Source organism: Mesoplodon densirostris, chromosome X (assembly GCF_025265405.1).
Source record: "Mesoplodon densirostris isolate mMesDen1 chromosome X, mMesDen1 primary haplotype, whole genome shotgun sequence".
Taxonomy (NCBI): Eukaryota; Metazoa; Chordata; class Mammalia; order Artiodactyla; family Ziphiidae; genus Mesoplodon; species Mesoplodon densirostris.
In genome coordinates, this window is record NC_082681.1 from 71370497 (window position 1) to 71442585 (window position 72089).

The 72089-nt window shown below is 37.2% G+C and overlaps 2 protein-coding genes across 2 annotated transcripts; one reads left to right on the top strand and one right to left on the bottom strand.

Annotated features, from left to right (window-relative positions):
• Positions 1 to 2700: 2700 nt before the first annotated feature.
• Positions 2701 to 42523, top strand: LOC132481629 (charged multivesicular body protein 1B2-like). The gene is made up of 10 exons (XM_060086474.1): positions 2701 to 2712; positions 2861 to 3153; positions 3339 to 3439; positions 27578 to 27681; positions 33640 to 33786; positions 34174 to 34242; positions 34329 to 34436; positions 39238 to 39281; positions 41997 to 42069; positions 42479 to 42523. Exons 1-10 carry the CDS (start codon positions 2701 to 2703, stop codon positions 42521 to 42523), a joined length of 996 nt encoding a protein of 331 aa, XP_059942457.1.
• On the bottom strand, positions 34874 to 37848 carry LOC132482575 (heterogeneous nuclear ribonucleoprotein D0-like). The gene is made up of 2 exons (XM_060087901.1): positions 37797 to 37848; positions 34874 to 36168 (listed from the first exon to the last, which is right to left on the bottom strand). Exons 1-2 carry the CDS (start codon positions 37846 to 37848, stop codon positions 35039 to 35041), a joined length of 1182 nt encoding a protein of 393 aa, XP_059943884.1. The 3' UTR covers positions 34874 to 35038.
• Positions 42524 to 72089: the final 29566 nt, after the last annotated feature.

Consider the following 72089-nt stretch of genomic DNA (forward strand, 5'->3'; position numbering starts at 1 on the left):
TCCCAGTAAAAATTCAAGATCTCTTAAAACACACCTAAATTTCAGTAGGTGAATTTTACCATATCTGAGTTTATCAATATGTGACTTATTTTGTTTCAGTTAAACCTTCTTATATGGAGTAAACTAAGTCCCAAAATAACAGTTTGGGAGGTCCTATACCTATCATCTTTATCACTATAGCCTTGTTCTAAGAGTGAAAGAAGAAAAAGGTAGTTGCCTATCTAGGTTAGAGAGGGTAGGTGGTATTACTAAATCTGGTAGAGTGGAAGAAACAAAGCCAATATCTAAGATAACCCAAAACAACAGGAAATATGACTAAATGCAATGAACAGTGAATGAATAATTGTGCCTAGGGTGAGAGAGTAAAATTATAGTTTTAAAGACTACATCTGGCTTTAAAAACACTAACACTATGATAAACTAAACATTTCCATATTTCATACTAATATGTTTAGGAGACTAAAATAAGTTATTGATCTTAGTGTTTAATCAGGGTATGTGTTAATATAACACCAATATATTCTTAGAGGCTATATTAATGTGGAAACAACCCAAATAACCATCATCAGGAGAATAGATGAATAAATTATGGTATCATACAGTAGAATACTCTATTTCAGTGAAAATGAATGAACTATGGCTACATGTAGTAACACAAATAAGGAACATTATGATGAGTTACAAAAGCAAGTCAAAGAAGAAAGCAAAACAGTTATGATTTCATTTACACAAAGTTCAAAAACATGCAACACTAAAGAACCTATTGTTTAGGGCTTCAAATACTATTGGTAAAACTATTAAAAAACAGAGAACTTATATATAAATTTGAGATAGTAGTTGCCTCGAAAGAGGGAAGGAAAGGAATGTGATTAGGAAAGGAGTACATAAGGGAATTTATAGGGAACGGTAATTTTCTTTTCTCATAATGGGTGACAAGTCACAGGAGGTTGTTGTATTGCTTTTGTTTATTCTGTACTCATGTTTTACAAATATTATTTTATAGGCATTCAATGTTTAATAAAAACAATTAAAATTTGATATATTTCCTTTCTCTGTAATACAGTTGCTCTGCCATAAAACAAGTTTATGATTTTAACAGATTTCAATTCTTTGCTTTCAACAGCAGTTACAACTGAATATGCATATACATTAAATAGTTCTATTACTGTGCCTAAAATCAAAAGAATTACTAAATCTAACTTTAAGGAATAAGATGTTCAAGGAATAATATGAGGGCAATTTTTGGAGTAAAAATTAGTTTAGAACTCATAAAAATAAAAGAACAACTTCTTAATCTTCTAAGTGGTTAGTAAATCAAAGATATAGGCCATGTATTTTTATTTTTACTTTAGATGGACAGCAATAACAAATTCCTAACTGAACAAATCTCTTCAGATTTTAACTTTACTAAAAACCTGATCCCAACCTAAGAAGTTCTACAATATGCAAAAACACTTTAAAAACACTTTTAAAGAAAGGCTTATTCTTTTAAAAAAGAATATAACTAAAATACATAAAACTTGGAAATGCTTAAGCTTTAGTGGATTGTTCTGTCAACATGTGGATTTATTGAAAGAGCTGTGTTAACACATATTAAAAACCTAGGGACAAACTTTTTAAAACTTTTTTTTACCTTTTTACCAAAAAAAAGAATTCTCAAACTGTGAAGTACAGTTAGTTGTTTACCTAGCATGGAAAGTGATGAAACAATAATGAAATCTGTCAACTTTTGTCTGTCTCCATAAAAATCTTGCATCCCAAATACATACATATGGAGAGATATAAATAAAAGTCTTTATACAGTTTCATCTATGGGTGTGGTTTACAGATTGTTCTTCCCCAGAACTATACTCAAAAAGGTTTTTCCAGCCTTAAGGGTTTATAATTCGATAAGTCTGAAGCCTACCAGTAGTCAACACAAAAGAGTAAAACACTAGCTTTTTGAACCATTTTAGTTATCAACAGGAAATGATCCTAAAGATAGAAAGAGGCTTAGCCAATTATTTACTCATTCTTTCCCCCACATATTTAAATATTAACGATAAGAAAATTTAAGTGCCAAGCTTATAAAATTCCTCCATAAGGGTATAATTATTCTAGCTATTTCCGCCCCCCCCAAGTGGTATTTCTTAGCTCTTTCCTGGAATGTCTAAGAGTTTAGGATTGAAATGCAGCGACACCAACGCCAAAGATCCCCTTCCTTCCCATAAATCTAGAGATTCAGCGTCTAATAAATTACCTTTGGATATATTAATAACTCACATATAAATGCTAACCGCTATTTAGCATTTCTATTAACCTCCCGTCCATTAAAGATTTGGTAGTAATTTTCATATTTTACACCATCTATTATAAAATAATAATAAACTATTTATTACGAATATATATTTCACAGAAACTTCACCTTTTAAACCTCGGCTTTTTTCGTCCTCCCCATCTAACCTAAAACTTTAGGATCATGATCCTTTTTAACACTTCAACTGAACGTCACAACTAAAAACTACCAACCCCGCTAATCCCTCATTTCATACGATTATAACTTTTCTTTAAAGTACTTTAAAAGCCCTATACCTTCTTCCTTCAGCCGTAAGACAAGCTCTGAGAACAAAAGTGAGGGGTCACGGATAGTGTGAAATCTGAGGGAAAGAGGTGCGGCAGAAGGTTAAAGAGAGTTTGGAGTAGGACAAAATAAAGAACTAGATGGTCAGCTTGGTGAGGAAAACCGTTAGGAGCTGGTTAGGCTAGAGTGCAGCGACGGACACGAGGGGGCGGGCTTAACCTCTGACCCCCAACGCAGGGAAGTGACCGCAACACACCCTAACCGCCTCTCAGGGAGGCAACCATTTTGTCTTTGTCCCAGCCCCGCCCCTCGGATGCAGACGGCTCCATTGCCCCACGCCCACCCCACCCCCGCCTTCTTCCGCTCAGAAACCGGAAGTGGGACTGCGGACCTAGGAGCCAGGCCGGAAGCAGCTCAGGGCTAGAGTCTCGCTCCGAGCGCACTGCCGTCAAATCCTTGCTGCTGCCCCTGGCTGTCGCCTCCCAAGAAAAGTCGTGGGACCATGTCGAATATGGAGAGTATCCTTTCCTTTCTGAAAAGCTGCTGCTAGGGTTTAAAGAGGTGGGGGAGAGGAGAGCCTGGGGCCCCGGAAGGTGCCTGGTGGTGACCTTTTAGGTCTAGTTGAGGAGGGGTGAGGGTTCTGACTCCGATTGTTAGGTGCTGGCAGCCTGTTTTGTTTTGTTTGTTGTTTTCCTGGTAGCCCCCGCAACCATCCTGAATCAGGGGACGTGGGGCTGCTTTGAGAAGATTACTGAACATGAACTCTCCCTTGTTGAAGGCTAATGTCACCTGTTCTTTCAGTGAATTTATCCACTTCTGAAAAATCGAAGGAGAGTGGTGTGGAAGCAGGCGACAGTTTGCCAGAGGTTTGGGGCAGAGGTATAGGTTTTGAATGGGTAACGAGGGCAAATAGGTTTGTGGAACTTCTTCCTTTTTCTGGATGGAGGTGACTGGCAATGAGTTCTTAATACCAGCCCTCCGAACTAAGTTGATTGCTTGCTTGTTAATAATCTGATTTAGCACGTGAGGAAACTCATAGTTTCCTAAAGCCACAAAAATACATCAGTTGCACCTGTGTTACCACTTAAGCAATGAGTTCGAGGTTAGGAACCAAGCTGTGCTTGGTTTGAAGCTCTGGATTGAAGAAGGATGAGGTTGTTTTTCACAAGTGAAATACCATCACAGGATTTCCATGCCGCTGTCCTTCTTCCAGAAATTGGCATTACAGAAATAGAGTAGTTTGATATCTTGCTATTGAATGAAACTTGGCAAAATAACAAAATTGGGTCATAGAAATTCTTTGATAGCTCATATTGAAACTATTTTCATTCATTAATTTGTAAGTCTGAAATATAGAAAGACATTTGGTGAGAGGATTAAATTATGTAAACTGTACTGAGAATATTGGTAACATATTTGGTGCTGAACTGGCCAAGATAAACCAAGAATAAAATGTGAACCTTTGTGGAGGTGCAGAAATAGGTCATTTCATGAACTGAGTAGATGACTAAAAGGCCCAGTTTAAAGGATATAATTTATAGAAGTGTAGTTGTGTTAGATGATTTTTATTAAAGCACCATAATAAAAGAGCACTGGATTATGAGTCAGAAGATCAATTTCCAATCCCAGTTCTGCCTTTTAAGAAACATGTGAGTTAGAACAACTCGTATAGCCTCTGTTATGCAATGTTTAGTCATCTGTGAACATTCTAACTGACCTATCAGCCTTATAAAGGTCTTGTGAAGATAAAATGAAATGTAAGGGCTTACTAAATTATGAAGTTTTGAACATGTTAAGTGTTAAAAAGTAGAGTACAATTTGCTATCTTTTTCGCCCGATCTTTTGGAAGGGTTTGAGGGAATAGCTCTAAAACTGCTTTTATTTCCTACTTTAATAATGCAAATTACTTTTGCTCACCTAAAAACCTACCTTATGTGATTTCCAATAATAAGATAGTTACTAATTTTCTTTCACTGAAAAGTATGTATGCCTGACTATAATTAAAATTAATGGTACTATTATCAGTAGTTTAATACATAACAAAAATGAACTATAACTACTCTTGAGTCCATCAAAGGAAGTGAGGACTTCATTCATACCGTCTGGCAGTGATTAGTTCTTTTGGTCCTTTTTTTATTTTTTTTTATTTTTTTATTTTTTATTTTTTTTTTAATTTTATTTTACAAATTAAATCAGTTATACATATACATATGTTCCCATATCCCCTCCCTTTTGCGTCTCCCTCCCACCCTCCCTATCCCACCCCTCCAGGCGGTCACAAAGAACCGAGCCGATCTCCCTGTGCTATGCGGCTGCTTCCCACTAGCTATCTACCTTACGTTTGGTAGTGTATATATGTCCATGCCGCTCTTTCACTTTGTCACAGCTTACCCTTCCCCCTCCCCATATCCTCAAGTCCATGCTCTAGTAGGTCTGTGTCTTTATTCCTGTCTTACCCATATGTTCTTGATGACATTTTTTTCTTAAATTCCATATATATGTGTCAGCATACAGTATTTGTCTTTCTCTTTCTGACTTACTTCACTCTGTATGACAGACTCTAGGTCCATCCACCTCATTACAAATAGCTCAATTTCATTTCTTTTTATGGCTGAGTAATATTCCATTGTATATATGTGCCACATCTTCTTTATCCATTCATCTGTTGATGGACACTTAGGTTGCTTCCATGTCCTGGCTATTGTAAATAGAGCTGCAATGAACATTTTGGTACATGACTCTTTTTGAATTATGGTTTTCTCAGGGTATATGCCCAGTAGTGGGATTGCTGGGTCATATGGTAGTTCTATTTGTAGTTTTTTAAGGAACCTCCATACCGTTCTCCATAGTGGCTGTACCAATTCACATTCCCACCAGCAGTGCAAGAGTGTTCCCTTTTTTCCACACCCTCTCCACCATTTATTGTTTCTAGATTTTTTGATGATGGCCATTCTGACTGGTGTGAGATGATATCTCATTGTAGTTTTGATTTGCATTTCTCTAATGAGTAAAGATGTTGAGCATCGTTTCATGTGTTTGTTGGCAGTCTGTATATCTTCTGTGGAGAAATGTCTATTTAGGTCTTCTGCCCATTTTTGGATTGGGTTGTTTGTTTTTTTGCTATTGAGCTGCATGAGCTGCTTATAAATTTTGGAGATTAATCCTTTGTCAGTTGCTTCATTTGCAAATATTTTCTCCCATTCTGAGGGTTGTCTTTTGGTCTTGTTTATGGTTTCCTTTGCTGTGCAAAAGCTTTGAAGTTTCATTAGGTCCCATGTGTTTATTTTTGTCTTTATTTCCATTTCTCTAGGAGGTGGGTCAAAAAGGATCTTGCTGTGATTTATGTCATAGAGTGTTCTGCCTATGTTTTCCTCTAAGAGTTTGATAGTGTCTGGCCTTACATTTAGGTCTTTAATCCATTTTGAGCTAATTTTTGTGTATGGTGTTAGGGAGTGATCTAATCTCATACTTTTACATGTCCCTATCCAGTTTTCCCAGCACCACTTATTGAAGAGACTGTCCTTTCTCCACTGTACATTCCTGCCTCCTTTATCAAAGATAAGGTGACCATATGTCCGTGGGTTTATCTCTGGGCTTTCTATCCTGTTCCATTGATCTGTCTTTCTGTTTTTGTGCCAGTACCATACTGTCTTGATTACTGTAGCTTTGTAGTATAGTCTGAATGGTCCTTTTTTTAGAATCCAGACCTTTTCCTTTGAGTATAGAGGAAGAAAATGGCATATGGACTCAGACCTGTCTTTCATAAATGAATAACTTGAACTGAAACTTGAGTAACATTTATTTGTCACCTATTTGAAATGCAGAAATCTCATTGTTACAGTATGTAAGAAGAATAAGTGTGCTAACACAATTGAATTAGCATGGTAATTGTGACTTCTGTCTTTGGGCAGTTAGATACACTGAAGTTATGTTGGATTAGATCCAATATCATTTTAAACAACTTGATGGAATAGCCAAATTTATTTATTTTTTTAAAATTTTTATTACAGTACGTTTGTTTTACAATATCATGTTAGTTTATGCTGTATGGCAATGTGCCTTTTCCTGGGGAAAATATTTGTCGCTGACATCTCTTTCCTTAGGGGATTCTTACCTGAAAAAGTTTGAGAAGCAATGAAGTAGATAATAGGTACTGTAGACATAAGAGTAAAGAAAGGGATGTTGTGAACTGGACTGGTATCATTGTCTCCTTTTGTAGTCACGTAGACAGATGAGACTATGTTATAGGCAAAAATTGCCAGCTACCTTAAAAATGCTCTCCATTGTGAATGGCTTTACATCCTAAAGCAGAATTACAGATCAGAGTCTCTGAGGCTTTGCTAGTATTGACAAATGTATTGTGATTTTTTAACCAAGATATTAATAATAGTTCAAATTTTGTTTTTTAAATATCATCACCTGACAGTAGTCTTACAATGTGTGTCCTGGCTTGCTAATATAATGTTGCCTTACAAGAAGTATTTTATGTAAGGAATGCTTCTTGTTCATCATTTGATGCTATTTGAAGATCAGTTCTGAGCAATTCACTATGAAAGTTAAAATTCAAAAAGAGAAATAAGAGTTGAGCTGCCTTTGAATTCCTTCTTGTTCTTCTATTCACAGTTAATTACCCATCTCTAGGCTTCAGTTTTCACATCTGTAAAATGAGGGAAGTTGACAAGCGATCTCTAAGGTTTCTTTCAATTCTGAAGATCTCCCTGAGTTTCTGTGTTCCCAAACTCTACCTCCCAGACATACACAAGGGATGATTAAGATGCTGGGAGCTGAAAAAGAGGAAAGTTGTGTATATAATGCCACTTTTTCTCATCAACTGTATGAATAACCATCTATGGTATGGCACCACTGCTTTATTATGGAGCAGGCAGGTGCTAGTAGAACATTCTTATTCCATCCTCTTACCTCCTTTGTTTTCAACCTTTACTTCTATGTAAAGGATTGTAAAATCCTACTGTTGGCACTTGGAATCAAATAGATTTCTGCCCTATTATGTTGGGATAACTTACTTTCCCTTGGTGTTGCTCCACCCACTTCAGAGAGGTAGGCAGGACGTAAGAGTTCTACTATGAATTTCTGCTAGTAAACTGACTATAACCATTTTTCTTGAGGAAGCAGATTGAAATCTTAGAGCAAGGTTTCCTTCTGTATGCATAATAAATATGTGGAACCCTAATGATTGTTATTTATTTTAATTTTAAAGCAATAATCTATTAAGGCATAGCTGATTTCTCCCCTTTGCCTGTCAGCAGTGTAATTGCTATTAAGTGAAATCACATAGAATTTTTTTTCTTTTCTTTTTAAATTTATTTATTTATTTATTTTTGGCTGTGTTGGGTCTTCGTTGCTGCGCGTAGGCTTTCCCTAGTTGTGGAGAGAGGGGGCTACTCTTTGTTGTGGTGCACGGGCTTCTCATTGCAGTGGCTTCTCTTGTTGTGGAGCACGGGCTCTAGGCATGTGGGCTTCAGTAGTTGTGACGTGTGGGCTCAGTAGTTGTGGCTCGCGAGCTCTAGAGTGCAGGCTCAGTAGTTGTGGTGCGCTGCCTTAGTTGCTCCGTAACGTGGGATCTTCCTGGACCAGGGCTCAAACCCGTGTCCCGTGCATTGGCAGGCAGATTCTTAATCACTGCACCACCAGGGAAGCCCAACATAGAATGTTTTAAAGACATATTGGGATTTTTTTATTCCCTGACTAGCCATATTGCCCAGTTAAGATATGTGACTTATCTAAATCATGAGGTGGTAATGACAATTTATTGAACATCTACTATGTACCAAACTTTGTGCTGGGGATTTTATATATCATCTCAAAACCTCAAAACAATCCTGGAAGATGGGTGGTAGTGTCCTCATTTTATAGAACAGGCAATTAAAGCTAAGAAAGCTACAGAGCTTGTAAGTGTAAAGGATCTGAGCTTGGCTCCAAAGTCTCTGGTGTGTTCACGTTTCCATAGTGCCTCCAGAACTTACAGTGCACTTCAGTTATATTTGATTGAGTCCTAGGGTTATGCAGAGCTACTCTTTCTATATACTGACATTCCATTTGAGATTTTTGCTTTAAAAAGTGTTTGGAAAAATCAACACAATCACTTTAGGGAGGACATAGCTTAGATTTTCTCGAAAAGTCTAGTTCATAGATATATTTCCTATTAAGAGGTACACCTGTATGATGTAATGTTTTAAATTTTAATTTTATAGAGTTAGAAGGTAGGGAATACTACTTTCTGAAAATTTGAAATAATTGTTCAGATGATTTATTGATTTTCTTATTTATAAATCCCAAGGGCTAAGTGAGTTAGTGTTTTCCTTTTGTGTGGATTTTGGCAGGAGGAGGGAAACCTATTGCCATTAACAGAGATCTTTGAGACCAAAATTTCAGAGTCATTGTTTATGTTAGCAAAAAAGCAAGCATGGTGGTGTGTGATAAACCTCATAGTGGTTAAGAGGAAGATGGTAGGGAGGGGAGGAAGAAGGGTACACTGGGCAAAGGAACTGTATGTGAAGTCACAGAGTCAGGTAACTGGTGGAGGCCATCATCACTGAAGCACAAGTTGCTGGAGGCTGGGATTACCCAAGATCTAGTTTAGGGCCTTATGCATTATTTATTCTATACACGTTAACATGTATTACTGTTCAGCCTTTCTAAACCTTCAATCCATCAAAAATAAAGTATTTCAGGGCTTCCCTGGTGGCGCAGTGGTTGGGAGTCCGCCTGCTGATGCAGGGGACGTGGGTTCGTGCCCTGGTCCAGGAGGATCCAGCGTGCCGCGGAGTGGCTGGGCCCGTGAGCCATGGCCACTGGGCCTGCGTGTCCGGAGCCTGTGCCCCGCAACGGGAGAGGCCGCAGCAGTGAGAGGCCCACGTACCACAAAAAAAAAGAAAAGAGTATTTCAGTCATTGTCTTTTCGGTTGGCAAAGAAAAATAAATACTCTCTTAACGGCAACCACTTTGCTAAATTGAATTTATGATTAGTCAGTGAAGGAGATTATTCTGCCAGTGTTATTTTTTCCAAATAGAAAAATACTCCAAGGATTTACAGCCAACTAAAATATCTAAAATATTTCACAGGGGCTTCCCTGGTGGCGCAGTGGTTGGGAGTCCCCCTGCCAGTGCGGGGGACGCGGGTTCATGCCCTGGTCTGGGAGGATCCCGCATGCTGTGGAGCGGCTGGGCCTGTGGGCCATGGCCGCTGGGCCTGTGCATCTGGAGCCTGTGCTCTGTGGCGGGAGGGGCCCCGACAGTGAGAGGCCCGCGTACAGCAAAAAAATAAAAAAATAAATAAAATAAAATATTTCACAATATATCAACTCTGGTTCATAGTTCAATTTAGTGGTTAAATCAACACCATTATTTTCCACATTAGCAATAGAGGATATTCACTCACTGTAGTGTATACAGAGGGTGATTATTTGAATAGCAGGCACCTGAATTTAAGAATTGCATACCCTGGTTGTAGAAGGTACCCGAGAGTTAGAGGCAAGGCTTTAGACCCAGGAGTGTTTTGATTTCTGGCCTAGGACAAAAGATACATCATCAGAAAAACACTGGTTTTACAGGTTGCCTGGGATACATAGACACATATGAATATATTTGGCATTGGTGGTAGTCTAAGATATGTAGTCCTCCTCTATGGAATCATGTGCTTTACACTATATTTATGAGTCAAAATGGGAAAAATAAGAAGAGACCATGTAAAAAGTATTTCCCAAAGCCAAATGTCTTCAATTTTAAAAGCCGCCCTTTATTGTGAGACTCTCCTTCCTACATTTTTGGTGTTGCTCTGTTCTTTCTGTTAATTATACCAGTCCAAGGATTTTTTAAAAAGTCTGGGATCTGCTATGACATTGGTTTTCTCACTCTTAGCCGCAGAGTCCTTTTTTTTCCTGAATGGAATCATGTAGAATCCTAATATACAACAGAAATAAACATCATTGTATTAGTGTAAACTTATTCATAAGCTTATATGTGTAATTGAGTCCTCTTGCCCAACATTAGTGATGCTTTTTCCCCAGTATATCAGGTACCATTGTAAAACATTTTTTCTACTATTCATTTACTTAAAACTATTGAGTACTTCTGTCAATCACTGCACTAAGCTGATGGTATAAGGATAATTAGGATTCATCCTTATTCTCAGGGTGTCCATAGTCTAGTTAAAGAAGTAGACATGTAAAAAAGAATTATAATGAAATACAGAAAAGTACATCATATATAAAATAACATGGGAATAAAGAGTAAGTAGCTACTGACACTGTAAATTTCAAATTAGTGTTTCCAAAGAGTATACTTAAAATTTAGGACCAGAATGTTTGAAAACAGCCTTGGAGAAGAGCTATTTTATATTAAATTTATATCAAGCACAAACAGGTTCAACGTATCCAACTTATAATACTACTACACATTCCTAACTGTTGTCCATAGACCAGTATTATTTAATACATGCTTTTGGGTTTTTTTCTTTTAATTTTCAAGCAACCCTCTTTTTTAAATTGCAAAGATACCATCTCATGGAACAGGACTATAAACTCTTAATCTAACCTTTTATTTGAAATGAATTTTTTACAAAAATCATGTAACTTTAATCCTCACCCCCCCAAGAGCAAGTGCAAAAAAGAGTAAAAGACCAATTACCTGCCACTGGGCTTAAGAAATAAAACATTACCAACTCATCTCCCTTATTTCCCCACCAAAGGCACCAACTGTCTAAAAGTTCATATTTATCATTTCCATGCATTTGTTTATATTTGACCACATACATGTACATTCTTAGGATATAATTAATGTCTTGCATATTTTCCAGTTTTATGTGTGTGGTATACTGTTTTCTTTTTTATTCAAGATGATTCTTCAGATTCATACATTATGTCATCTTCACTTTCACCTCTATGTAGTTTATTTTATTTTATTTTTTAAATTATTTTTAATTTTTAATTTTTTATTTTTTGCTTTATAACAAATTTAATCAGTTATACATATACATATGTTCCCATATCCCCTCCCTTTTGCGTCTCCCTCCCACCCTCCCTATCCCACCCCTCCAGGCGGTCACAAAGCACCGAGCTGATCTCCCTGTGCTATGCGGCTGCTTCCCACTAGCTATCTACCTCACGTTTGGTAGCGTATATATGTCCATGCAGCTCTTTCACTTTGTCACAGCTTACCCTTCGCCCTCCCCATATCCTCAAGTCCATTCTCTAGTAGATCTGTGTCTTTATTCCTGTCTTACCCCTATGTTCTTCATGACATTTTTTTTCTTAAATTCCATATATATGTGTCAGCATACAGTATTTGTCTTTCTCTTTCTGACTTACTTCACTCTGTATGACAGACTCTAGGTCCATCCACCTCATTACAAATAGCTCAATTTCATTTCTTTTTATGGCTGAGTAATATTCCATTGTATATATGTGCCACATCTTCTTTACCCATTCATCCGATGATGGACACTTAGGTTGTTTCCATCTCCGGGCTATTGTAAATAGGGCTGCTATGAACATTTTGGTACATGTCTCTTTTTGAATTATGGTTTTCTCAGGGTATATGCCCAGTAGTGGGATTGCTGGGTCATATGGTAGTTCTATTTGTAGTTTTTTAAGGAACCTCCATACCGTTCTCCATAGTGGCTGTACCAATTCACATTCCCACCAGCAGTGCAAGAGTGTTCCCTTTTTCCCACACCCTCTCCAGCATTTATTGTTTCTAGATTTTTTGATGATGGCCATTCTGACTGGTGTGAGATGATATCTCATTGTAGTTTTGATTTGCATTTCTCTAATGAGTAAAGATGTTGAGCATCCTTTCATGTGTTTGTTGGCAGTCTGTATATCTTCTGTGGAGAAATGTCTATTTAGGTCTTCTGCCCATTTTTGGATTGGGTTGTTTGTTTTTTTGCTATTGAGCTGCCTGAGCTGCTTATAAATTTTGGAGAATAATCCTTTGTCAGTTGCTTCATTTGCAAATATTTTCTCCCATTCTGAGGGTTGTCTTTTGGTCTTGTTTATGGTTTCCTTTGCTGTGCAAAAGCTTTGAAGTTTCATTAGGTCCCATGTGTTTATTTTTGTCTTTATTTCCATTTCTCTAGGAGGTGGGTCAAAAAGGATCTTGCTGTGATTTATGTCATAGAGTGTTCTGCCAATGTTTTCCTCAAAGAGTTTGATAGTGTCTGGCCTTACATTTAGGTCCTTAATCCATTTTGAGCTTATTTTTGTGTATGGTGTTAGGGAGTGATCTAATCTCGTACTTTTACATGTCCCTATCCAGTTTTCCCAGCACCACTTATTGAAGAGACTGTCCTTTCTCCACTGTACATTCCTGCCTCCTTTATCAAAGATAAGTTGACCATATGTCCGTGGGTTTATCTCTGGGCTTTCTATCCTGTTTCATTGATCTATCTTTCTGTTTTTGTGCCAGTACCATACTGTCTTGATTACTGTAGCTTTGTAGTATAGTCTGAAGTCAGGGAGCCTGATTTCTCCAGCTCTATTTTTCGTTCTCAAGATTGCTTTGGCTATTTGGGGTCTTTTGTGTTTCCATACAAATTGTGAAATTTTTTGTTCTAGTTCTGTGAAAAATGACAGTGGTAATTTGACTGGTATTACATTGAATCTGTAGATTGCTTTGGGTAGTAGAGTCATTTTCACAATGTTGATTCTTCCAATCCAAGAACATGGTACATCTCTCCATCTATTTGTATCATCTTTAATTTCTTTCATCAGTGTCTTATAATTTTCTGTATACAGGTCTTTTGTCTCCTTAGGTAGGTTTATTCCTAGATATTTTATTCTTTTTGTTGCAGTGGTAAATGGGAGTGTTTCCTTGATTTCACTTTCAGATTTTTCATCATTAGTATATAGGAATACCAGAGATGTCTGTGCATTAATTTTGTATCCTGCTACTTTACCAAATTCATTGATTAGCTCTAGTAGTTTTCTGGTAGCATCTTTAGGATTCTCTATGTATAGTATCATGTCATCTGCAAACAGTGACAGCTTTACTTCTTCTTTTCCCATTTGGATTCCTTTTATTTCCTTTTCTTCTCTGATTGCTGTGGCTAAAACTTCCAAAACTATGTTGAATAAGAGTGGTGAGAGTGGGCAATCTTGTCTTGTTCCTGATCTCAGTGGAAATGGTTTCAGTTTTTCACCATTGAGGACAATGCTGGCTGTGGGTTTGTCATATATGGCCTATATTATGTTGAGGAAAGTTCCCTCTATGCCTACTTTCTGCAGGGTTTTTATCATAAATGGGTGTTGAATTTTGTCGAAAGCTTTCTCTGCATCTATTGAGATGATCATATGGTTTTTCTCCTTCAATTTGTTAATAAGGTGTATCACGTTGATTGATTTGCATATATTGAAGAATCCTTGCATTCCTGGAATAAACCCCACTTGGTCATGGTGTATGATCCTTTTAATGTGATGTTGGATTCTGTTTGCTAGTATTTTGTTGAGGATTTTTGCATCTATGTTCATCAGTGATATTGGCCTGTAGTTTTCTTTCTTTGTGACATCCTTGTCTGGTTTTGGTATCAAGGTGATGGTGGCCTCGTAGAATGAGTTTGGGAGTGTTCCTCCCTCTGCTATATTTTGGAAGAGTTTGAGAAGGATAGGTGTTAGCTCTTCTCTAAATGCTTGATGGAATTCGCCTGTGAAGCCATCTGGACCTGGGCTTTTGTTTGTTGGAAGATTTTTGATCACAGTTTCAATTTCAGTGCTTGTGATTGGTCTGTTCATATTTTCCATTTCTTCCTGATTCAGTCTTGGCAGGTTGTGCATTTCTAAGAATTTGTCCATTTCTTCCAGGTTGTCCATTTTATTGGCATAGAGTTGCTTGTACTAATCTCTCATGATCTTTTGTATTTCTGCAGTGTCAGTTGTTACTTCTCCTTTTTCATTTCTAATTCTATTGATTTGAGTCTTCTCCCTTTTTATCTTGATGAGTCTGGCTAATGCTTTATCAATTTTGTTTATCTTCTCAAAGAACCAGCTTTTAGTTTTATTGATCTTTGCTATCGTTTCCTTCATTTGTTTTTCATGTTATTTCTGATCTGATTTTTATGATTTCCTTCCTTCTGCTAACTTTGGGATGTTTTTGTTCTTCTTTCTCTAATTGCTTTAGGTGCAAGGTTAGGTTGTTTATTCGAGATATTTCCTGTTTCTTAAGGTGGGATTGTATTGCTATAAACTTCCCTCTTAGAACTGCTTTTGCTGCATCCCATAGGTTTTGGGTCGTCGTGTCTCCATTGTCATTTGTTTCTAGGTATTTTTTTTATTTCCTCTTTGATTTCTTCACTGATCACTTCGTTATTAAGTAGTGTATTGTTTAGCCTCCATGTGTTTGTATTTTTTACAGCTCTTTTCCTGTAATTGATATGTAGTCTCATAGCATTGTGGTCGGAAAAGATACTTGATACAATTTCAATTTTCTTAAATTTACCAAGGCTTGATTTGTGACCCAAGATATGATCTATCCTGGAGAATGTTCCATGAGCACTTGAGAAAAATGTGTATTCTGTTGCTTTTGGATGGAATGTCCTATAAATATCAATTAAGTCCATCTTCTTTAATGTATCGTTTAAAACTTCTGTTTCCTTATTTATTTACATTTTGGATGATCTGTCCATTGGTGAAAGTGGGGTGTTAAAGTCTCCTACTATGATTGTTTTACTGTCGATTTCTCCTTTTATGGCTGTTAGTATTTGCCTTATGTATTGAGGTGCTCCTATGTTTGGTGCATAAATATTTACAATTGTTATATCTTCTTCTTGGATCGATCCCTTTATCATTATGTAGTGTCCTTCTTTGTCTCTTCTAGTAGTCTTTATTTTAAAGTCTATTTTGTCTGATATGAGAATTGCTACTCCAGCTTTCTTTTGATTTCCATTTGCATGGAATATCTTTTTCCATCCCCTTACTTTCAGTCTGTATGTGTCTCTAGGTCTGAAGTGGGTCTCTTGTAGACAGCATATATATGGGTCTTGTTTTTGTATCCATTCAGCCAATCTGTGTCTTTTGGTGGGAGCATTTAGTCCATTTACATTTAAGGTAATTATTGATATGTATGTTCGTATTCCCATTTCCTTAATTGTTTTGGGTTCGTTATTGTAGGTCTTTTCCTTCTGTTGTGTTTCTTGCCTAGAGAAGTTCCTTTAGCATTTGTTGTAAAGCTGGTTTGGTGGTGCTGAACTCTCTCAGCTTTTGCTTGTCTGTAAACGTTTTAATTTCTCCATGAAATCTGAATGACATCTTTGCTGGGTAGAGTAATCTTGGTTGCAGGTTTTTCTCTTTCATCACTTTAATTATGTCCTGCCACTCCCTTCTGGCTTGTAGAGTTTCTGCTGAGAGATCAGCTGTTATCCTGATGGGGATTCCCTTGTGTGTTATTTGTTGTTTTTGCCTTGCTGCTTTTGATAGGATTTCTTTGTGTTTAATTTTTGACAGTTTGATTAATATGTGTCTTGGCGTATTTCTCCGTGGATTTATTCTGTATGTGACTCTCTGTGCCTCCTGGACTTGATTAACTATTTCCTTTCCCATATTAGGGAAGTTTTCAACTATAATCTCTTCAAATATTTTCTCAGTCCCTTTCTTTTTCTCTTCTTCTTCTGGAACCCCTATAATTCGAATGTTGGTGCGTTTAATGTTGTCCCAGGGTTCTCTGAGACTGTCCTCTGTCCTTTTCATTCTTTTTTCTTTATTTTGCTCTGCATCAGTTATTTCCACTATTTTATCTTCCACCTCACTTATCCGTTCTTCTGCCTCAGTTATTCTGCTATTGATCCCATCTAGAGTATTTTTTATTTCATTTATTGTGTTTTTAATCGATGCTTGATTCATCTTTAGCTCTTCTAGGTCCTTGTTAACTGTTTCTTGCATTTTATCTATTCTATTTCCAAGCTTTTGGATCTTGGAAATAGAATCTTGGATCATCTTTACCATCATTATTCTGAATTCTTTTTCAGGTAGACTGCCTATTACCTCTTCATTTGTTAGGTCTGGTGGGTTTTTATCTTGCTCCTTCTCCTGCTGTGTGTTTTTCTGTCTTCTCATTTTGCTTATATTACTGTGTTTGGGGTCTCCTTTTTGCAGGCTGCAGGTTCGTATTTCCCGTTGTTTTTGGTGTCTGTCCCCAGTGGCTAAGGTTGGTTTACTGGGTTGTGTAGGCTTCCTGGTGGAGGGGACTAGTGCCTGTGTTCTGGTGGATGAGACTGGATCTTGTCTTTCTGGTGGGCAGGTCCATGTCTGGTGGTGTGTTTTGGGGTGTCTGCGGACTTTTTATGATTTTAGGCCACCTCTCTGCTAATGGGTGGTGTTGTGTTCCTGTCTTGCTAGTTGTTTGGCATAGGGTGTCCAGCACTGTAGCTTGCTGGTCGTTGAGTGAAGCTGGGTGCTGGTGTTGAGATGGAGATCTCTGGAAGATTTTCGCTGTTTAATATTATGTGGAGCTGGGAGGTCTCTTGTGGACCATTGTCCTGAAGTTGGCTCTCCCACCTCAGAGGCACAGCACTGACTCCTGGCTCCTCAATTTGGGATGATTTGTTGTCTATTTATGTATTCCACAGATGCAGGGTACATGAAGTTGATTGTGGAGCTTTAATCCGCTGCTTCTGAGGCTGCTGGGAGAGGTTTCCCTTTCTCTTCTTTGTTCTCACAGCTCCTGGGTCTCAGCTTTGGATTTGGCCCCACCTCTGCGTGTAGGTCGCCGGAGGGCGTCTGTTCTTCGCTCAGATAGGACAGGGTTAAAGGAGAAGCCTCTTCGGGGACTCTGGCTCACTCAGGCCGGGCGGGAGGGAGGGGCACGGAGTGCGGGGTGAGCCTGCAGCGGTAGAGGTCGGCGTGATGTTGCACCAGCCCGAGGCGTGCCGTGCGTTCTCCCACGGAAGCCGCCCCTGGATTCCAGGACCTCGGCAGTGGCGGGCTGCACAGGCTCCTGGAAGGGCGGTGTGGACAGTGACCTGCGCTCACACACAGGCTTCTTGGCGGCGGCAGCAGCAGCCCCAGCGTCCCACGCCCGTCACTGGGCTCTGCGCTTTCAGTCGCGACTCGCGCCCGTCTGTGGAGCCCCTTTAAAAAGTGCTCTTAATCCCCTCTCCTCGCGCACCAGGAAACCAATAGGGAAGAAAAAGTCTCTTGCCTCTTCGGCATCTCCAGAGTTTTCCCGGACTCCTTCCCGGCTAGCTGTGGCACATTAGCCCCCTTCAGGCTGATTTCTCGCCACCAGCCCCAGTCCTCTCCCTGCACTCTGACCGAAGCCCGAGCCTCAGCTTCCAGCGCCGCCCGCTCCGGCGGGCGAGCAGACAAGCCTCTCCGGCTGGTGAGTGCCGCTTGGCACCGATCCTCTGTGCGGGAATCTCTCCGCTTTGCCCTACCCAGGTATGTGGGGAGTTTCTTGCCTTTTGGAAGGTCTGGGGTCTTCTGCCAGCATTCAGTAGGTGTTCTGTAGGAGTTGTTCCACGTGTAGCTGTATTTCTGGTGTATCCGTGGGGAGGAAGGTGATCTCCGCGTCTTACTCTTCCGCCATCTTACCCAGAAGTCTATGTAGTTTATTTTTAACATCTGTACCTTGTTTTTTAACATCTGTATTGGAGTATAATTGCTTTATTGTAGAAATATCACATAATTTATCCATTCTATTTAGTGATGCACATTTAGGTTGTTTCCATGTTTTTCTGTCATTATAAATAATACTGCTATGATCATTCTTGTACATATTTCCTGTGTCAGCTGGGACAGTTTTTCTATGGTATTTATCTAGGAGTGGGATTGCTGGGTTGGAGACTATGGGTATTTTCAAGTAATGATTCTTTGATGATTTCACTTGTAATCTATATACCGTTTATTTTTCTTATCATGTTTGGTAGGACTCCAGAACAATGCTTAATTTATATATATATATATATATATATATATATATATATATATATCATGATCACATTCTTCTTACAGTCATCCCTGGGTATCTGCAGGGGATTGCTTCCAACACCCCCCTCCCCCCACAGATACCCAAATCTGCAGATTTGCAGATCTCTTAGATTGGCCTCTATTCGCAGACGCAAACCCACGGATACATAGGCATGACTGTACTGATTTTAAAAGGAATTCTAATTATTCACTGTTAAGGATGATGATTGTTCTAGTTTTTGTTTTTGTGGAATTTTTTTAAACATCTTTATTGGAGTATAATTGCTTTACAATGGTGTGTTAGTTTCCGCTTTATAACAAAGTGAATCAGTTATACATATACATATGTTCACACATCTCTTCCCTCTTGCATCTCCCTCCCTCCCACCCTCCCTATCCCACCCCTCTAGGTGGTCACAAACCACCTAGCTGATCTCCCTATGCTACGCGGCAGCTTCCCCCTAGCTATCTATTTTACGTTTGGTAGTGTATATATGTCCATGCCACTCTCTCACTTTGTCAAAGCTTACCCTTCCCCTGCCCCATATCCTCAAGTCCATGCTCTAGTAGGTCTGTGTCTTTATTCCCGTCTTACCCCTGGGTTCTTCATGACATTTTTTTCTCTTAGATTCCATATATATGTGTTAGCATACAGTATCTGTTTTTCTCTTTCTGACTTACTTCACTCTGTATGACAGTCTCTAGGTCCATCCACCTCACCACAAATAACTCAATTTCGTTTCTTTTTATGGCTGAGTAATATTCCATTGTATATATGTGCCACATCTTCTTTATCTATTCATCTGTTGATGGACACTTAGGTTGCTTCCATGTCCTGGCTATTGTAAATAGAGCTGCAATGAACATTTTGGTACATGACTCTTTTTGAATTATGGTTTTCTCAGGGTATATGCCCAGTAGTGGGATTGCTGGGTCGTATGGTAGTTCTATTTGTAGATTTTTAAGGAACCTCCATACTGTTCTCCATAGTGGCTGTATCAGTTTACATTGCCACCAACAGTGCAAGAGTGTTCCCTTTTCTCCACACCCCCTCCAGCATTTATTGTTTCTAGATTTTTTTAAATTTCATTTTATTTTATTTTTTTGTGGTATGTGGGCCTCTCACTCTTGTGGCCTCTCCCGTTGCAGAGCACAGGCTCTGGACGCGCAGGCTCAGCAGCCATGGCTCACGGGCCCAGCCGCTCCGTGGCACGTGGGATCTTCCCGGACCGGGGCACGAACCCGTGTCCCCTGCATCGGCAGGTGGACTCTCAACCACTGCGCCACCAGGGAAGCCCTAGATTTTTTGATGATCGCCATTCTGACTGGTGTGAGATGATATCTCATTGTAGTTTTGATTTGCATTTCTCTAATGATTAATGATGTTGAGCATTCTTTCATGTGTTTGTTGGCAATCTGTATGTCTTTGGAGAAATGTCTATTTAGATCTGCCCATTTTTGGATTGGGTTGTTTGTTTTTTTGATATTGAGCTACATGAGCTGCTTGTAAAGTTTCAAGATTAATCCTTTGTCAGTTGCTTCATTTGCAAATATTTTCTCCCATTCTGAGGGTTGTCTTTTGGTCTTCTTTATGGTTTCCTTCGCTGTGCAAAAGCATTTAAGTTTCATTAGGTCCCATTTGTTTATTTTTGTTTTTATTTCCATTTCTCTAGGAGGTGGGCCCAAAAGGATCTTGCTGTGATTTATGTCATAGAGTGTTCTGCCTATGTTTTCCTCTAAGACTTTGATAGTGTCTGGCCTTACATTTAGGTCTTTAATCCATTTTGAGTTTACTTTTGTGTATGGTGTTAGGGAGTGTTCTAATTTCATTCTTTTACATGTAGCTGTCCTGTTTTCCCAGCACCACTTATTGAAGGGGCTGTCTTTTCTCCTTTGTATATTCTTGCTTCCATTATCAAAGATAAGGTGACCATATGTGCGTGGGTTAATCTCTGGGCTTTCTATCCTATTCCAATGGTCTATATTTCTGTTTTTGTGCCAGTACCATACTGTCTTGATTACTGTAGCTTTGTGGTATAGTCAGAAGTCCGGGAGCCTGATTCCTCTGACTCTGTTTTTTCTTTCTCAAGATTGCTTTGGCTATTCGGGTTCTTTTGTGTTTCCATATGAATTGTAAGATATTTTATTCTAATTCTGTGAAGAATTCCCTAAGTAGTTTGATAGGTATTGCATTGAATCTGTAGAGTGCTTTGTGTAGTATAGTCATTTTCAAAATATTGATTCTTCCAATCCAAGAACATGGTACATTTCTCCATCTGTTTATGTCATCTTTGATTACTTTCATCAGTGCTTTATAGTTTTCTGAGTACCAGTCTTTCACCTCCTTAGGCAGGTTTGTTCCTAGGTATTTTATTCTTTTTGTTGCAGTGGTAAATGAGAGTGTTTCATTAAGTTCTCTATGTGTTTTTTCATTGTTGGTGTATAGGAATGCCAGAGATTTCTGTGCATTAATTTTGTATCCTGCAATCTTACCAAATTCATTGATTAGATCTAGTAGTTTTCTGGTGGCATCTTTTGGATTTTCTATGCATTGTACCATGTCATCGGCAAACAGTGACAGTTGTACTTCTTCTTTTCCAATTTGTATTACTTTTATTTCTTTTCTCTGATTGCTGTGCCAGGACTTCCAAAACTATGTTGAATAAGAGTGGTGAGAGTGGACATCTTTGTCTTTTTCCTGATCTTAGTGGAAATGCTTTCAATTTTTCACCATTGTGTTTGATGCTAGCTGTGGGATTGTCATATATGGCCTTTATTATGTTGAGGTATGTTCCCTCTATGCCCATTTTCTGGAGAATTTTTATCATAAATGGGTGTTGAATTTTGTCAAAAGCTGTTTTGCATCTATTGAGAAGATCCTATGTTTTTTATTCCTTAATTTATTAATGTGGTGTATCACATTGTTTGATTTGTATATATTGAAGAATCCTTGCATCCCTGGGTTAAATCCCACTTGATCATGGTTTATGATCCTTATAATGTGCTCTTGGATTCTGTTTGCTAGTGTTCTGTTGAGGATTTTTTCATTTGTGTTCGTCTGTGATATTGGTCTATAATTTTCATTTTTGTGGTATCTTTTTCTGGTTTTGGTATCAGAGTGACGGGTGCTTTGTAGATTGAATTTGGGCGTGTTTCTCCCTCTGCAAGTTTTTGGAAGAGTTTGAGAAGGCTCGGTGTTAGCTCTTCTCTAAATGTTTGATAGAATTCACCTGTGAAGCCATCTGGTCCTGGACTTTCGTTTGTTGGAATATTTTTAATTACAGTTTCAATTTCATTACTTGTGATAGGTCTGTTGATATTATCTAATTCTTCCTTGTTCAGTCTTGGAAAATTGTACCTTTCCGAGAATGTGTCCATTTCTTTGTGGTTGTCCATTTTATTGGCATATAGTTGTTTTTAGTAGTCTCTTATAATCCTTTGTAGTTCGGCAGTGTCAGTTGTGATTTCTCCTTTTTCATTTCTAATTTTATTGATTTGCCTCCCCTCCCTTTTTTTCTTGATCAGTCAGGCTAAGGGTTTATCAATTTTGTTTATCTTCTCAAAGAACCAGCTTTTAGTTTCATTGGTCTTTGCTATTGTTTTCTTCATTTGTATTTCATTTATTTCTCCTCTGTTCTTTATGATTTCTTTCTTTCTACTGTTTTTGGGTTTTCTTTGTTCTTCTTTCTCTAGTTGTTTTAGGTGTAGGGTTAGATTGTTTTTTTTTGTGATTTTTCTTGTTTCTTGAGGTGAGATTGAATTGCTATAAACTTCCCTCCTAGAAGTGCTTTTACTGCATCCCATAGGTTTTGGGTCATTGTGTTTTCGTTGTCAATTTTTTCTATGTATTTTTAAAAAATTTCTTCTTTGATTTCTTCAGTGATCTCTTGGTTATTTAGTAGTACACTGTTTAGCCTCCTTGTATTTGTTTTTTACAATTTTTTTTCCTGTAATTGATTTCCAATCTTATATCGTTGTGGTCAGAAAACATGCTTGATATGATTTCAATTTTCTTAAATTTTTTGAGGATTGATTTGTGACCCAAGATGTGATCTATCCTGGCGAATGTTTCGTGTGCACTTGAGAAGAAAGTGTATTCTGCCACTTTGGGGTGGAATGTTCTATAAATATCAATTAGATCTATCTTGTCTATTGTGTCATTTAAAGCTTGAGTTTCCTTATTTATTTTCTGTTTGGATGATCTGTCCATTGTTAAAGTCCCCTACTGTTATTGTGTTATTGTCGATTTCTCCTTTCATGGTTGTTAGCATTTGCCTTATGTATTGAGGTGCTCCTATGTTGGGTGCATAAACATTTATAATTGTTTTATCTTCTTCTTGGATTGTTCCTTTGATCATTATGAACTGTCCCTCATTATCTTTTGTAACACTCTTTATTTTAAAGTCTATTTTATCTGATATGAATATTGTTACTCCAGCTTTCTTTTGATTTCCATTTTCATGGAATATCTTTTTCCATCCCGTCACTTTCAGTCTGTATGTGTCCCTAGGTCTGGAATGGGTTTGTTGTAGACAACATATATATGGGTCTTGTTTTTGTATCCATTCAGCCAGTCTATGTCTTTTGGCTGCGGCATTTAATCCATTTACATTCAAGGTTATTATCAATATGTATGTTCCTATGACCATTTTCTTAATTGTTTTGTGTTTGTTTCTGTGAGTCTTTTTCTTCTCTTGTGTTTCCTGCTTTGAGAAGTTTCTTTAGCATTTGTTGTAAAGCTGGTTTGGTGCTGCTGAATTCTCTTAGCTTTTGCTTGTCTGAAAAGCTTTTGACTTCCCTACTGAATCTGAATGAGATCCTTGCTGGGTAGAGTAATATTGATTGTAGGTTTTTCTCTTTCATCACTTTAAGTATATCCTGCCACCCCCTTCTGGCCTGCAGAGTTTCCACTGAAAAATCAGCTGATAACCCTATGGGGATTCCTTTATATGTTATTTTTTGTTTTTCCCTTGCTGCTTTTAATATTTTTTCTTTGAATTTAATTTTTTTAGTTTGATTAATATGCATCTTGTTGTGTTTTTCCTTGGGTTTGTCCTGTACGGGACTCTCTGTGCTTCCTGGACTTGGGTGACTATTTCCTTTCCCATGTTAGGGACATTTTCAACTATAATCTCTTCAAATATTTTCTCAGACCTTTTGTTTTTCTCTTTGTCTTCTGGGACCCCTATAATTCAACCGTTGTTGCATTTAGTGTTGTCCCAGAGGTGTCTGTGCTTGTTCTGAAGTATTTTCATTCTTTTTTCTTTATTCTGCTCCTCAGCAGTTATTTCCACCATTTTGTCTTCCAGCTCACTTATTCGTCCTTCTGCCTCAGTTATTCTGTTATTGATTCCTTCTAGTGTATTTTTCATTTCAGTTATTGTGTTGTTCATCTCTGTTTGTTTGTTCTTTAGTTCTTCTAGATCTTTGTTAAATATTTCTTGTATTGTCTCAATCTGTGCTTCCATTCTATTACTGAGATTCTGGATCATTTTTACTGTCATTACTCTGAATTCTTTTTCAGGTAGATTGCCCATTTCCTCTTCATTTATTTGGTCTTGTAGATTTTTACCTAGCTCCTTCATCTGTGGCATATTTTTTGCCATCTTATTTTATTTTGAGTGAAATTGTGCTCCTGTTTTACTGGTTGTTTGGCCTGAGGCTTCCAACACTGGAGTTTGTAGGCTACTGGGTAGAGCTGAGATGGGTCTTGGTGCTGAGATGGGGAGCTCTGTGCAACCTCTCTCCTATGAATATTCCCTGGGGTCTTAGGTTCTCTGTTAGTCCAGTGTTTCGGACTTGGAGCTCCCACCACAGTAGCTTCCGCCTAACCCCAGGCTTGCGAACCAAGATCATGCCAGCTGGTTCACTCTGGGGTTCCTCCCGTCTCCTTGGGCATTAGAATACACCACCAACAGCTGGCAGGCTCCCTAGTTGTGGGGAGACGCTAACTCCACGTCTTCCCACACCACCATCTTGACTCCGCCTCTCTGGATTGATTTTTATATGTCCTGCTTGGGATTGTTTTTTTGTTTGATTTTTTGTTTGTTTATGCTTCTTGAGTCCAAAGATTTTATTCCCATCAGTTATGGAAGACTCTCAAGTATTATCTCTTTGAATGTAACATTTTGCACATTGTCTTTATTATATCTTTGTGGTATTGTAGATATTAGACCTTTTTATTCTGTTTTCTTTATTTCTTGTCCTCTCTTTCATATTAACCTTATTTTTTCACTCTAATCTTAATTCAGGTCTATAGTCAGTTTGCTAATTTTTTTGTGTGTGTGTGGTACGCAGGCCTCTCCAGTTTGCTAATTTTCTCCTCAGCTTTGTTTAATTTTCTTTTATCTAGTTTGCTCCACCCCCAGCTGTGGGCCAAGGCCCATAATGACAGTTAACATTGTCATCTCATCTTCCTTTGCCAGCTGATAAGACTTCTTTCTATGTCACCCTTATGCTAATGTTGTAGCCTTTAAGATTCTAGGTTTATTCAGAAAATTCTGTTCCAGTGTCTCATCTCATGGGCTCCACAGGGGGCTTTGTCTTCAGGGGCTTCAGTGCTTACCTACTACTGATATTTACTTCTTCCTCCTTGTTTCTGTCTCCTGAGGATTTTCCTTCCATTTTTACAATCTAAGCTCTGTATTTAAAAGGGAATTTGTTGTAGTTTATCCAGTATTTCAAGGTGTTATTATAAATGTGTAGGCCTCCATATTAATGGAAGTGGTTCCTGTCTTTTTAGGATAAAGGGGGAAAAGCTTTATGGTATTAAATTGACTTTTGTAATGGATCCCCTATTAATATTTTTGGCTAATATTTTATATCATGACCATTCTTAACCCTTAATATTAAATTAGAGTTGGCTATAGTAGGTAGTCAGTCCTCAGTATTTGCAGTTTGTAGTAAAGTTCAGGTTTAAGGGAAACTGAAAACATTCTTTAAAAACAATGAATATATAAATTATATGAATTCCTCTAAAATAGCTGGCTTCTTAATTCAGCTTTTAACAATAGTGACTTTTTCTACAGAGACAGCAATTCTATTTGGGAGACGATTTGAAAAATAAAAAAAATCATTATTTTTTTTCTTTATTTCCATCTATCTCAGTGATTCAGGTTCTATGCAGGGTTCGATTTTGCCCCCCTCCCCAGGTAGCATTTGATAATGTCTGGAGACATTTTTGGTTGTTGTAATTCGGGGAACAGAGGGGTTGCTAGTGTCATCTAGTGGGTAAAGGCCAGGAATGCTGATAAACTTCGTAGAATACATAGGACATCCCCCACAACAAAGTATTATCTAGCCCAAAATATCAGTTGTGCTTAGGTTAAAAAACCCTATTTATAAAAGGAGCTGTAATTTTCTCAGTTACCTAGCTGAAATTGATAAATCTTACTTAAAATAATAACGTATATGATACATTAAAACTACCCAGAAATTCATACATATATACTTATTTTCTTAACAATTCTAGTTATATCTGTTGTTGATGAAAAATACTCACGGTAGCAAGTCATCCCTCTCATTATCCATAAATATAAGGTGTTAAATTAGAACCATGAAGCCTTTGAGAGATGAACAAGGTTAATTTATGGTTTAGCTTTGGTAAATAATCGAATAATGTTTATTTTCTGATAGTGATATAATCAAACCAACAGTTACCTCTTTAAACTATATAGTGTATGTGGGCCTTTCAAAAAAATGAACCCTGCATCCTTTATAAATGTCCCAAAGAAATATAGAATCAGGGTTTAAAAAAATAGATTTTACCTTTTTCTAAAGGGCAGAAAACACATAGAATTATTCTTAATAGTGATTTAATCATGATACAAAGCACTTGGTTTTGAAATAATCCACATTGCTTTGTCAGATTCATGTGCATTACTTTATATTTGTTTTTGCTTGTGTCATGAAAATGGAAGATTTGTGGTATTGCTTATTTGGGTCTTATTCCCATTATATTTTTGTTGTTTTTAATTTAAAATGTTTAATCTTAAAATAGTTTTAGACTTAAAGAGAAATTGCAAAAATAGTACAGAGATTTCTTTTATTCCCTTTACCAAGCTTCTCCTAATGTTAACACCTTACATAAACATAATCAAAGGAAGTCCACATCACTACAGTATTAACTAAACTACAGATCTTACTTGGATTTCACCAGTTTTTCCCCTAATGTCCTTTTTCTGTTTCAGAATCCAATCACGCATTGCATTTAGTTGGCATGGCTCCTTCGTCTTCTCCATTCTATAACAGTTCTTCAGTCTTTCTTTGCTTTTCATGAACTTGATGCTTGACAAGAACACTGGTCAGTTGTATCTTACATTAGAATGTCTCTCTCAGTTAAGGATTGCCTGACAGTTTCTCTGGAGTAAATTGAGGTTATGTTTTTGACACCACCACCATATAAGTATGCTGTACTCTTCCCAGTTCATCATTTCAGAAGGTAAATGGTGTTGAAATGTTTTATTACTGGTGATATTATCCTTGGTACGGTGGTATGTGCCAGGTTTCTCTACTATAAAGTTGCTCTTTTTCCCTTTGTAATTAATCTTTCTTGCCATTACTTTAATTTTTAAAATTTTTATTTTATATCGCAGTATGGTTGATTTACAATGTTGTGTTAGTTTCAGGTGTACATCCAAGTGATTTAGTTAAACATATACATATATTCTTTTTCAGGTTATTTTCCCATATAGGTTATTACAGAGTATTGAGTAGAGTTCCCTGTGCTATACAGTAGGTCCTTGTTGATTATCTATTTTATATATAGTAGTGTGTATGTTAATCCCAAACTCCTAATTTATCCCTCCCCCACCTTTCCCCTTTGATAACCATAAGTTTGTTTTAATAGAAATAATTAAGTTTCTTAAAATTATTAAGTTTTATTTCTTTTTCTTATTTATTTTCTTCTAAAATTATTTCTTAAAATAATTAACTTAATTTTAACAAAACAAATGTGGAAGAGATAAAAATTGTTCTGTTTTCTCAAATACTTTGTGAATATTTGGTTTAAATAGCATAATCTTATAAGTTTTATAATTTTAACATCTTGTTTTCAGGTAATTAGGTTGGGAAGTGACTTTTTTTTTTAAACCTTAACATATAATTTCCGAACACCTATTTAACTTGAAGTTTGCTGCAAAAGAACTTAATAGGAATGCCAAGAAATGTGATAAAGAAGAAAAGGCTGAAAAGGCCAAGATTAAAAGCGTAAGTAATATTTAATCTTTTTACTTTTTCTTAAACTCATGAAATGAGCATAGTTATATGATGGAAGAGTGGTTGTTTTAGTTTATTTTACATTGAAGAAAGATTACTGGCTTTAGCAGTTTAAGCCAAATATCTATGTAAGTAAATTATTTATTATCTGACATAATTAATAATGGCTTTTCTTGTTTATTTCTACTTATGTGTGCAAGTATGGCTCATAATACAGAGTATAACTGTACTGTTACCTAACTGTTCTATTGCCTACATCTAATGACTGTCCTTTGGTTTGTAGCCAGAACCACTGTTACTGAGAAGTATAAAGCCTGTATGTAAGAATAATATTTCACATTTTTTGGCTCATTTGAATTTCTGTAGTCGCTAAGGTTTTGTTTTTTTTAACATCTTTATTGGAGTATAATTGCTTTACAATCATGTGTTAGTTTCTGCTCTATAATAAAGTGAATCAGCTATTTGTATACATATATCCCCATATCCTCTCCCTCTTGCGTCTCCCTCCCACCCTCCCTATCCCACCCCTCTAGGTGGTCATAGAGCACCCAGCTGATATCCCTGTGCTATGCGGCTGCTTCCCACTAGCTGTCTTACATTTGATAGTGTATATATGTCAGTGCTACTCTCTTACTTCGTTGCAGCTTACCCTTCCCCTCCCCGTGTCCTCAAGTCCATTCTCTACATCTGCGTCTTTATTCCTGTCCTGCCCTGAGGTTCATTAGAACCATTTTTTTTTAAGATTCCATATATATGTGTTAGCATACAGTATTTGTTTTTCTCTTTCTGACTGACTTCATTCTGTATGACAGACTCTAGGTCCATCCCCCTCACTACAAATAACTCAATTTCATTTCATTTTATGGCTGAGTAATATTCCATTGAATATAAGTTTTATATATACATAGTACATAGCATTAATGTATATTGTGACTTGTGTATTGTGTACTTGCTAGGATTCACAGGGCTCAGTATATAGTTGGACTCATGGCTATGACATATTACACTAAAGGATACAAAGGGAAAACACATGTGGCGATGTCTGGAGGAATCCAGTCTTAAGCTTCCAAGAGTTCTCAGTGGAATCACACAAGACAAGATTAATTCCTGCAGCAACAAATTGTGACAACATGTGTTAAATGTTGTCTACCAAGGAAGTTCTCCTGTGACTAGGAGTCCAAGGCTTTTACTGGTAGTCACCCAGGGATCCTCTGCCTAGCACACACCAAAATTCCAGTCTCCCAGAAGGAAATCCAGTGTTTGGCATAAACCACATTGCTTGTATAAAGAGTTTAGGCACAGTGAGCCACTCTTAACTGTTCTGGGAAAGATGGAAACCTTCCCCAAATCCAAGTTCCTAGATGCTAGTTACATGCCAAACTTGCAAATAGACCTTTCAAAGGACAGCAGACTCAGGCTTGCTGTGTTAACTCTCTTCTGCACATGTGTATTTATATATCTATTTTTAATATTTTATTAAATTACTCTGATCTTTGGTAGGTAATAGTGTATATCCTACGCTTAAATTGAGTCACTTTGGGTATTTTGTCTATGCTCTTAATAGAGAAAACTTTATGGGAAGAAAACTTTCAGAAAAGGAGATAGAAATAGTTAGGCTGAGTTAGAAGAAAAAATACTTAAAATTGATGTATTAGCATCATCCTTTTCTAAAAGTATAAGCCCAACTATTTCAAGGAAAGAGAAAGCATAAAAAAGATTTTGGTCTAACATTTTTATATATTGAAGAAATTAGAAATAATCTAAAAATAATTTTTGAATTTTCAAATCTCCAGCAAGCACAGCAGTATTAAAACATGCATATTCCCAACAAACAAAGTCCAGGCCCAGATGGTTTTACTGGTGAATTATACCAGACATTTAAAGAATTAAAGTATACCTTTGAACAACACAGGTTTGAACTTCACAGGTCCACTTGTACACAATTTTTTTTCAACCAAGATGTACTATAGTACTACACTATTCATGGTCAGTTGAATCCATAGATGCAGAACTGTAGATACAGAAGGCCAACTGTAAAGTTATACATGGATTTTTGAGTGAGTGGGGTTTGGCACCCCTAGCCCCATGTTGTTCAAGGGTCAACTGTAATACCAATCAACCTCAAACTCACTCATCCAAAAAATTAAAAAGGAGGAGACACATCCAAACTCACTTTATGAAGCCAGCATTACCCTGATACCAAAACCAGACAAGGAAACTACAAGAAAAGAACATTATAGGCCAATATCCCTGATGAACATAGATGTAAAAATCCTCAACAAAATAGTAGCAAACCAAATTCAACAATGCATTAAAAGGGTCATACATCATGAATAAATGGAATTTATTCCAGGGATGTGGGGATGGTTCACCATCCACAAGTCAATCAGGGTGATATACCACATTAACAAAATGAAGGATAAAAATCATATAATCATCTCAATAGATGCAGAAAAGGCATGTGACAAAATTCAACATTCATTCATGATAACAGCTCTCAACAAAGTGGATATAGGGGGAATGTACCTGAACATAATGAAAGCCATAGATGACAAGCCCACAGCTAACATCATACTCAAGGAAAAAAGCTAAGAGGTTTTCCTCTAAGATCAAGATAAGGATGCCGACTTTTACCACTTCTGTTCCACATACTGCTGGAAGTCCTAGCCAGAGCAATTAGGCAAGAAAGAGAAATAAAAGACATCCAAATCAGAAATGAAGAAGTAAAACTGTCTCTATTAGCAGATAACATGTATTACGTATGAAAAACCCATGGCATTATATATAAAAGAATCCACCAAAAAAACCATTAGAATAAACAGATGCAATAAAGTTGCAGGATACAAAATCAATATACAAAAGTCAGTTGTGTTTCTATAACTAATAATGAACTATCAGAGAAATTAAGAAAACAATCCTATTTACAATTTCATTAAAATACCTAGGGAAACTTAACCAAGGACCTGAAAGACTACACTGAAAACTATAAGACATTGATGAAAGAAATTGAAGAAGACACAAATAAATGGAAAGATATTCCATTCTCATGGGTTAGAGCAATTAATATTGTTAGAATGTCCATACTGCTCAAAGCAATCTACAAATTCAGTGCAATCCCTATCAAGATGCCAATGGCATTTTTCACAGAAATAGAACAAACAGTCCTAAAATTTGTATGGAACCACAAACGACTCTGAATATCCAAGGCCATCTTGAGAAAGAACAAGGCTCAAACATCATGCTTCCTGATTTCAAACTATATTACCAAGCTGTGGTAAATGAAACAGTGTGATATTGACATAAAAACAGACACATAGATCAATGAAACAGAATAGAGAAATCAGAAATAAACCCACACATTTATGGTAATTTATTTGCAACAAAGGACCCAAGAATATACAATGGGGAAAGGACAGTCTCTTCAGTAAATAGTGTTGGGAAAGCTGGACAGCCACATGCAAAAGAATAAAACTGGACCACTGTCTTACAACATATACAGCAGTTATCTCAAGATGGATTAAAGACTTGAACTTTAAACGTGAAGTCATAAAACTCTAGAAGAAAACGGAGATGGTAAACTCCTTGACACTGGTCTTGGCGTGATTTTTTGGAATTGACACCAAAAGCAGAGGCAACAAAAGCAAGTATAAACAAGTGGGACTACATCAAGCAAAAAAGCTTCTGTGCAGAAAAGGAAGCCATGAAAAAATTTAAAAGGCAACTTACTGAGTGGGAGAAAATATTTGAAAACCATACAGCTGATAAGGGGTTTACATCTGAAATATGTAAAGAATTTATACAAGTCAAAAGCAAAATACCACACAATTTGATTTAAAAATGTTCAGAGGATCTTGATATACACTTTTCATAAAAAGACATACCAATTTGCCAACAGGTACGTGAAAATGTTCTCAATATCACTCATCATCAGGGAAATGCAAATCAAAACACAATAAGATATCACTTCACACCTGTTAGAATGACTGTCATCAAAAAGACAAAAAGCAAAAAGTGTTGGAGAGGTTGTGGAGCAAAGGGAACCCTTGTGCACTCTTGGTGGGAATATAAATTGGTGCAGCCACTATGGAAAACAGTATGGAGGTTCCTTGAAAACTGAAAATTAGAACCTACCATATGGTCCAGCAATTCCACTTCTGGGTGTTTATCTGAAGGAAACAAAAACACTAACTCAAAAAGATATATGCACCCCCATGTTCATTGCAGCATTATTTACAATAGCCAAGACATGAGGGGATTCCCTGGTGGTGCAGTGCTTAAGAATCCACTGGCCAATGCAGGGGGCATGGGTTCAAGCCCTGGTCCAGGAAGATCTCACATGCTACCGAGCAACTAAGCCAATGTGCTGCAAGTACCGAGCCTGTGCTCTAGAGCCTGTGAGCCACAACTCCTGAGCCCACATGCCACAACTGCTGAAGCCTGCGCGCCTAGAGCCCATACTCTGCAACAAGACAAGCCACTGCAATGAGAAGCCCGCACACCATGACGAAGACCCAATGCAGCCAAAAATAAATAAAATAAATTAATTTTTTAAGAAAGACATGAAAACAACCTAAGTGTCCATCAATGGATGAATGGAAAAAGAAAATTTGGAATATATATATATATATATATATATATATATATATATATATATATATATAAAGTCGAATATTATTCACCCACAAACAAGGAAATCCTGTCATTTGCAACAACATGGATGGACCTTGAGCATATTATGCTAAGTGAAATAAGTCAGAGAGAGAAAGGCAAATGCCATGTGATCCAACTTATGTGGAATCTTAAAAAAAAAACAACTCACGGATAAAGAGAATAGATTTGTGGTTGCCAGAGGAAGGAGGTGGGCGGGTGTGTGTGAAATGGGTGAAGATGGCTGAAAGGTACAAACTATCAGTTATAAAATAAGTCCTGGGGATATAATGTACAGTGTGGTGACTACAGTTAATAATACTTTATTGTATATTTGAAAGTTGCTAAGAGATCTTAAAAGTTCTCATCACGAGAAAAAAAATTGTAGCTATATGTGGTTATGGATGTTAACTAGGAAAAAAAACTTGGAAAGTGTTTGAGGTTGCATATACTAATGTATTTATCACATTGGTGTTTATATTATTGAAGAATTGGAAACAAACTAAATACCCAGCAAACAGGGATCTTAATTGATCCATGTGCTCTAATTTCAGTCACTTATGTACCCTATCGATTTTGCTATACTGGGGTACCATCTGAGCTATTTAACATTTTTCTTTAAATTGACTTTTAACTTCACACCTGGCCATAGCTATTACAGTATAGCAGAAAGCATGGATCTGTGCTAGTTATATCCATTTCAGATATACATTTAAATAAATGCATAATTAAAATGAAGACACTTATGTCTGTGTAACATCTAAAATCATTGTATGTACTATCAGTAGTGTTTGTACCTCACACGAGCAAAGCCCTGATTAATGGTGCATCCATACACCACAGTCTTTTTTTTTCTTTCAACACAGTCTTTAGAGTGATGATGTAGTTATATATTTATTGACTTAAAAAAAATTTAATTAGGTGAGAAAACAGTATGCTCTGATGCATGTACTCTTGTAATTTATATTGTAATATTTCAATAAATAGGTTTATGTACTTGGAATACTTTATACTGAAATATTAATAGTGGTAATGGCTGAGTGATTATGGGAAATTTTTTAAACTTTATATTCTAATTTCTTAAAATGTTAATGAGTATATATCTTTTAATCATAAATAAAAAAATTAAAGGACTATTAATTCTCCTTTTATTTCCTAAAAATACTAATTGTAAAAGCTCTTAAATATTAAAAAATATGTTAGTTGGGCATTGTTTTCCTCTTTCTAAAATATCTACTTTTGCTCCCTATATTTATTTTTGGTGTTTGTCTTCACTGTTTACTTTTGCTCTGTTTAAAACAGGTCATTCAGAAAGGCAATACAGAAGTTGCAAGAATACATGCTGAAAATGCAATCCGCCAGAAGAACCAAACAATTAATTTCTTGAGAATGAGTGCTAGGGTTGATGCTGTGGCAGCCAGAGTTCAAACTGCAGTAACAATGGGCAAGGTAAGCCTTAATATCTGTAAATAATAGGAACTCTTGATTTAAGTTATTGGAGGTATTAAGAGTTGTCAGAAATCTAAATCTACTGCAAAGTGCTACAAGAGTACTCACATTCCCGAGCAGGAGAAAGATAGTCAAGATGCTTAGTGAGGAAATCGATTTTGTCAGTGGCTTTTCAGCTAAGGTCTAATTAGTTGTCTTCCAATGAATAGTCAAAGATAAAAGATAGTCGATGCCTAGACCAGAAATACATAGCGTACTTTTACTGTTAAGGAAACGGTAGATAAATTTTATAAGATGATCTACAAGTAATATAAGAAACTACATAAATTTTGAGGTTGTTTTTATTATAGGATTCTCAGTCTTTTTTTTTTTTTATACTCCCAATAGGTAACCAGGTCCATGGCAGGTGTAGTTAAGTCTATGGATGCTACATTGAGGAGTATGAACCTTGAAAAGGTAAAAATAAATAAATAAATAAATTGATGTTCAGATAAGATCTTTTCAGAGTAAGTTTTTTCTTATGACCATATTTCTTTTTGCAGATTTCTGCCCTGATGGACAAATTTGAACAGCAGTTTGAAACACTGGATGGTCAAACGCAACAAATGGAAGACACAATGAGTAGTACTACAACCCTAACAACACCACAAGTAAGAATAGTTTCTCTACTTACACTAACTTTTAAAAATTACCCAACTTCAAAATATAATGGCTTTGTGAACCTAAATCATCTCTAGAGTGTGAAGTAAATATGGTATATCCCCAAAATACAAGTAGGAAGTTATGCTCTGACCCTGGATTCCTAAGGACATGTTAGAAGATGACATTTCCTATCTTGTTTTGAAGTTCTAAGATTTATTATAGGTCACATGTCTAGAGAGTATGGAACTTGGTTCTGCCCTGCTGCCAGTGGTCTTTATTGATGAAAGCATTGACCTAGAGACTCACTGAGGCCAGTGGGTATTAGGTATTATCCTAACCCCAGTTAGGTCATCTCTTTGCAGATATTCTGCGTCCTGCCTACTCTTTTTTTTTTTTTTAAGAAATAAAACAATGAAAGCAAATTTCTTTTAATGAGAACTCAGAATTAAACTTCAGAGGGACCCAACGTCAAACTTCCATTCAGGGACTTGATACAAAAAATTTAGTTTGAACTGCTATTAGCAGGTGGCAGGAGCCACCTTCAAATGATTCTTCAATTTGGAAAATACTGCTTCAACACCTGTTGGGGATAAATTGCAAATGGAATAATTTAGTATGGTTTGTAGCTATTTTGATGACCACCTCGCCTGGATACTTTCCCATAACCACTCTGCTGGTTGCTATAATCACCATATCCATAGTAGTTGTTGTAACCAGTGTAGTCATATCCTCCATAACCACCGTAACCTTGGCTGTTATATCCATAGTTGCCATAGCCTTGATTCCAATAGTTACTATATCCCTGGTTCCAGTTTTGACTGGGGCCACCACCTCTTCCACGAGCTCTTCCCGCAAATCCTCCTCTAGATCCCCACTGTTGCTGTTGCTGATACTGTTCCTTCGACATAGCTACTTTTATTTCACATTTACTAAGACCAACATTGTGGTATTTCTTTTCCATTATCTTCTTCACTGGTTCCTCTTCCTTAAAGGTAATAAAGCAGAATCCACGCCTCTTATTGGTCTTGTTGTCCATGGGGAGCTCTATGGATTCAACCTCATCAAAACCACCAAAGTACTCCCTTATTTTCTCTTCAGGTGTATCTGGAGAAAGGCCACCAACAAAAATTTTTTTAACAGGCTCTTTTGTTTTCATGGCTTTGGCCCTCTTAGGATCAATCACCTTCCCATTCAATTTATGTTCTTTCTGATCCATGACCTTATCCACACTCTCCGATTCTTTAAATAGCACAAAGCCAAAACCCCTTGATCGCCTTGTGATAGGATCTAACTTCAGAGTGCAGTCTACGACTTCACCAAATTTGGAGAAGTAGTCCTTCAGATCTTTCTTTGTAGTGTCCCAGCTAAGGTCTCCTATAAACATTTTCCATTCTTCCCACTGTGCCGTCGCTGCTTCAGAGTGTCGTGGGGAGGAGTTTGAATGGCCTTCATCCTCCTCGTTCTTACTGGCATCGATCTTCGCCCCCTCCGACTCGGCGCTGCCTCCTTCGGTGCCTCCGGCCGCGGTTCCGCCCCCGGTCCCGGCTCCGCTTCCCGCCGCCGCCGCTGCCCCCTGCGCCGCCGCCACCATGGCTCCCTCCTGTTCGCAGGCCGAGCCGCCTACCGCCGCTGTTGCTGCCGCCGCCGCCCCGTCCCCGCCCCGTCCCCGCCCCGTCCCCGCCAAACTGCTCCTCCGACTTAGTGCTACTGCCTCCGCCGCCGCCGAGACTACACCCGCCGCTGCCGCGAACCGAAACTAGCAGCAAAGTAATCCCCGCCGCTGCCGCGCGCCCGCTCTACCGCGCGAAGCACACAACAAGACAGAGAAGGCGCGCGTGGCTGCAAAGGCTCCTGCGCCTCTCCCCGGCCTGCCCGCCTTGCCTCCCACTCTCGCGCGGCGCGCACTCCCACTCTCGTCCGCCGCACTAAAAAAGAATAAGAAGCAGCGGCCCTGCCTACTCTTTAGTTATGTTATTAGGCACAGATCAAGATGAACAAATAGTAAATTACAAGATCAATTATTTTTCAGAAAACTAGGATGTTTTCTAGGATGTTGTTGCATCTGCAACTTAGAGATGTGCTACAGAGAAAATTAAATTTGAAGCTAGTTTGGATGTCACGTGAGCCAGAAATAAAGTTTTTGTGAAACTTGAATATTAAAATAGAAGATTTATATCATTACCACTCTTCTTTTTGATCCCAGCACCTATCATATTGTTCATCAAATAAACAAAAAACTTGTTATCATTACATAAGATGATAATATGGATAATTTACAAAACAGGTTAGGAGGAAAATCAATAGCCATCCATCAAAATTTCACTGAAGGTGATGCCTTTAACTAAGAGGTAAATAATAAGAGAACAAGCTTATATTCAGGTTTTAGAGTTAAGAAGAAAGTATTCATGTGTATGTCTTATAGAGAGCATATATTTAGCCATTACTTTTATACCTCCTCCAGAGCCTTGCTTCCCCAAAGCGTGGTGCAAAAATCAGGAACATCTGTATCATCTGGGAGCTTATTAGGAATGCAGAAATTCAGACCCTATCCACAGATATATTGAATTGGAATCATTTTAATAAGATTTACAGGTGATATTTATGCCCTGATTTTGAGAAGCACTGTCCTAGAGTTTCTGATTCTTATTCAGGCACCTTAGGTGATTTCCAGGTGATTTTATGGTCAAGATTAGGAAAACACAAGGGGACTGGAAAAATGACTTGAAGTCCGGACACTTGGATTTCTAATCCCTACTCTGCCACTAATTAAGTTTGGGACCTTAAGATACTCAATACCTTGGGCCTCAGTATTCATAGCTGTAAAATGTAGGGTTGGATTTGATGATATCTAAATGCCTTTTAGCTCTGAAAAATCTTGAGATTCATTCACCTAACATTTGCTAAGCACCTTCTCCTGTGTCAGGTATTGTGCTAGGTGCTGGGGATATTCAAGTATATACAAAACATTTTTCATAAAGAGTCAACCAGAATTTACAACAGAAATGGACATGCTTAGATGCCCAAATTCTCATACCTTGCTAATGAGTAATTAGAATTTAAATTGGCATATTCACTTTGGAAAAGCAATGTGGTAATATCTACAGTCCATTCTTAACATAGCAGCCAGAGCAATCCTGATAAAACAAGTCAGATCATGTCATTCTTCTGCTCAGAGCCCTTCAGTGGCTCTACGTGTCTCTCAAAATAAGAGCCAAATTCTTTATGGTGGCCGATGGTGCCCTCTAGGATCTGCCTCATCCTGCTTCTCTGACCTTATCTCCTATTATTGCTCATCACTCTACTAAGGTATTGGGCTCCTTGTTATTTCTCAAACACACCATGTACATTTCTTCCTCAAAGCCATTCACTTGCAGGTTCCTCTGCCTGAATCTTCTTCATCTGTCTTGCACTCATCCTCATTGCCCACTCCCCCACCTCCTTCAGTTCTTTGTTCAAATGTCATTTTCTCAGTGAGGTTTTTTATGATCATCCTACTTAGAAGTACACCAGTGGCACATCCACCGTGGATCTACCATCCCTGCTTTATTTTTCTTCATTGTACATATCACCTTCTAATAAACCACATAATTTTAAAAGTTTTTATTTGCCCCTCCCTTTCATGTGCACACACTAGAATGTAAGCTTAATGAAGGCAGGGATATTTTTAATTATTTTTGTTTACTGATGTATCCCTAGCACTTAAAATGATATCTGGCATAAAGTAGGTGCTCAGTTAATATTTGTTGAATAAATCAGAGTATATGAAAATGCATATAACCTATAACCTAGTACTTCTATTTTTAAATTTATACACAAAAAACCTACATGTGTATAAACATACTTCTACATAAGAATGTTCATTGCACTATTGTCTATAATCAGGAGAAATTAGGGGAAAATGTCTAAATGTCCAGAAATAAAATGGATAAATACAGTTGAGAATATTTTATATTACAGTACTATACAGGAGTGAAAGTTAATGAACTAGAGCTCTAGATCTCAATATAATTAGATCTTATAAGGTTGAATTAAAAAAACAATTTGCAGAATAGTATACTTAGTATAATGCCATTTAAGTAAATTCTAAAAACACAAATAATGGTATTATAGATATGAAGTAAAAACAACACAATCTAAATGCACAGAAGTATTTGATCTATTATTTTCTGAACTTCTTTATATTTTGAAGGTGAATGAAAGACAAGAGAGACTAAGGCCCAACAGCATTATTAGAGGTTTGCTTAAAATTTGGCACCTTGTGGTAGAGCTGTAACTACATCTTAGAGTTCCTACCTGTATGTTCTAAATATCTTAAATAAGTTAAAAACAAGCTTTTTTAAAATTAATTGGACTATATTCCCTGAGAACTCCTGTACTGTTGTAAATATCTCAATACTTATATTTTATTCATCTCTAGATACTTTAAAAATTAATCCTTAATATCAAATTTGCATCAACTAGCAGAAAGGACAGTTATGATTAATCTAAAATTTAAATCTGTTACATTTTAAATATGAACAAAGTTGGTTCGCTCCATTAGAGAGCTACATTACTCAGATTCAAATTATATGTGAATATCACTGTGAATATTTTTCACATAACCTCATAGTTTAAGGCTTTATAACTTAACATTATTCATAAATAAATCATTTTATGAGATAATTCAGCTCCCTCTGGTGGTAAAACAATTTTTTTAACTTTCTTTTAAAAACTGTAGATCAGTTCCCCGTTTTTAAAGCTAGGTCAGAAACAAAAACTACCCAAAAAGCAAATACCATTCAAATACAAATTCTCATTTTTTTATTCTAGAACCAGGTGGATATGCTGCTTCAAGAAATGGCAGATGAAGCTGGGTAAGAAATTATTCAGATGCTTTTTAAATAATCTTGATTTAATATCTACAAGTCCTACAATTATGTAATGTGGATAAAAATATGTCTTTACCACCAATGGTCAGTTAGGTTTTTGATCCTAGAATTTAGTGCTTCAAGGACCTTTAGAACATCCAGCTCTTTGTCATGCTCACAAAAATGTGACTTTGTTCCAATCATCTTAGTATTTTCTTAAAAATCTCTGGAGATAGATTCGGTTAGTGTGTGATAAGAAATGAAGGAAGGTGGCTGAGGGAGGCAGGAGTGTTTAAAAAGTTTCCTCTGTACCGTCTGTGTTCAGCATATATCAAATGTTTAATTTTTTTAATATGATCTTCCAAAAGAATTCTACTATGATCAGGCCATTAAGTCTTAAGCCCAGTTTGAGTCCTGCAAACTAAGCAATATGTGCAAAACATCCAAGGAGTTCAAAAGATGGCAGCATTTCATTGTTGTAGATGGTTATTTGTTGTTTACAAAAGTAAATAACACCCTTTCTGGCACAGCTATTAGAAATAAGGTATCTGTTAGGCTATTTATTTTAGGCTCTTCATGTTTGAGGGGAATGACTTGACTGTAATATTATCTGTGCTACAGAAGTCATGTTATATCAGTATTCTCTGGTATTTTACTTAGTTCAAGAGAACATTATAGTAAAGAATTAAAAATATTTTTTCAAAGATAAAGATTACAACTGGGTGCTACTAAAGTTTTATGCTTTATCTTCAAAGGTAGAGTAATAGGTTGAAATAAGGTTCTTGAAGACACCTGGAAAATAGAGTTGATGAATATTATTCTAGTGTCGAAACTAATGCTTAATTAGAAAGAACTTTATTAGTTATCAGCTCTTCAGTTCACTGTTGTATCTCTCATTAGTGGATTAAAACCTAGGTTAATAAATCAGGTTTGCAATATTTGAGAACAGGGCTGGGGGGTAAGTGGTACACTATTTTGCTTTGTTAGTATCCTAATATAGCCCATATCCAACAAGGAGTAAGAAGGATGATTTTAAAGTGTTATAGGAGAGACTAAGGCATGTGTAAGAAGACTCCATTTTATTAATATGAGGCTAAGAACTTGTTTCTGTTTGTACCAAAGACGAAATAAGAAGATTGGGCTTGAAAATAGAGCAAGGGAGGTCTCGTAAAACGAATATTGCCATATCACAGCCTTACTGACACTCAGTGGAAATCAAGTTCAGAGGACAACTTTTTTATAAGATTTAGAATAGGATTTCTCAAACTTGACACTGTTGACATTTTGGGCTAATAATCCTAGGGGCTGCCCTATGTATATAGGATGTTTAGTAGTGTCCCTGGCACCTACCCACAAGTAATATCACCCCTCCCCCCAGGTGTGACAGCCAAAAATGCCTCCATACATTGACAAATGTTCCTTGAGTGTAGGGAGTCAAAATCAAGTGATTACTTCTGTCAATAATGGGTGGTGACTGGAGCAGTAGAAATAGGTAGAACCATTGATGTCAAAATACCCATCCTTATAGATGTTTAAGTATAGCAAAATTCTGTTTTAGCATAGTAAAATTTTAGTATACCATATCTTTACCTTTTAAATAACAATCTGTCTCTAGAATCTCCTAATGATGAAGTTACTGTATTCACTGTAGTGTTTTCAAACTGGAGTTGGCATACACTCGTCTAGAGACAGGCAGAAAGAGTAGTTTGTACCCTACAGGAGTATTTATAATGGAGATAAAAATCGTGGCCTTGGAAGGAGACAAACCTGGATTTTAATCCTATCTGTCACTAGAGTGATCTTGGGCAAGCATACTTAACTTTTCTAAACTTCAGTTACATGGGTAGATGCAAGTAATGATTTCTAGCAAGGGTAGCTCAGGATCTAAACACGGAACTTGAAGTTAGCTCAAATGTTAGATATGGATATTGATCCTGAGGCTACATATGTCTAGCCTGTTTTATCTTTTTTTGACACATTAATTTTCTTTACAGTAGAAGACATATAGTAATCTCCGGTAAATTCAGTACATTGGATAACCATTGTTTTGGTCTTTCTTTTTGTTCAGATGACCAGATCATTATCCTATATTTTATTCACTTTTCTATCATAAGATTATCATCCACATGGGTTGCCACTAGGGCTCAACAAAAGCTCTTTAAAATTAGTAATTCATTTATCCTAAGGTGGACATTCAGAATATGCACTTTTGAATTAATTAGTTTATTTATTTTTGGCTGCATTGGGTCTTTGTGCTGTGCACGGGCTTTCTCTAGTTGCGGCGTGGGGTGGAGCTACTCTTCGTTGTGGTGTGAGGGCTTCTCATTGTGGTGGCTTCTCTTGTTGCGGAGCACTGGCTCTGGGCGCATGGGCTCTAGAGCACAGGCTCAGTAGTTGTGGCACACGGTCTTAGTTGCTCCGCTGCATGTGGGATATTCCAGGACCAGGGATCAAACCCATGTCCCCTGCACTGGCAGGCGGATTCTTAACCACTGCACCACCAGGGAAGTCCCCAGAATATTTTTAAGTTCTATTTGCATCTATAAAATGGAACCAGTATTATGTTTATTTAAATTAAGGTAAAATGCTAAGTAGAATATTCAAATTTGCAATAAGCATGTTTTTGTAATTTATAATAACAATTATAAGCTTGTTATAATTAGATAAGGAGAAAAATGCTTATATTAACATTCATTTATGTTAATTATTTTAAAATTGTAGCCTTGATCTCAGTATGGAACTACCACAAGGTCAAACAGGTTCTTTTGGCACAAGTGTTGCTTCCATGGAACAGGTAGAAGTTGGATTTTATCTTGATTTGTATGAACTTGATGAATGAATTAAATATGTGTATTTATATTTATATATAAGCAAATATATTCTCCTTTTATCTATTATAAAGAGTATTTTTCTACTATAATATAACATCATCGTAAATAAGCAAGATGTAATTAGCCTTTAACTCCTTAATGATGGACACTGCATGCATATTTCATTTAGCGATTGAATTTGTTCCCCTTCATAGCCTTCTGCTCTATTAAGTTCTCCATTTATTTTGAAATGTTTAGAAAAAGTAAATTCTTAATATTTTTGTGTGAATTTTTGAGACAAGATTTTAAACCTTATTTGAATATGAGCTATTTAAAATATTAGTGATTTATATTTGTCACAGCCCTGTGACTTTTAATCTTTGCTTTCTCAAGGATGAACTATCACAGAGACTTGCTCGTCTACGTGATCAAGTGTAATTTAAAGAACTGGCACTTTTGTTTACTTCACTGGCTTCTGAAATATTTTGTATGTATGTATAGATAAGTTTCACTCAAATTACACTAAGAATGCCATACATTACAGAATGCTTAACACTATTTGTATATAATGCTTTCTTTTACCTTGCTGTACTTTCCAGTACTTTAATTCCAGAGAGTTTCCACCTTGACAGATTTTACAGTTTTGTATATTATGTTGAAAAGTGCAAGAGATGTTTTTTTGTAGGTGTCTTAGACTGAGCTAGCATTAACTTGTATGTGAAATATCTTCCTCAAAAATTACATTAAAAAATTGAGGATCAGGGCTTCCCTGGTGGCGCAGTGGTTGAGAGTCTGCCTGCCGATACAGGGGACACGGGTTCGTGGCCTGTTCCGAGAAGATCCCACATGCTGCGGAGCGGCTGGACCCGTGAGCCATGGCTGCTGAGCCTGCGCAGCTGGAGCTTGTGCTCAGCAACGGGAGAGGCCACAACAGTGAGAGGCCCGCATACCGCAAAAAAAAAAAATCGAGGACCAACGTACTACAGAATAAAGTATAGAATAAAAGTTTTGGTTTCTTTTTAACTCAAGGTAGTTTTAAATATCTGTCTACATTCACATGGGATGCATAAAAATAAAAACAGGGAAAATATGTTTACTTAATATGTTTACATAACCCAAAACACCTCATTTAGCGTCATACAATGGACAGTGCTACTTTTTGTGTTTTATGTTTGTTTTTGGTATTCAAGCGGAAATTCAGTTGACTTTTAATCTGTATTCATCAACTTTTAAATTTAGATTACTATGAGAATCTTTACCTAGTAATTTAATGACTATTAATTGAATTCCTTAAATAAAAAATTTTTCATTGATAAAAAATCTGCAAAATTAAATCAAAGAAATTAAGGTTTGCTCATTAAATATTTTTCTCTTTGGTAAATATCACTGTTAAGACTCTCCAAGAAATTCAACATTTCATACCTTCAAATGAAAGTGAAACACATTTTTAATGATTCCCCAATTTGCACTCAACCCTTGTTAGGTTGTATTTTAAAAGGAGATTAATTTGCATGGCCTTAATATCATTTACATTTCTCACAGAATTGTTGATTGGTTTTCAAAAATCTTGGCCTGTGTTTTTAAACCAACCAACGAAAAATAACAAAACAAAACTGAACAAACTCAAGTTACAACTATTGTTGATCCCTGAACAACATAGAGGTTATGGGTTTCAAGCCCCCTTTGATGTTGAAAATTTGCCTATAATTTTATAGTTGGCCCTCTGTATCTGTGGTTCCACATTCACAGATTCAACAAAACACAGGTTGTGTAGTACTATAGTATTTATTGAAAAAAATCTGTGTATAAGCAGACCCACACAATTCAAACCTGTGTTGTTCAGGGGTCAACTGTACTATAAGTCCTGGTTAAATGTGTTCATTCTTTTACCTTAAACAACTCTCATAACAGGAAGAAATGAAGTGGAAAATAAATAAATTGGAATAAAATGTTTTGCCCAGCTATACAAATAACTTCCAGCCTAATGGAGGTTGGGAGCATAACATGCAGGGTGGGCAGAAAACTCATAAGATTGTAAAGAAGACTAGACTCTGGAAGGCCAGGATTCTTGGGGGAAAGTATTTGATGACCAGCTGTACTACTTGCCATCTCCCCAGGAATATCTATATTTTACCCAACTAAAATGAACAAATTAACATGTGCCTGCACTTTTCTGATGTAGCAGTCTCAAATGTGGAGAAGTGACCAAGTTAGATTTTAGAAAGTGTACTACTAATCTAGGTTAAGTAGGTAAGGTGTTTTTCCTTACTTAATGTATGATTGATCCATGAAAGAATGCCAGTATTTCATGAAATTCTATTAAGAACACATCTGTTTAGGTAATCTTCATTCAAAGTGCAATTATGGAGGCTCTTTAAAATTTTTTTTTTTTTTTTTTTTTTTTTTTTTTTTTTTGTGGTATGCGGGCCTCTCACCGTTGTGGCCTCCCCCGTTGCGGAGCACAGGCTCCGGACGCGCAGGTTCCGGACGCGCAGGCTCAGCGGCCATGGCTCACGGGCCCAGCCGCTCCGCGGCATATGGGATCCTCCCAGACCGGGGCACGAACCCGTATCCCCTGCATCGGCAGGCGGACTCTCAACCACTTGCGCCACCAGGGAGGCCCTAAAAATTTTTTTTAATTTAATTTAATTTATTTTTTTATATAGCAGGTTCTTATTAGTTATCCATTTTATACATATTAGTGTATATATGTCAATACCAATCTCCCAATTCATCACACTGCCACCCCCACCCCCCGCTGCTTTCCCCCCTTGGTGTCCATATGTTTGTTCTCTACATCTGTGTCTCTATTTCTGCCCTGCATACCGGTTCATCTGTACCATTTTTCTAGGTTCCACATATATGTGTTAATATATTATATTTGTTTTTCACTTTCTGACTTACTTCACTCTGTATGACAGTCTCTAGATCCATCCATGTCTCTACAAATGACCCAATTTTGTTCCTTTTTATGGCTGAGTAATATTCCATTGTATATATGTACCACATCTTCTTTATCCATTCGTCTGTTGATGGGCATTTAGGTTGCTTCCGTGACCTGGCTATTGTAAATAGTGCTGCAATGAACATTGGGGTGCATGTATCTTTTTGAATTATGGTTTTCTCTGGGTATATGCCCAGTAGTGGGATTGCTGGGTCATAAGGTAATTCTATTTTTAGTTTTTTAAGGAACCTCCATACTGTTCTCCATAGTGGCTGTATCAATTTACATTCCCACCAACAGTGCAAGAGGGTTCCCTTTTCTCCACACCCTCTTCAGCATTTGTTGTTTGTAGATTTTCTGAAGATGCCCATTCTAACTGGTGTGAGGTGATACCTCACTGTAGTTTTGACTTGCATTTCTCTAATAATTAGTGATATTGAGCAGCTTTTCACGTGCTTCTTGGCCATCTGTATGTCTTCTTTGGAGAAATGTCTATTTAGGGCTTCTTCCCAGTTGTGGATTGGGTTCTTTGTTTTTTTTAATATTGAGCTGCATGAGCTGTTTATATATTTTGGAGATTAATCCTTTTTCCATTGATTCGTTTTTTTGCTAAGTACTCACCATTCATATGTGATGTTTCCTATTGTAAAAGAGAGCATGTATAAATGAAGATTATTTTCACTGGTTAATGAAATTAGAAATTACTCTTTTGCTATGTTTGGGTTAAACCTATTTAACTTTCTTGGTAATTCATCATTTGACTATATGATGTGACTTCAATGTGGTAATCTTCCCTTTTGTTTATCATTGATGCTTTGTCTTTTCTACTTAAAGGGTAAGTTTATTTATTTACATTTGGAACATCCCAGAGAAGCATAGAAGAGATTATTACAGACTAAAAATGTCTATGAAATAGAGTTTTCTTATTTTCCATCGGTGGGAATTGTAGCTTTTTTGTTTTTTTGACTTGAATGCAAATTGTTAAATTGCAAATATGGCTTACTTACATCTAGAAATATAAATGACTCTGATCTAAAGATAACTGCCCATAGTTTTATTTAACAACTGAATCAGATTTGTCTTTTAAAACTATTGTTCTCTGATAGACACAAAGTTTTGCTTTTGGATTCATCTATTATCTTATAATAAATTTTTCTTTCTTATAATTTGTTCTTAGACCAACAGCCCCACAACCTGTGAACTCTTTCTTACCTTGTTAGTACAAATTATATTTCTACTTTGATAAGTGATTCAATCATTGAAAAGTAACACATCAAACTATACTATTATGAAAAGTAGACATCACAGCACCTTTCATTTACCTTCAGTTTTAGTTCCCTATCAATCTACTTTTCTCCAGAATTTTTTCTAAGTATTTGATTATATCATTTGGTAAAATGTATAAGGTTAAAAGCTCAGAAACATTTTGCTGCACCTTCACCCTTTAGATGATATGGCTATTATTTAAAGCAATCTTAAAAAGGACCCCTGACAAAAATTATATCCCTGCTCCTATATGCCTCAATGCCTAAAATTTTCCACTTTCTTATGTAAGCATTGTGGGCTGGATTATTTTAACTGCTAATTTATTACCAGTCATTGCTACAAAGAAACAAATAGGAGATAGAACAGGTAAATTATGATGAGAGATGTGTTTTCTTTACAATTTAGAAAGTTATGGGAAAGGAACATCTGAATGGACTATCTGAAGAGAGTCTTAAGGGTACTAGTTATCTATAAAGAAAATAAGAAAATGATTGATAGGTTGCCAAAGACAAACCTAGCCTAATTTTCGGTGGATTTGCTCACGTTAGTAAATAACTGTTAGTAAATAACTGTTTCAAGAGAGTCTTAAATTGGCTCTAGTGTAGACTGTAGAGGAAAAAGCCCCAGATCTGATCTACAGTGATTGATTTGGATTTCTAGCTCTATCTCTGATACTGACTTCTAACTTAGATAATTCTCTTACCCCCATCTGGGCCTTATATTCCCTTTCTACAAATCTTTTTAGAGTGCATTGGTTGCATAAACTGAAGTGAGTTGCTGTAGTACAGTACATTACCTCCATTCTTTTCTGTTTTCTACTATTCACCCAAAAGATTGCTAAATGCAGTGTTAAGATGTTATGAGTCTTAGAGTCTTTTGTCTCAGGAGAGCGAGAGAACATCTAATCCACCCCATAATTCATTTTACAGAAGAGGAAACCAGAGGGGTTCAGATCTACCACATTTGTTGGGCATCTACTATGTGTTAGGAATGGTTCTGGGTACTTCGATATATTGTGGTTTATTTAATCCTCAAAATACTGTGAGCAGTTGGATGATTGTTATCCCAATTTCTAGAGAACAGGAAATAGGCTGATAGTTGAAGTAAATGGTGAAGAGTCATACAGCAACTGAGAAACAGAGCTTGGATTTTATTACTGATATGTCTAACTTCAAATTCAGTGCTCAGGACACTGTACTGTACTGGATTCTAACTGGAATTACAAGAGAAGTCTTGTTATACCTCATCCACATTCTATTCCCAGTATATAATTTTCTGATTTTATTGCTGAGACAGTGAAAGCAACTAATCAAATTCTTGACTAGAGGGTAGTTCATCCTGAGACAAATAGGTGTTCTAGGTGAAGATTGGTTCTTTCTTCTCCAGTTTGAGCTATCAGAAAAAAAAATGATTTTATTTCAGTTTGGAAATCATAGCCGTTTTTCCATAAGTTAACAAATGGAATCAATTTGTTGCAAAGTTAACTAAGTTGTATTCATACTCAAGCTTTTCATTTTCCACACTGGCAAAAGCTCCCAAGCAAAAAGATATATTGGTAAAAGTCATTTGACTAAAATTACAAGAATAAAATCTATCCAGCCTACTGCCTACTGATGATACTGTCTATATTCTTGTCAGTATACTACTTCTCTACTGTACTAGCAGGTACAAAGTTCTTGAAAGTGCCTCACTACAAATAAATGACTGTTGTGCCTGTGGTGCTTAATAATTTATATATTAACCACTAACTCATGAGTTATTTCGTCTGCCAGACCGGTAAAAGCCTTCCAGCCTTCAGTTAGAAAAGTCCAAATAGAATGTTAAAGGAAAATGTATGCCTAGTAAAATAACTTATTCTGTTTAATGTTTGTTCTCTAACTTAGGGAAGGAAAAAATGTCTTCATTCAATGTCTTGCTTGGTCATTAAAATAAAGTTGGGTCCCATGTTCCAAGTGAAGGTTCATAAAATGACTCTGTGTCCATTTCTTAGAAATCTTACTCAAACTTGATCATGCCAGAGCTTGACATGTTTAGCTTTTGCTTTATCAAAATGACATGAAATAATTGGCAGGAAAAAGATTAAAACTTTTGGAAAACATGGCACAGTGATTTTATGTTACTTCTATAAAGGGATTTGGGTTTGAAGTAACAATAATTATATGGAATCTTGATAATTTCTTCTTTAGATTCAATCAAAGTCTAAGAGCCATTCTGGGGTTAAATGAAAGATGATGGAGGATACTTTTCCAGGTAATGAGAAGAAAAGAAAGATTTCCAATTACCAAAATCTATAGCGATTTCCCAGCTCATTATGCCTTTTTGAGGCCCTCAAGGTGGAATTGCCTATTTACAGAAGAAAGGAAATCGAAAGCTAAATTCATTATTCCCATTCATGTTACACCCATTGTAAGCTTCATAAAGTAGAGGCATTACTTAGCTCGGGTGAAGATAACACCACCATTCCACTTGTAAAGGACTTGAAATTGTCTTGCTTTTTTTTTTTTAACATCTTTATTGGAGTATAATTGCTTTACAATTGTGTGTTAGTTTCTTCTTTATAACAAAGTGAATCAGCTATACATATGCATATATCCCCATATCTCCTCCCTCTTGCTTCCTTTTAACTGACCAAGAAGGTCTGGACCCTGTGGAAAAACCTTCCTGTTGCTATAAATCTCCAAGTAGAACCATATCTGAGACACCCCAATTCTTCTGACGTTGTGTGTGAGATTAGAGAGTGAGAAAGAGGTTCAAAACGGCAACACTCATTGAAGTAGGAAATTTTCACATTAAATAACTATTTTTTCAGCACTTACTATGCACAAGGCCCAAACTTGTCTTTACTTATACTGCCCAGATGGATGCTCGATGATTCAAAATATTTAGAGGGTTTTTTTTTTTTTTTCTGTACGCGGGCCTCTCTCTGTTGTAGCCTCTCCCATTGCAGAGCACAGGCTCCAGACGCGCAGGCTCAGTGGCCATGGCTCACGGGCCCAGCCGCTCTGCGGCATGTGGGATCTCCCAGGACCGGGGCACGAACCTGTGTCCCCTGCCTCGGCAGGCGGACTCTCAACCACTGCGCCACCAGGGAAGCCCTAGAGGTTTTGTTTTTGAGGGGAGGGAAATGATAACCAACATATGTTAAGTACCGGGTATATAACTATTACTGTTTTACCTGTTAACTTCATTTAATCCCCTCAACAACCTCATGAGGTGAATATAATCCCATTTTACAGATAACAAAAATTCAGGCCTTGTCCAAAGTAATGATGATAGTAATTAACACTTTTTGAATATCTGCTATATGCCAAGCACTATTCTAAATGCTCCTAACTCTTTTAATTGTCACTTCCATTTTACAGATGAAGAAATTAGTAAGTGGCAGGGCTGAAATTCACACCAATATATTTAAGTTATTTTAGTTTGCAAGGAACCTAGATAAGCTTAGATCACGTCTGCTAAAGAGGATTTATTATAAAAATATGTAGAGAAATACAGAGGTCAGTACACCATTTTGATGACCATACAACCAGGCCTCACAGGTAACTGGAACCTTTACATATTCAAGATACAGCAGTAGCTCTAGCAGTCTAATAAGAGAGATGGATTATCAATACCTCTACTAAAAGTTCCCCTCAGAAACTATTATGTTTCTCCTGCCCCTAATGTTACAGCATTTGGTGATCACCATTATTAGCTTACTCTACCTGTTTCTATGGCTTCAATCAGCACCCATAATTGCCATAACCAATCTTTTTCTGTTTTCCATGTCCCTAATACTCCTTCCTCACTACCAAATTCAAGAGAGGATCTGATGGACTCAGCCAGTTACCATCTCTCTAGGCCCCCTACTGGGCAAAGTTTTCATGCCAATTGACAAGCCCTTTATATACTGCTGAATGGGATGGTCACCAAAGGATAAGGAAGCCCTCAGAAGGATACAGTGAGAATGGGAAACACCTTAAATTCCCTGTCCTGTACATTGACCCTTAAGCCCATGTATGCTTATACCATGTTACTTTTTTTTTATTATGGTGTACTAACATTTTTATGTCACTAGGTCCTTAAACCTTTTCCATTATCTTGATGGTAGACTACTCAAATCTCAAGTCAAGCCCAGAAGGCATACATTTGTCTCCAGTTTCCTGGCTTTCCTTTTAACACCGATCACCCTACTTTCAACACCCTCCCTCTCATCATGTGTCAGAGACCATTGCTTTCCTGAGAAGGAATTAACATGTTGAGCACTTACTATGTACCAGTCATGTCACAAATATCTCATAATTCTCACAACAGTCCCATAAAGTGAGATGTTAATCCCCATTTTACAACAGACTGGGCCTGAGGCTCAGACAGGTAAAGTGACTTAGTCGGAGTCTCAGAGCTAGGGTGACAGAGCCCAGATTTAATCCCACATCTGAATCCAAAGCCCATTGTGTTACACTCTGCCAAACTGTCTCTGAAAAGGAGGCATCAGCCAAACTCACTCATGGAGACTTTGGGAACTCTCCTGCAAAAGAATTTGGATTTTAGGTAATAATAACATCTACCATTTAAAAAAAAATGTTCCATGTGTCAAGCACTTAATAATATTATCTCTATAATCATCACAACAACCCTTAGAGGAAGGTACCATTCTTTACCTGTTTTTAAGATGAGGAAACTGAACTTTAGAGAAATTAAGCAACTTGCCTAGGATGAAGAGTTAGTAAATAGCTGAGTCCCAATTGGAAACTTGGCTCTTAATAACTGCTTTCCATTTTAAGGCCTTAGGAAGAAGGCAATGCTTAACACAAGCACTGCTTAACACGAGCGCTGCCAGTAGAATCTGGGGCATGATTGCAAGGCTTACAAGAAGATATTTTTCAGTGGGAGATTATAATGCGTCTATTTATAAGGCTATCCCTGTCTGAAGTATCCCTATTCTTGCTTATGTGGAGAAAAAAATTTTAGAAACAGGTTCTCTGTTACCCACTTGACCAACTTCATTCCCTAAATTAAGCCCCAGTGCAACAATGGAACTACTCTTGATGCCCACCTTATGCAGAGATGATTGTCTCTTCATTTGCAGCCCTTTGCTTTTTCACCTGGAACAAGTTGTGCTGGATAACCATGGAAGCTCAGTGTGACCAGCTAGGAGTCACTGCTTTTCTGAGGATGGCAGGCTGTTAGGGCCTTTGAGGTTGAACACACAGTTTCATTGTGTTAAGCCTCTGCATGAACAGTCTCTACTCATTTAATTCAGTACTGGGACATGGTGGCCGAGGGCTGGGAGGCTCTCCTGTAAATTAGCTGCTTCTTTTACCCAGTGGATGATTCAAAGAGAAGTGATCCTGGATCATTTCAAGGCCTTGGAATATGTGCTATTGATTGAGCAATCATTTCATACTTACTGCCCGGAGCTTTGAGCCAGTGTGGACTACTGTTTCACTGTCCTGGAGTGTCTTTAGAACTTGTGAATCTTCCACTGAAAGCAGCTCACTGGGAGGGGGCAGCAGTGAGCTGCCCAGGGTTCTCCATGTAGCCTCCCTCCAGAGTACAGACCTCTACAAAGGGTCACTGTTTCTTCTCTGGCCCTCGGACTACCCCTACTGGACAGGAGAGGAGGCTACGGTGTCAGCCTTCTTCATCTTGGGCTTCTGTCCTCCCTGTGAATACCCAGAAAACCATGCTATCTATGAATGTCTGAGCCTTGTCCTCATGGAACAGATGGGGACATTGAGACCTAGAGAAGGACATGTCTACAAAATATGCTATATCCACATCAAATCAGTGAGCTTTCTTGGCTCTAAGATATGAGGAATGATATTTTTTAATTAATTTACATCAAAAAAGCACTTTTAAATTAATTCAGTATAACTTTTCTAGAGTGAAAAATTTACTAACATTCAACCTATTGTTTTCTGGCCCCTCCAAATTAGTTGCTATCTTATTTGTTAAAACTCATATGGCAAGGATTTATTATTATTATTTTCAGCATCATAATCATTATTCAAAAACTTTAATTTCTCTAACACCTACTAATTTACAGGATGCTTTCACATGTGCCATGAAAGATTCATTTTCACAACCCTAAAAGAAGAAAGCAGGGCAGGATATTATTAACTTTGTTTCATAGAAGAGTATCTGGAGGCAAAGATATTGAGTGGTCTCTCCATGTCAAACCCACCTACCTTTGGTCCTAAGCTTCTAGGATTCTCCCTACTTTCTTTTCTCTTTAGAGAATATTGGCCCCTATTGCCCAAATACCACCTAGCAAGCAAATTATCTTACCTGCTCCCAAGAATGGAGAGAATATGTGAGAAAAGTTTCAAAGTCCCCCACCCCCACCATGTCACACACATATTGAAAACAGAACAGGGACGTCCCTGGCAGTCCAGTGGTTAAGATATCGCCTTCCAATTCAGGGGATGTGCGTTAGAGCCCTGGTTGGGGAGCTAAAATCCCACATACCTTGCAGCCAAAAAACCAAGATATAAAACAGAAGCAATATTGTAACAGATTCAATGAAGACTTTAAAAATGGTCCACATCAAAAAAAAAACTTAAAAAAAACAAAAACAAATCAAACAAACAAAACTCTGCCATCAGTCACAATGCCTCGCTTTCCACTATTTGATGCATTCCTTTGAGCTTCTTCTTTTCATACAAATTCCTTGAAATAAATATCCCATTAAGCAGTATCAGCTATTCACATACTCATATTGAATTTCTGTATCGAAATTCAGCATAGCCAGATATTAGAGAAACAGAAATTAAGTCAAAAATAGATATTGACTTGGGTGAGGTTTAACATGGATAATGCCCACTGCCCAGAAATAGAGTGTTGGAGAATTAGGAAGCCAGGTTTGGGTAGTCACTAAAAGGAGTGGTGGGAAGAGTACGCTGAAGACAAGCTTTGCCAAATTCCCCATTGGTCTCAGAGTGTGTCATCTCTCACAGAAATGAGGACCTCAGTAGCTGTCAAGACTGGGGCACAGGGCTTCCCTGGTGGCGCAGTGGTTCAGAGCCCGCCTGCCGATGCAGGGAACACGGGTTCGTGCCCCGGTCCGGGAAGATCCCACATGCCGCGGAGTGGCTGGGCCCGTGAGCCATGGCCGCTGAGCCTGCGCGTCCGGAGCCTGTGCTCTGCAACGGAGAGGCCACAACAGTGAGAGGCCCACGTACCACAAAAAAAAAAAAAAAAAGACTGGGGCACAAATTTGCCATCTTTGGTCTATTTGTCATAACCTCCCCAGTCATACTGGAAAACATAATTTCTCTGACACTTTTCAGTGGGAAATAGTCAGATCCCAACCATCTTGATGTGTTTTACAAGCCTTAATGTACTTTCAGACATGAATTTAATCCTTCTATAAATGTGTGCCATTTTAACAGCATAGTTTCCAAATTAAAGGAGAATGTGAAGGAATGGAAAGGGCAGCTCTCATTAAATAGTGCTAGAAAGAAAAAAAAAATTTTCCAAAGCTTCCTCTACTCTGTTACAAGAATCCCATTGAGAGCAGCCTCTGATCTGTCCATTGCTTTGGAAAACAGCAGAGAAGCTGACAAGGACTCACCTTAAAATTATGGAATCTAGAAAAATGGTACAGATGAACCTGTTTGCAAGGCAGAAATAGAGACACAGACGTAGAGAACAAACATACAGATACCAAGGGGGGAAAGGGGGGTGGGATGAATTGGGAGATTGGGATTGACATACATACACTAATATGTATAAAATATATAACTAATGATAATGTGCTGTATAGCACAGGGAGCTCTACTCACTGCTCTGTGGTGACCTAAATGGGAAGGAAGTCCAAAAAAGAGGGGATATATGTATACATATAGCTGATTCACTTCTCTGTACAGCAGAAAGTAACACAACACTCTAAAACAACTATACCCCAAAGTAAAAAAAAATTAAATTAAAATTTTAAAAATGAAATGGAATAGTCATCTTCCTACAAGGATGTCTCCTGCCTCAGAATATGTCCCTACTGTCAACTGAAGTATCTTAAGTTCCACCATAATAATATCCTTGGGGTGTATTAAAGCATCAATACTCTTTTGGAGGGGAAACTTAAACTGTTAAAGCTGAAACAGTAGTTCTAAAAGTGTAATACTCAAACCAGCAGCAGCAGCATCTCCTGGGAACTTGTTACAAAAACAAATTATTGGTCCCACCCTAGACCTAAAGAATGGGTGGGGAGAGGCAATCTGTGTTTTAACAAGCCTACAGGTGATTCTGATGCATGCTAAAGTTTGAGAGCCATTTCCTTAGTAGGAATTAGTTTATCAGTTAGTTTTTATCCTGCATAGTAGCTTATTACTATAGCTATTTTTCTTTTATAGTAGTAAGCGTGCCAGATAGTGACCCATTAGAAGGCATATCTCATTTAATTCTCAGAATAAATCCACAAAGTACTATTTTTTCCTCTATTTTTAAGATGAAGAAACTATGTCAGTGAGATTAAGTTATTAGCCCAAGCTACTAAATGATGGAGTCTGTAGTGTATCTCAGCTAACTCTAGATCTGTGACTTTCAATCATGGCTCTACATTAGTATCATTTGGGAGCTTATAGAAATCCCAGAGTCAAGGTCAAACTCCAGACCAGTTACTTCAGAATTCCTGGAAGTTGGACACTTGGGTAATTTTTAAAAGCTTTCGATTATTTCAATATGCAGCCAAGACTCAACATTTGTTCTGAACCCTGACTACACATTAGAATCACCTGGAAAGCTTAAAAATTGAAATTAAATTTCACCAATTTAATGTAATGTTTAAAGAGTCCCACCTAGGACTTCCCTGGTGGCACAGTTGTTAAGAATCTGCCAGCCAATGCAGGGGACATGGGTTCGAGCCCTGGTCTGGGAAGATCCCACATGTGGCAGAGCAACTAATTCTGGATGTTTCTTCTTCAATCCTTATCTCCTATTCCCAAAGGGAAGACTCCATTTATGCTCTTATGAGAGAGACAATCAATATATGACATAATTTTTAAGCGCTAGGCTCTGAAACCAGACTGGCACTTGCTACAAGGTGACCATGGGCAAATCACTGAAGCTCTTTGTGCCTCAATGTCTTTATCTGTACTGTAAAATGTGAATAATTGTATTACCTACCATAAAGGTCTTCAAAGGGTCATTGAGAAGACTAAGGGAGGTGATCCATGTAACATGCTTAACACATTGACAAAGTGTTATCTAGCTCCTGTGCCTCAGTTTCTTCATCTGTCAACTGAAGGTGAACATACCCATAAAAACAAAAATAAACAAATGGGACTTAATTAAACTTCAAAGCTTTTGCACAGCAAAGGAAACCATAAACAAGACAAAAAGACAACCCTCAGAACGGGAGAAAATATTTACAAATGAAACAGCAGACAAAGGATTAATCTCCAAAATATACAAACAGCTCACGGAGCTCAATATCAAAAAATCAATCCAATTTAAAAACGGCCAGAAGACCTAAATAGACATTTCACCAAGGAAGACATACAGATGGCCAAGAGGCACATGAAAATATGCTCAACATCACTAATTATTAGAGAAAAGCATATCAAAACTACAATGAGGTATCACCTCACACCGGTCAGAATGGCCATCATCAAAAAATCTAGAAACAATAAATTCTGGAAAGGGTGTGATGAAAAGGGAACCCTCCTCTGCTGTTGGTGGGAATGTAAATTGATACAACCAGCATGGAAAACAGTATGGAGGTTCCTTACAAAACTAAAAATAGAACCACCATATGACATAGCAATCCTACTACTAGGAATATACCCTGAGAAAACCATAATTCAAAAAGAGATATGTACCAAAATGTTCATTGCAGCACTATTTACAACAGCCAAGACATGGAAGAAACCTAAGTGTCCATCAACAGATGAATGGATAAAGAAGATGTGGCACATATATACAATGGAATATTACTCAGCCATAAAAAGAAACGAAACTGAGCTATTTGTAGTGAGGTGGATGGACAAAGAGTCTGTCATAAAAAGTGAAGTAAGTCAGAAAGAGAAAAACAAATACCGTATTCTAATGCATGTACATGGAGTCTAAAAAAAAACCCATGGTACTGATGAACCTAGTTGCAGGGCAGGAACAAAGTTGTAGACATAGAGAATGGACTTGTGGACACAGGGATGGGGAAGGGTAAGCTGGGACGAAGTGAGAGAGTGGCATTGACATATATACACTACTAAATGTAAAATAGATAGCTAGTGGGAAGCATCTGCATAGCACAGGGAGAGCAGCTCGGTGCTTTGTGACCATCTAGAGGGGTGGGATAGGGATGGTGGGAGGGAGGCTCAAGAGGGAGGGGATATGGTGACATATGTATGCATATGGCTGATTCACTTTGGTGTACAAGAGAAACTAACAGTATTGTGAAGCAATTATACTCCATTAAAGATCTATTAAAAATGTATAGCATGATATGGTCTCAACTCCCTAACACACTTAATAGAAAACTTGCATACTCAGATCAGGACTTATCTCCCCTCTCTTACGTAGCTTACAGATGAGACATGATCATTTTTGTTTCTTGTTGGGTTAGATTATAGTTTAAAAAATTCACTGTTTGGAGGTTACAGGTGGTTTGAAGGGAGGGTGGTGTGTCAAGTCCTAAGGTTAAGGCTGGTCTTATGCCAGATAGGCCAAAGGAATTGGCTAAAAATGCAGGATTGTGTGTGGTCACTTAAAAATAACAGCTGATGCAAGGATCAAATGTGCCCTGGTACCTGGCCATCCTTCAGAGAGTACAGTCTGTGATTTTAAATATAGTTCTGTAAAATGTGACATTCTTATGAAGGAGAACTCAAGATCTGAAGGACATGGAAGGGTTTATAAGTTCTTTAAAGTGTTATATGTGTATGTTTTGAATGTAATCATTTGTTCTGAAGCAATAAAAATGTGTCCCCCCCAAAAAAAAAGTAACACTTATGAGAATTTATCTCCCTGACTTTTAAGGTATGGTGCCTGAAATCCCACAATTTTCTATTTATTATCACTATCCCATTTCATACGTGAGATTGCATGTGTGAAAGCACCTAATACCTATCCAACAATAATTTGAAAAGAGCAAAACATCTAATCCAGCGGCATCTCCACTCTCCTTCCCTGCCACACACACTAAAAGATATAAGTAAACAATGAATTAATTAAAAAGTCAGTCTATATCAATAGTTCCTTTAAAAATCATCATGAGAAACCTTAATTTGCCCTCCAACAGTGTTACACATTAGTTCCAGTCTGTTAGAAAGGGCTGAGACGAATTGCTATGACCTGGAAGTTGATAAAATCTATGAGAGTTACACTAACTTTCTTTCAAGAATTTAACAAATAGAGTCACTCTGGATATCCCAAAAGGTCTGGCCTTTCATCTTCTGCAGTCATACTCAATATCCATGGTGAAATTTTAATGTCCTATCAGATTTCTATTGATTCAGGCAGCAGGTGTTTAGATTTATTAAGGCCAAAAGAAAGGCTAAATTATTCAATAAAGAAGAAGGGGGTGTGGAGTGCCACTAGAAATCCCATTTCAAAGTTAGAGCAATTTCATTTATAGCCCCTAGATCATATGTGTGCCCTATAATTTTTCAGAGTTTAAATTCCAAACAACAGTTCTAAATATGTTTTTTGCAAAAGAGAACCACTTGGCAGGAATAAGATAACTATATACCCGCATTTTGATAGCATAGAATCAGTGGTATGCTGAAGCTGGCTGGGACAGGCTCATGAGAGCTTATTGTTACGTTTTTAGAAAATTTGTGAGCAAGTAGCTTGAAATTGGCCATGATGGGAAACATACACCGAGACAAATCAGGAGTTTTTCATTTTATTTGTCTTCAGAGAGTCGGTTGTTAAAATTGATTTGCTTCTACTACTGCATGGGATCAAAATGGCCACTTTTCTTACTGACATGTACAAGCAAACATTGTGAAAACAGCATTTTTTCTGTTTTCCCTCACAACAAAGCTTGTATGATATTAACAATAGTTAGAAACTTTTTAGCCATTATTTCTTCAAATATTTTTCTGCCTCCATTCTTTTGGGTACTTCAAATGCACATATATTGGGACTCTCTTGAAGTTGTTCCAGAGATTACTGATGTTCTTTTCACATTTTCAAATTCTAATTTCTGTTTGTTTCATTTTGAATAGTTTGTATTGCAGTGTCTTCAAGTCCACTAACTTTTTCTTCTGAGATGTGAAATTTTGTAATTTGCTGCTAATCACAGCCAGTGAATTTTAAATCTCAAGCATTGTAGTTTTCTTCTTTAGAAGTTTAACTTGGATCTTTCTTTATAGCATTCATGTCTCTACTCAGCTTTTTAAACATATGAAATATAGTTACAATAACTATTTTAACATCCTTTTCTGCTAATTCTAACATGTATGTCACTTCTGAATCACTTTTGTTTGATTAATGTTTCTCATTTATGGCATGCCTTTTCTTGCTTCTTTTCATGCCTGGTAGTTTTTGATTGGATATCAAATGTGAATGTTACCTTTTTCAATGCTGGATATTTTTGTATTCTTATAAATATTCTTGAACTTTACTCTGGGCTACCATTAAGTTACTTGAAAAGAGTTTTGGTCATTCCAGGTCTTCATTGTAAGATTTTTTAGGCAGGACAAGAATAGCATTTAGTTTGGAATATAGACTCAAGACATTATTCCTCACCACTGAGGCAAATGCCTTCTGAGTACCTATTTGCCTATAAATTATAGGTTTTCCAATATCACTGGTAGTAATATGCACTAATTCTAGCCCTGTGTGAGCACTCTTCTTTGTAATCCTATCAGATAATTATTTCTCCAGTAGTTTACTTACATGCATTCACTGATGAATACTCTGCTAAATACCCTCTGCAACTCTTCAGGGTTCTTTCTCTGTAGCTCTTTCCTCTCTGGTACTTTGTTTTGTGAACTCTAGCCAACCTGATCTCCCTGTACTTTCAGCTCCATTTCCTTAACACAGGGAATTTTCTCTGCTTGTGTTCCCTCTCTTTGTTCTGTGGCCTGGAAAGTCTCTCAAAATAATAACCTGGGGCAATCACAGAGCTTATCTCATTTGTTTTTCATCTCTCAGATATCACTGCCCTTTTTTGCCTGATATCTAGTATCTTAAAAACTGTTATTTTATATAGTTTGTCTGTCTTTCTTGTTTGTTTCAAGCGGGAGAGTAAATCTGGCCCCTGTTACTCTATTTGGACTAGAACTGGAAGTTGAGGGAATCGAATGTGATCTGATATCCAAGATAGATGCTTTAAGATATTTCCCTTTATAGTTATGCAGTATGTAGTCTTCTGTGTGTATATGGACTTGAAGGCCACTTAGGATGAGACTGATTGCAGGAGACCAAGGATATTGGCTATGATGCCTTCCACATTTATGAGAGAGGGTGTGGTTTACAATGTGTCAGTATTATTTTTCTTTATAATCATCCATTCCTTCTTTTTATAGTCACACATATTGATTTTACTCTAGGGAAACATCCCTTTCTCACTCTCAGTCTGTGTGAACCCAGTATGGCTGACATCACTCTGTAGCAAGTAGGGTTGTCACATGACCCAGATCTGGGAAATCAGAATCACTGCCCTCTAAACTATAGATATTTGGTTTAGGAAGGGTAAGTTTGTCTAAGACTTAACTCCAGAACGTTTGCTGGAACTATTGGAAAGAGACCATTTCTTTCCATTGGACTTGTAGCTGGTTAGATATAGGAATAGATCTGCTAAGGGCTACCCACCCCATACCCCTCTGCTACCCAGATATACATAAAGAGAAAAAAATAGAGACCAAATCCTTGTGACATTTTTGAGTCCCTGAGTATTCCTAGAGTTTTCAGTTATAAATAAATTTCTTTCATTGATAAAACCAGTTTTAGTTGAATTTCTATCAATTGCAAATATGATTTTTTGACTCATACATAAGTGATCATTGTCAGCAGGGGCTCATAGGGAGATAAGTGATTTAACAAATAATTAAAATACAAAGTACAAAATGTTCAGCCTTAAGAGTACAAATAGCATGATTTCAGAGAAGGGGTAAATTACAATAAAAATATAGAACTGTCATTTATTGTGTAATTATACTGTGTTGTATATACATTGTCTCATTTAATTCCCATAAGATCCTGATCAAGTAGGTATTTATTTATTCCTATTTAACTGAAGAAACTGAACCTCAGAGACATTCGGTAACTCTCCAGAGATCAGGCAGCTTGAAAGTGGCAGAGGCAAAGGTGTAAACTCTCTGTCTCCCTTCAGTGTTTTTAACACTTCATTATATTGCAGTTGTGGCTTTGAAGAATCTGAGAAGCTGAGAGGGCTTTGTGAAGAAAATGGACCTCGCAGAATGGGTGCTGGAGGAAAGGGAGGGTGTTTCAAGTAGCAAGAGAGCAAGAGCAAAGGGACTGAACAGGTTTGAGAATGGCTGGCTCTCTGGGGGAGAAGTAGAAAATGATCAAGAAACCTGCCTGGTGCTCTTGAACTTCCTGATGCCATCTACTCCTGACGCTCCTTGGCTCTTGAATTTTCTGTTCATCAATTCTTTCCATCCTAGTCCCCAGGAGCTTTGTTTTGTAATCATTTAATCCTGGTTTTGTTTTGATTGTCATCCAGTCAGAGGCAGAGGCAAGCCTGAGCGTGAGGTAGGGCCCACACCATTGATTGGTGAAGGAGCTAACACACAAAACAGATGCCACCTTTTACTAACTTCTTTACATGCCTCATACTCTTGCTTTTAGTTGGCATCCTTCAATATATTTTTCTCATATTTCTAATAACTGTCACATCAACATTTACTTTAAAGAATCTGTTTCTAAGAACACCAAGTTATTTAACTAAGAGACACTCTCATAGTTCTTTCTATAATAGGCCCTGATCATTTTCCAAATATCAGCTTATTTAATTTTCATAATGACCTTATGAGATAAAGATATGCTATTATTCCCAATTTGTAGGCAAGGAAACTGAGGCACAGAGATATTAAGTAATTTGCTCAACAATAAACAGCTAAAGTGGGGAGCTGGGATTTGTACCAGCTTGGCTTCACAATCCACATATTTAACCACTACATTGCAGGAGGTAATAGAGATGACTACTCTCCTACAGACTCATGCATCCAGGCTATGATTTTATTTCTCCTTTTTGCCTTGTAGGCATTCCTAGAGATCTTTCTGAGACCCTCCCAAGATGACTAGGCCCTAAAGATGTGTCTGGTTGGCAGTCCCTCCTCACCATAATCCCATCTCTCCTAGCCTTTGGGGTAGGATCCAGATATTATTGACCCTTGAAGACTTTGAGGATTTTAGGAGGTATAATTAATGCTTAGATATTTTTCCTACCCATTTTCCCCTCTTGTCGGTTACATTTATAGGATGTCTGAGGCATCCTCTTTTGGCTCTAGTTAGTGCATTGTGCAAACACATGGGGAATCTGCTGGCATTATTTGGGCTCCTACCTACCCTATCTAAGGACAGGATTTCAATTGTGCATCTCCTTAAACAATGGATAAAAACATGAAAGTGATTTCAAAGGCAATGGTGTACTTTGGAGTTGAAGCATTCAGTCTTTGTAGCTGATCCAAGAAAGAATCTTCATTCTTCATTTTTTCCATATTGCCTTAAATTGTTCTGTTTCAGTGAAGTCTTAATACCAATGTGGTTAACTTTACAATTATTTTCCAAAGTCCAGAGTGCTAACCACAAGATGGTAAATTTAGTGATATGTGATTGTATCTACAATTAAAAATAAACATTTTAAAAATAAAAATGAATAATAAATAAAATTAAGATTTCATCAATAGTGTCTTTGAAACAGGAAGGAAGGAGGCAGGGCACAACCTTTGAAAGTATGACATAGCCTCAGGACATGACATAAACTGATTAGAACCAAATGGATCCAAGATGGTGGACAGATCGACTTTTTCCACTACACCTTAAGCCTCAGTATATGCTCACATCAGCAAGCTAAATGACACACCCACAGGCACCATGAAAGTTCCAAGACCGACCATAAGGATCAAAAAGTGGGCGGTGGCCCAATTCCTGGAAATCCCCACCCCTTCCTAAAATAGCTGGAATACTCCTCCCACTCATTAGCCTATGAAATTGCCCACTCCTAGAAAAACTGACAACCCCATACCCTTGTGCCTTTTCTCACCTTCTGAGATGGCCCACACTCTGTCTGTGGAATGTGTTTCTCTCTAAATAAATCCACTTCTTACCTATCACTTTGTCTCTCACTGAATTCTTTCTGTGATGAGATATCAAGAATCTGAGCTTCATTAAGTCCTGAAACCAAGTGTGTGATCTCAGTTGGAAGACTGTGGGTTTCATCCAGGTTTGAGTCCTGGCCACATAGGTTCAAGTCCCAATCTGAGGTGCACGGTTTCAGCTTTATCTGTTATCTTCACTTCACCAGCAGTTGCCCCTTTCTGTGCTACAGAATCTCACTTGAGCTTATGGGGAAGGGAAAGGAAGAAAGAGGAAAAGGGAAAGAGAAACAGATGTCCAAGACATGATACTATGAGGAGCATTTTAAATGAGGGTAAATTGAGACAAACTGAGACTTCTCAGATTCACACAATCCTTACAACCATATTACCTCCTCCCCCAACCTAATCATGCTACTCCTTCCTTCTATTGCATTCATTTTAAAAATCACTCTTCCTATAATTAGCAACATTTGTATATGGATTGTACATAGGGTACATCTATGTTAACTGTCCTGAATTTTATAATTGTACTATTTTCTATAAGATATTGTATTTGTTTTTTGGAAATACACACTGAAATAGGGGCGAAGGGTCATGGTTTTTGCAACTTACTCTCAAATTGTACAGTAAGAAAACAAAAAGGAGAGAAGTAAATTAAAAAAAAAATTTTTACCTGAAAGAAAAAAAAGTCCATCTTCTTTTTTCAACTGAACCAGTTGGCTTTAGCAACAGCTCACATTTCCTTGCCTCAGGGCCATACAGCTTGAAACTGACAGGACTGGGAGAAAAACCTATGGCTTCTGCTTCTAATTCTATTGTTTAAAAGTGGGTGTGATGGCATGTAATTTTAAGAAATTTCTTTTGACTTGTGACCTATGGAAAACAAATCCTAGAACTGAGGTGAAATGCTGTTGGCATCTTTATCTTTAAACTCAAATTTTGTTAATAAAATAATTCAGATGAAGGCTTTGCTAAATATCTCAAGCAAATGAAGCAAATACGGTTTTCTCCTGAAGCTAATTCACAATACATCTTACTACTCTCTAGTGTAAGTGTGATACCAGATGCTGTCAGACACAAACTATCAAGCTATGGTGTGTCTGCTTCAGGAAACTCATTGAGTCACAACTTATTTGTTTAATCTTTTTTTTTCCTTTTAAGAGTCATTATTACACTCACCCTCACATAGAAGGCACAGACTATTGTTTGAACAACATCCAATAAGGAAGCATTAAGAATCTCAGACAGGGATAGATAGAGTATAATATTTAACTTGGGAATATTTTCCAAATACGATATTATTTGAAAATCCAATTGGACACATTACAAATGTATATCACCTTAGTTCTTTGTAGAGCATCATGGGAATCAGGAAAAGCTACAGATTTATGAAATGTTTTTGGCAACAAACAGAAAGCATGAAATATGTTGACCAATGTTCAGACACACACTGTTTAGTCCACAATTCAGTAATAACGTGGTGTTCATTAAACTGATTTCAGAGTTTGCTTTTGCTTTAAATAGGAATTTACCTTTTCCCCTTTTGACCATATTAATGTATGGCTCTCAGTTGCATAAATTGTACCATTTTCCATTAGGTTGGTAAAAAAAGGAAACAGAAGAAGAGAAAGAAGGAGAAAAAGAAGCAACTTGGAAGAGTTCCTCCATTATTCTTGGGCCTCCCTGGGTAGCCAAGAACTGGATGGTCCAAAAACTTCAAGACAGCTGGTAACAATATTGAACTTTGAAGACTGTCACACTTATGGTGTGTTAATTGAATTCCTTTTGACAGTGAGCAGCAAACTTGGTAGGTTACCTCCTAAATGGAACTGAAGAATGGGTTCCTGCAAATCAATTATCATCTCAGTGTTGGTGTGTGGGAACACTTCTTGCAGGTCTGTGAAGAGAGTCATCAGGATGGACTGACAACAACAAATGGGAGCTGGAGGGACTACTCAGAGACCCTAGGGTGATTGACCTCTACTACTTCACATGAAAGCCAAACAAGAGGCAAACAGGGGCTGAAAGAATCAGACAGTAAATCACAGACCTGGATTATGCAGCACTGCTATCAGATGCTTCCAAATGTTTGAGTAATGTTAAGTAGTAGGTTAAAGTGAGACATAGTGAAGTAGACAGACGGTCATGAAGCCCATCTAGCAGGGCCTTGTGAAGGCCAACATCTGCTTGCTTGAATTCAATTGATGCATTACTAGTGAGGGAAAGAAATTGACCTTAGTATAGCATATGTTCTCTCTACCCCTCCCTTTGGATAATCGATCATTTGAAAATTATCTCTTTGGCTGGTTATTTCCTATGTGAATTACTTATCACCACCACTTGACCTCACCTCCAAAAATTTTCTTTTAAAAGAAAGGAAGAAAAACATTGTTCTATGACCTCTGTCTCATTGCAATATAATTCCACGTGCCAAAAAGGAAAGCCGTGTAACAAGACCCAGATGCTATTAGTAGGAAAATTGAACACCCTTTATAAAGTCTAGATAATATTTAAGGAATTTTAAATTGCGCTTTAAATGACAAAAGTCAGGGAACTTAAGGTTTGGGCTGATTTTCTTCTTCCTCTGATGTTTGGAGAGTAAAAAGAACAAAGGAAAGAAAATGAAAACAGTTGAAAGAGAAAAAGAAAAGCACCAAGACAAAGGAAAACCTTTATTTTTTAGTCATTTTCTGCTACTCAATTTTATCTACTGCAAGTCATGGGCCAGTTTCTTCCTGGATAGTCTTCCTGTTTCCACACTGCTGAGAGATACTTTTGTATGCATGGTGTGCTTGCTATCTCACAGGACTTGAAACTGATCAAGAAATGGATAACAATGAGTTAAACCATATTTGTGATTGCACATTATATTGAACATAAAAAAGAAAGTTACTGGCAAAATTAGGTCTCACATTTTTCCTTGAAATACAAAAGACAAGATGATTTTGTTAAGAAAACAAAAAGGAAAAGCCACTGGTACAAGATCGAAAAGTACATGAGAGGCAAAACCAAGCAAAGGAACTAAACTTTGAGTTTCATTCTAAAGTCCAGGTCCTCTAGAGTTAATTTGATTGAGAGTAAGAAGCACTAGCCAGGAGACTTTGGTCTCATCTCTGTTGCTCACTAAACATGTGACCTTGGGTAAGTCATGAAACCTTTTGCGAAGGGCCTCAATTTCTTTATATGTAAAGTGAGGATGATAATATATTTGTCTATCTCAATTGTGTAGGACCCCAAGATATTTACACTTTATTGAAAACTTAAAGGCATACAAATGTTAGGGTTATGCTTATGATTATTATTATTTTTTAACCATACTTAAATAGCTGATAAAGCTCCTTTTGTAGGGGCAGGATGCTAGGGGCCTGCCCTGCACTGGAGCCAACAGAAGTTAGACTAAAAGAGCTAACGTTATTTAAGCACTTGCCATGTGCCAAAATCTGCACTAAGCCTTTATGTGCATCAAGTCACTTAATGCCCATAACTTTCTAAAGTATAAATAGTTATCCCCATTTGACAGACAGATAAGGAAACAGGCTCAGTTATTTGCCCAAGGTCATACAGCTAAAACGTGGAAAAGCTGGGATTCGAATCTAGGGCCTGCTGCCCCAAACTTGCTGCTTCCAAAGTGAGATGGAGAACCAGGTTAAATCAGGTTCTCTGAATGGGATGCACTATATCAAAACTGGCCTAAAGAAAATGGTTCCCCCTTGGGGATTCCTGCTGTTAAGCATTTCTATCAGTATTAATGAATGTGATAAACTGAGGTGCTATTCCTTCCAAGAGTCTAGAGAGGGCAATGCCTAACCCATAGAATAAAGTAATAACAGTTGTTTTAAAGACCTTGTAGTATTGAAGTGGAGGAATTTTGTGGCAGGGCTTCCTTCAAATCATACCTTTTGATAATTGCCTCCTTTTTCTACATTTACAAATGTTCTTAATTCTTCAGAACATTGGTAACAATGCTTCCTTAACTTTCTAGGGTGCAGCAACCACACCTGGTTTGAATCCTGCTCTTTTACTACCTGTGAAGCCTTTGAAAAAATATTTAACTTTCTTGAGCTTAGACCTCCCCTTCTGCAAAACAGAAAAAATAATTATTACCTCATAGTGTTTTTCTGAGAATTAAATGAGACAATGTAAGTCGAAGTGCCTGTTTCATAGTATTTCTCCAAAAATAGAAATAATAGCAACAATTAAATAGTTATATAGTATTTACTATGTTGCAAATATTGTTATAAGCACTTATTTATATTGTTATATAATCATAACGACCCTCTGAAATAGGTACTATTATTATCTTCATTATATAGATGAAGAAACTGAAGCAAAGAGGGGTTGACTTGCCTCAGATCATATAACTATAAAGTGGCAAATCCAGGATTCAAACAGAGTGGCTCTCTGATTGTTGCCTGCCTGTCAGAATTTTCAAAAGAAGACAATTCCATAAAGGAAAAGATACAAAAGTTTTGAATGATGAAAGTACAGCTGGATTGTTTATGACTTCTGAAGGTGAATATTTTTGAAAGAGCAGTGGAAAAATTTGGGAGAATTTGTTTAAAAATGAGCAACAACAATAAAATTAATGATAGCTAACACTTATTCAGCCTTTACTACACACTAGGTCCTATATTACCTCTCAGTAATCCTGACCTATAATTATTCAATAAGCATTAATAAGTATTAATATTTTCTGTTATGATTATGGAGCTCACAATCTAGTAGAAGGAATACAACATGTACACAGATAATTAGAATACAAAATAGAAAGTTCAAAGTGACAAGAAACATTAAGATAAATTGATGTGGGAATTCAGAAGCAAGAGAGGGCACTTCTGGGGTGGCAACATATATGTCACTGCTAATCAAAGAAGGTTTAAAAGAGGTAGTAATTTACAAGAGGCAACATGAAGAGTAGGTAAAGTTTGCAAAATGTGGAACAGGAAGGGAAATCACAGTCTGATAGAAGGTACAAAGACAGTGAAATGCATGGTCTGTTTTGTGAATGACAGGTAATTCAATTTTTTGTGTGTGAAGGGGGGGCTGTAGGAGTTGAACACAGCAAATTAGGGTGAGGTCAGAATTGATGAATAAGAGATTTGAATGTCAAGCTAATGACTTTGAACCTCATTCTGTGGGAAGTGGGGAGTCATTGCAGACATATAAAAATGTTTTTTGGCATGAATAGAGAGCTCAACTTCAGGAAAAGTAACCTATCAACAAATGTAGAATGGATTAGAGAGGAAGGAAATAAAGGCAAGGGATCTAGTTAGGCAGCTATTGCAATAGCCAGTTGACACTCACTCACACACACACACACACACACACACACACACACACACACACACACACACACAGGCTTTGTTTCTGTGTCAAGGGACGAATTCAACAAATATTTGTTCAAAATATACTCACAAAAGTCTTACCGTGGACCAGGCACTTGGTAAGTTGAGCAGAGTCCCTCTCTGAAGGGGCTTAGTAAATTACAATTTAGTAATTATAGCTTTAAAGTCTCTTAGAAGCACATTCTCTGAAAAAAGTAAGACTTGATAACAGTTTACTTTTTTTCAAGAAACAACTTTTAACTATGCAATCAAAAAGGAAAGTAATAACCTCATAGAGATTGACAATAATCAAGCATGCAAATATTCATGAATACACAGCCACAACCTGTACTTATATCCTACAACCAGTAGATGGCGATTACAAGCTTTAATCCAGATAAAAACAAGTGGCTTTCAACTCAAAGGATAGAAGAAAATAAGTGAAAGAGGACAGAGGAGAGAAGAGCAAACAAGGGGAGAATGAGAGGAGCTTGAAGGGAAAAGAAAGGTTGGAGGGAAGGAGTGGGAAATGGCAGGGTGATGGAAGCTATTCTTGAAATTCAAATGTTTCTCTGAGATATACTTAGTTCAGAGCTCTCTTTCCAGAAATTAAATTTGCAGCTAGCCCTGCTGGTAGGAAAGAAATTTGTATTGGCTTCCAGGCAGATATTGAGAAGAGAATTTTCTTATTCCATAATCCCTCCAACTGAGTTTAGTAAAGAGAGGGCCTCAGAGGCCTTTTGACCCCATGGAGCAAGAAATGTTCTTGAGAAACCTCATAACTATTCTGCTCCCTGGGTGTCTCTTTCTTTCTAGTTAAGCTGAAAATCCTAGCAGAGGAAGAGAAAAGTTGGAACAGACAAGTTCCCAATATATTACTGGGAGCATTTACTAAAGTCAAAACAAAGAGGAAAATTCTAGTCAAGTTGACCTTTTGAGATTCAGATGGAGACCATTTCCAAAGGAAGAATTAGGCATGAAAATGCTCAAAGTTGGATGTTGGCTGTGGTTCAGCAATGGTTTGGGGGAATTACAGGACTAAAGATGAATAAGGGAATAAAGGAGAAGGTATAAGAGCTTGTCTCTTTCTTTGAGAATATAAATCCATTTTACTTCCTCTTAGTGCAGACTATCTTGAGCAAACATTAGATCTATCTTCCTGGATAGACATGGGAAGATCAGGAGCTCAGAGAGGTTACGGGCAATTTTCTGTAGGTCAGAAGTCAGGCATGGGTCTCACCAGGCTAAAGTCAATTGCTTTTTCCCTACTGAGAGCTCTAGGGGAGGTTCCATTTCCTTGCTGTCTCCGGTTTCTAGAGGCCACCTGCATTCTTTGTCTCAGGGCCCCTTCCTCCCATTTTCAAAGCCAGCAATATTGCATCTTTATGACCATTATTCCTCAGTCACATCTCCTTCTGACCACAGCCCAGGAAGGTCCTCCTGATTTTAAGAATGCATGTGATTAGATTGTACCCACTCAGATAATCCAGGATAATTGCATAATTTCAAGGTCAAAACACTTAATCATATCTGAAACAACAAAATCCCTTTTGTCATGTAAGGTAACATATTCATAGGTTCCAGGGATTAGAGGAGAGGGAGAGGGAAGAAGGTAGGGAAGAAGGAAGAGTGAGAGCCAGGAGAGAGAGAGAAAGAGAGAGAGAGAGAGAACCAAGTTCACATAATAAATGAACAACACTTTTTGTCTAGGAATATTCAACAGAACTGCTTAGAAATGGGTATAGTGCATCAGTCAGTTGATCAGATAGGTACTTTGAATGTCTCAGATATTAAAAGAGGCTTTATTTTTGGTGGTATGAATTTGACAGTGACAGAGGAATGTTAAAAGTAAATTTTAAAAAAGAAGATATTTGTCTTTCTCGGTCTGACTTTTTCAATGAGCATAATACCCTCAAAGTCCATCCATGTTGTCACAAATGGCAAGATTTCATCTTTTCTTAGAGCTGAATAGGATTCCATTATACATACCATATCTTCTTTATCCATTCATCTGTCAATGAGCACTTAGGTTGTTTCCATATCGTGACTATTGTAAATAGTGCCACAATGAACATAGGGGTGCATATATCTTTTCAAATTTAGTGTTTTTGTATTCTTTGGATAAATACCCAGAAGTGGAATAGCTGGATCACACAGCAGTTTTACTCTCAATTTTTTGGAGGAATTTCCATACTGTTCTACGGTATGGAATTGGCTACACCAATTAACATTCTCACCAACAGTATATGAGGGTTCTCTTTTCTCCACATCCTCACCAACACTTGTTATTTCTTGCTTTTTGATAATAGCCATTCTAACAGGTGTGAGATGATATCTCATTATGGTTTTGATTTGCATTTCCCTAATAATTAGTGATGTTGAACATCTTTTTATGTGCCTGATGGCTACCTCTATGTCTTCTTTAGAAAAATGTTTATTCAGCTCCTCTGCCCATTTCTTAATTGGATTGTTTGTTTTAGGTTGCTGTTGTTGAATTGTATGAGTTCTTTATATATTTGTATATTAAACCCTTAACAGATATATGATTTGCAAATATCTTCTCCCATTCAGTAGGTTGTTTTGTTGATGGCTTCCTTTGCTGTGCAGAGGCCTTTTGGTTTGATATAGTCCTATTTGTTTATTTTTGATTTTGTTTACTTTGCCTGAGGAGACATATCCAGAAAGATATTGCTAAAACTGATGTCAAAGAGTGTACTGCCTATGTTTCCTTCTAGAAGTTTTATGGTTTCAGGCCTTACATTCAAATCTTTAATCCATTTTGAGTTGACTTTTGTGTGTGGTGTGAGATAGTGGTCTAGTTTCTTTCTTTTTTTTTTTTTTTGCATGTATCTGTCCAGTTTTCCCAACACCATTTATTGAAGAGAGTAAGTTTTCTCCATTGTATGTTCTTTGCTTCTTTGTCATAAATTAATTGTCCATATATGTGTGGACTTATTTCTGGGCTCTCAATATTTTTCTTTTGATTTATGTATCTGTTTTTCTGCAAATACCATGCTGTTTTGATTACTATAGCTGTGTATTATAGTTTGAAATCAGGCAATATTATACCTTCAGCCTTGCTCTTTTTCTCTCAGGATTGCTTTGGCTTTTGGGGGAATTTTTGTTCTATTTCTTTGAAAAATGTCATTGGGATTTTGATAGGGATTGCATTGAATCTGTAGATTGTTTTAGGTAATATGGGCATTTTAACAATGTTTAACCTTTCAATCCATGAGCAAAGAATATCTTTCCATTTATGTGTATCTTCTTCAGTTTCTTTCAACCATGTCTTTAATAAGTCATATGGAGAAAGACAAATACCATATGTTTTTACTTACATGTGGAATATAAAAAAAATGAGCAAACCAAACCAAACAAAAATAAACACGTAGATACAGAGAACAGAGTAGTGGTTGCTAGAAGGGAAGGGGTGGGGGTGAGGGTGAGATAGGTAAAGGTGTCAACTGTGTGATGATGGTTGGAAACTAAATTTTTGGTGATAAGCATGCTGCATTGTATACAGAAGTAGAAATATAATGTTGTACACATGAAACATATAATGTTAGAAACCAACATTACCGCAATTTAAATAAATAAATAAATAAATGGTACAGTAGTACTGCTTCATGCCATACTAGATGGCATGATGATGATGATAACAACAATTATTTTTACCAATCACTTGCTAAGTCTGAAGCATTATTCTAAGCATTTTACATGAAAAATCTTATTTAGTCCTCCAAATAACCTCAAATCCATTTTACAGATAAGGAAAAGGAGACATAGAGAACTTAAATCATTTGCATACTTATAATTAGTACAATCAAGAACCCATCCATCTACTGATGGATACATAGTATCAATAATATATACATTTATACATAGTATCAATACATAGTATCAATACATTTATACATAGTATCAATAATATATATGTGTCAATACCAGTCTCCCAACTCCTCCCACCCCACTCCTTTCTCCCTTGGTATCCATACATTTGTGCTTTACCTCTGTGTCTCTATTTCTGCTTTGCAAATAAGATCATCTATACCATTTTTCTAGATTCCAAATAAATGCGTTATCATATGATATTTGCTTTTCCCTTTCTGACTTACTTCACTCTGTATGACATTCTGGAGGTCCATCCATGCCTCTACAAATGACCCAATTTCATTCCTTTTTATGGCTGAGTAATAGTCCATTGCATATATGTACCACATCTTCTTTATCCATTCCTCTGTTGATGGACATTTAGG

Bases quoted from the DNA above. Each gene is read 5' to 3' on its own strand.
- LOC132481629 (XM_060086474.1), top strand. The intron at 34,243-34,328 runs GTAAAAATAAAT...TTCTTTTTGCAG, and splicing joins GGAGTATGAACCTTGAAAAG to ATTTCTGCCCTGATGGACAA. The intron at 39,282-41,996 runs GTAAGAAATTAT...TTAAAATTGTAG, and splicing joins GAAATGGCAGATGAAGCTGG to CCTTGATCTCAGTATGGAAC.
- LOC132482575 (XM_060087901.1), bottom strand. From the start codon at position 37,848: ATGAGGATGAGTGCAAGACAGATGAAGAAGATTCAGGCAGAGGAACCT. The intron at 36,169-37,796 runs GTGAATGGCTTT...GGTTCGCGGCAG, and splicing joins TCAGGCAGAGGAACCTGCAA to CGGCGGGTGTAGTCTCGGCG.